Source organism: Lycium barbarum, chromosome 4 (assembly GCF_019175385.1).
Source record: "Lycium barbarum isolate Lr01 chromosome 4, ASM1917538v2, whole genome shotgun sequence".
Lineage (NCBI taxonomy): Eukaryota > Viridiplantae > Streptophyta > Magnoliopsida > Solanales > Solanaceae > Lycium > Lycium barbarum.
Genome location: NC_083340.1, coordinates 130,729,716 through 130,801,804, shown reverse-complemented (window position 1 = coordinate 130,801,804; position 72,089 = coordinate 130,729,716).

Sequence of the window (72,089 nt, the reverse complement as noted above, 5' to 3'; positions counted from 1 at the left end):
GCCATTTTGAGTAATAGCGTGAATTGAGTCATGATTCTCGATGTGTTGTGATTATAATCATGTTAAAAATGACATTGAGAATGTGTAATAGACTTTGTATATGAATGAACGAAATTGTGTGATATGACCATGAATATGGATGAATTGGGGTGAAATGAGGAGTAAGGATAATGTAGGTGAATAAAGGCTATTGTTATGATATTGTGAATGTATTGTTGACGTTTAGGAGTAGAATTACGATATGGAGGAATGTCGTATAAACAAAGGAGATGCTGTTCGATTTTCTCTAGCTTTAGTCATGTATGCTAGCTATCTATTTCTAATGATAGTATAACTTTAATGAAGGTAGAAACGTGAGCTTCAGAGGAGGACGTGCAAGTATAGAATAGTTGAACGGAAAGGTATGTAAGGCTAACCCTTTCTTTCATAAGGCATGGTTCTTGGCCAATCATCTAGATCTTCTATAGTCTATGACGCCTTCCAAATGATTCTATTTTCAAAGCTACTAAGCTTATGACTCTCGATATGTATTACGACTGTACTAAGTTCCTCATATGACGAGTAATCCTATAAGGATAGATGTAATGAACGACGATGATAGTGATAACGATAATGATAACGATGATAATGGCGATGACAATAACGATGATGATAATGATAGTGATGATAATAGTAAGATGCTTATGAGCTATTATGTATGTGTATCTATGTATGACTATTATGGAACCCCGAGCTTATGAGGCCGGGTAGTATATGTATCTATTTACGTAAGGCGCGCACACTACTGCAGTTAGGTACGGATAACACTGAGCCTTGGTATCGCCAGGTATGTGTAACACTGAGCCTTGGTTGGCCAGGTATGTGTGATCACCGAGCCTAGTCATGGTCGGGTACGTGAAACATCGAACCTTTTTGGTCGGGTATGCTATGTGAATGATATGTATATGATATGGATATGTATGTAATATGGATATGTATATAGTATGGATATGTATATGATATAGATATGAGTATGGATACGGATTTAGGTACACAATCACGCGTTAGAAATGGAAAGTTCCTGTGAAAAGCAAGTAAGTGCTTAAAATGATGATACTACTTTCTCCCATCTTATGCCATTTCTTATGTTGCTCATTATGATTCCATATTGATATTGATCATGCTTTACATACTCAGTACATTCTTCGTACTGACGTCCTTTTATTTGTAGACGCTGCATCATGCCCGCAGGTGCCCAGGGAGACAGACTTGATCCATAGCTACATTCTCAGGGACTACATAGCAGAGCTCCACTTCATTCGGAGCTATAGCTTTTGGGTACTTATTCCTTTGTGTACATAATTATGGGCATAGCGGGGTCCTGTCCCGCCTATATGTTATGACATACTCTCCTTAGAGGCTCGTAGACATGTGTATGTGGTTGATGTGTTTGACCTTGTCGGCCTATATTTTTGTATATCATTTTGTAGCCTCGTCGGCTTATGTACATTGATATGACCTAGATGCCAATGATGATATAACGACATTGTTGTCCAATGGGACTAGTACGATTGATGAATAGGAATGCATTCTTAAATATGTGGCTCACCTAGATATAAGTGTAAAGGTACGCTAAGGGGTGCCCGGGTGGGCTAGCACCGGGTGCTCGTCGCGGCCCTCCGGTTGGGTCATGACACCATTTTATACAAACATCATTAACTATGCCTATATATACACAAGCCGACCAGGCTATCAAAATGATATACACAATATGAGCCGAAACGGCTGAGAGATACCTAACTGTACACAACTGTCTAAGAGCTTCTACGAAAAGTACATAAAATCCTAAAGACGGGATAGGACCCCGCCATGCCCATATATGTACACCAAAAGAATAATACCAACTATTCCGGCTTCGGATCAAATGGAGCACCTCTATGCAATCACTGGAGAAGCAGCCTACTGGCCTGGTCTGTCTCCTTGTCTACCTGCAAGTATGAACGCAGCATTCATAAACAAAAAGATGTCAGTACGAATAATGTACCGAGTATGTAAGGCGTGAATAGTAACATGATACAAGTATGAAAAACAACATGAGACAAAAGAATCATTTATGCCTCTTAATACGTTTGTTATGCTTACCTAACCTTCCTTAGAAGAGAACATTTCATACATTCACATATAATGATACCATACCCGACCATATAGGTTCGGTGTCATCCACACCCGGCCATAACACGGCTCGGTGTTATCAGTACCCAACTGCAGAGGTGTGCGCGCAATAGATATCATATCTGGAAATGTAAGCTCGGTGTCACAACATAGCTTCATACATTTATGACATACATAAGTATCCGAGAGAAAAATTACAACACTATCGGGGTGACACAAAGTCTGTAAACCCCTGATTTCTATTATTGAATCACCATCATCATTATCATCATCATCACTATTATCATCGTCATCATTATTATCATCACTATGAGGAGTTTTTGCAAAAGTATCTCAAGAATATTGAAAGTTCTGAACTTTGAGTATCTCTAGGATTAGGACATTGTGAATATCTTAGATGGCATCTCTAGTGTTGATCTCATCATCATAATAGTTATCATTACCATCACAAAGAACATTGTCAATAATATTAAGAGAATCTCGAGGATTATGATCTTATAGCATTTATAGGAATAGGAATATCATGGATATCTCGTATAGATTCAAAATGAGGAAAACATGCCTTTAGAAATAGGGTTTAGCCTTACATACCTTTACATCTTCTTAACTACTGAACTTCCCCCAAAGCCCGCAAAGTCTACATTCAAGAGAATATATACTAAGGTCAAGTCATTGAAAACATGCTTAAGTTCAAACTGGTGCTATTATCGAACTAATGAAATTTGGACAGCATTTTTCCTATTTTATCAACTTTTACCAAATTACAAATCAACTCCGAAACAACAATAACAACATCCACAATATCATAATTAAGAAGTTATATTCAATTTAGTCTCAAATATACCCAAAATCCCCTTTTTAAGTTTATCTCAAAGTCATCTTCTTCACTTCAACATTTATGACTTCTCCACTTTAATTCTTTTCCTTTCCAAGGGTCACTAAACCTTTACATCAAATCAACCATAACTTCACCTCACTCAACTCCCTCCAAGAACTTCACCTCACTCAATTCCCTCCAAGGAACTTCACCTCACTCAACTCCCTCCAAGATCAATTTCTCCATAACTTTGAAAAAAAGCAAGAACTATCACCTTCCATGGATTACCCTTAAGTTTTGATGTTGATCTTCTCTCTTGATGATATGGAAAGATGTGGAGTGATAGGGAACTTTCAAGAACTCTTAAGAAGCCTCTAGAAGTGTGGGGAAATAAGTGTGGAAGGTTGTAATGAAAATGAGGTCTTTGGGGATTTAAAAAGGTGGCCAATCGTCCTCCCCGCTCCATTTTGCGTTGGGTATGCTGCCCAGCATACTTAGTATGTACCTGCATATTCCCCCTAAGCTTGGGGTTGATGTTGGGCAGTGAGCTCTCCTAAAATGGAGAGTTTGCAGCTAGTATGAGGCCCAGCATACTCGGTATGCGACCGCATACTGCCCTAGCATTCTCCGGTTTAGCAAAATTGCGTTCTTTTCAATTCGTTTGACCTCCAATCCTTATGGAACCTTCTTGGCACTTGTATAAAAATTCATTAACCATCTAAGGGGCCCTATATCTTCCCCTCAAGGTAATGTTAAACAATGCATAACTCAAATGATATGAAAACTTCCCAAACCATGACTCAAATTCCAATCTTTCAACAAACTTACTTCGGTCGCTTCATGTGACTCTGCAATCTTAAGGCATACACTTAAAATTATTAGATATAATCCTTAACCTTATAAGGGCCTCATATGCACTTTTGGCTTGCGCTAGTTTACTCATAATGCAAATGACAAGAAATTTCCAATATGTAACATTCTTCCCCCCTTAGGAACATTCGTCCTCGAATGTTAGACTCTTAGGGATTCTACAAAAATTTCGCCAGAGTTTCCCCGGAAATATGTCACTACCACCCTATCACAGCAACCCAAATATACAACGCCTTACAGGGCTAGCAAAACAACAACAACAATGGCCACACATGACCGAGAAATCATCAAAAGGAAACATTACGTACCTGAGGACAATAGTGCCTCTATTTGAATCTATTCTGGGGGTGGAAATAAATATGGATACCTGAACTTCATATCTTCCTCAGCTTCCCAAGTCATTTCTTCCCTATTATTGTTTCTCCACAAAACATTAACTGAAGCTACATCTTTGGTTCTGAGCCTCCGAACTTGTCTATCTAGAATAGCAATTGGAACTTCTTCGTAAGCTAGTTGTTCGGTGACTTGAACATCATCTACAGGTTAAATTCTAGAAGGATCTCCAATGCACTTGTGAAGCATTGACACATGAAAAACTGAGTGGACTGATTCCAAGTCCGAAGGCAAATCTAACTCATAAGCCACCTGGCCTACCTTGAGTACAATCTTGTAAGGCCTAATATACTGGGCTAAGCTTGCCCTTTTTGCCAAATCGCATAACACCTTTCATCGGCAACACTTTTAAGAATACCCAGTCATGTACTTGAAACTTTAAGTCTTATAAGCAATTGTCTGCATAGGATTTCTGATGACTCTGAGCTGTTAATAATCGATCCTGAATAAGATTGACCTTTTACATGGCTTGATGGACCAAGTCTGGCCCTATTAACTTAGTTTCTCCCACTTCGAACCACCCAACTAGTGATTTATACTTGCGTCCATATGAAGCCTCATACCAGGCTATTTGGATGTTTGAATGATAAATATTGTTCTAAGCAAACTTAATAAGCGGTAAGTGATCATCCCAACTACCTCCAAATTCTAGCACACATACCCGTAATATATCCTCAAGAGTCTGGATGGTACGCTCAGCTTGTCCATCCATCTGTGGATGAAATGCTATATTAAGGCTTACTTGAGTTCCCAAACCTTCTTGGAAGGACTTCCAGAAGTTAGTTGTAAACTGTGTCCCTCTATCAGAAAGAATAGATACTGGAACACCATGAAGCCCGACTATCTCTTTGACATAAAGCTTTGCATAATCTTTAGCTGCGTATGTAGTTTTGACTGGTAGGAAATGAACTGACTTCGTAAGTCCATCCACAATTACCCATATAGAATCATACTTACGCTGAGAACGAGGTAAGCCTGCGATAAAATCCATATTAATCACTTCCCATTTCCAAGTTGGAATTTCCATAGCTTGCAACAACCCACTGGGCTTTTGATGCTCAATCTTTACCTACTAATAGTTAGGGCATTGAGCTACGAATTCCACTATGTCTTTCTTCATTCTGTTCCACCAATGTATGGATTTGAGAAAAACCTTCTACAAATCTTCTGTAATAACCTGCCAAACTCAGAAAACTACGAACCTCCATAGGTGTTGTAGGCCTTGGCCAAGTCTTCACAGCTTCAATCTTCTGGGTATCCACCCGAATACCATCAGTTGAAATAATATGCCCTAGAAAGGTCACAGAATTCAACCAAAACTCACATTTTGAAAATTTCGCAAATAGCTGGCGATCCTAAAAAACTCTAAGGACAGTACATGAATGATCTGCATGTTCCTCCTCGGATCGTGAGTATACCAAGATATCGGCGATAAACACAATCACAAACAGATCTAGGAAAGGACCAAACACATTGTTCATCAAATCCATGAATACTGTCGGTGCATTAGTCAGTATAAACGACATTACCCTAAACTCGAAATGACCATATCTAGTTCTGAAGGCTGTCTTTGGATTATCTTTCTCTCTAACTCTTACCTGGTGATACCCGGATCTTTGATCTATCTTTGAGAACCATTTGGCACCCTGCAACTGATCAAATAAATCATCAATCCTTGGAAATGGATATTTATTCTTGATCGTCACCTTATTCAGCTGTCTGCAGTCAATACACATTCACAAAGGGCCATCTTTCTTTCGTACAAACAATACAGGTGCTCCCCAAGGCAACGAACTAGGCCTAATAAAGCCTTTCTCAAGCAAATCCTTCAATTTCTCCTTCAACTCTTTCAACTCTGAAAGAGCCATTCTATATGGAGGAATAGATTTGGGCTTAGCGTTCGGTAGCACATCAATAGGGAAATCAATCTCTCGTTCGAGTAGAAATCTTGGAAGTTCATCCGGAAACACATCTGGAAACTCATTTACCATGGGGACAGATATAAAAGTGGGCGACTCTGCCTCTATATCATGAACCCGGACTAAATGATAAATGTAACCCTTGGCAATCATTTTCCTTGCCTTGAGATAGGAAATAAACCTACCTCTCGGAGACGCTGTATTTCCATTCCATTTTAAAACTGGTTCCCTCAAAAATTGGAAACGAACCATTTTGGTTCTACAATCAACATTGGCATAGCAAGAAGCCAACCAATCCATTCCCATAATAACATCAAAATCTACCATTTTCAACTCATGTAGATCGGATATAGTATGGTGGTCACAAACCACAACCACACAATTTTTATATACCGGACTAGCTATCACTGGGTCACTGATAGGGGTAGACACTTCAAAAGGCTTAATTGGTTTAGGTTTCACCCCAATACGATCAGCAATATAAGGAGTAATATATGAAAATGTAGAACCCAGATCAATCAATACATATACATCATGAGAAGATACCGATAATATACCTGTGACGATATTGGGGGAGTACGCAAAATCTTATCGCCTCGCCAGAGCATAAATACGGTGCTGAGGACCACTAGAACTGGGCGTTCCTTCTCTCCCTCTGCCATGGCCAACTGGTGTCGGTGAGCCTTGTCTCGGAGGGCGTATAGATGATGAAGAACCAACTGCTGACCCTGTGACCTGGACCCTACCCCTACCACCTATTGATGGACAGTCACGCATGATATGGCCTGGCTGACCGCAGGCATAGCAAACATTTGAACCTAATCGTCACTGTCCCCAATGTAGCTTACTGCACTGAGCATATCGTGGTAAGGGTGGTCTCGTCTATCCTGAATCACCCCTATACTAAGACCCCGAAGCTCTGACCCGGTGAGGAGTGAATAAATCTATCAAATCTTTAGCATGCATATCGCGGAGGTGCACTAGTCGCTGAATGGCCTGAGTGCCTAGAATACTGCTGCCTTTACTCTCCTCTGAACTCACTAGCTAAACTTGAAAATCTAGCCCTCTTACTGTAGCCCCTATCACGCTCACGTTCACTTCTTTGTTGCTGTTGCCGTTCTTCCAAATCTTAGGCATAGGCCTGAATGCGATAAATGTCCCTACCGTCCTGAAGCGAAGCTGCCAAGCACTTATCCATAAAATGTGGCCCTAAGCCACTCACAAACTGGTGCATACGATCTCCCATATCAGCCAGCATAGCCGGAGCATACCTAGCCAAAGAATTAAATCGGAGGCTATACTCTAGAGCACTCATACTTCTCTATCGAAAATTCAAAAACCTGTCAGCTCTATCCCGTCGTACTTCTGGCGGCAAATAATGTCGGAGGAAAGCATCTACAAGCTCTTGCCATATTGGTGGGGGTGCATTGATTCCCCTAGAAGACATCCAAACCGTATACTAATGAACCGCAACATCCCGTAATCTATAGGAGGCCAACTCTACCAATTCAACATCTAAAGCATGTATAACCTGCAATGTTGTCAACATTCCATCTATAAAGCCCTGCAGATCCTCATCCGGTTTCAATAAAAAGAATTCTGGAGGGTTCAAACCAATAAAATCACGGGCTCGGGCACTGACTTCCCTATCACCATGACCTGTACTTTGCTGCTGGGCCTGAGTGGTGACTAACTGAGTTAGCAAATGAATAGCTTCTTTCACTTCTTGGCCTAAGGCATTTGGTTGAGGAATTTGGGGTGTTGGAGCTGGAGCTGATGCTCTCTCATGTTCCTCTGAAGCAAGCGGTGAGTGACAGGACCAAGATGGAACCTCATTATGGGACTCACCCTCCTCTATATCTGTTGACATTACCCTCTCAATCCTCCTTCCTGCCACTGTCTTGCCCTTTTGGGCTGCTGTAGCTTTTCTCTTTACGGGCATCGCTGAAAACATAACACACTGTTAAGGAAAGAGTCACTTTTATATTATGGCTCTATCGCACGATCTAAAATGAAGAAGAAGGTCATTGATTCCTAAATGCCCGCAGCCTCCTGTTTATAAGTGTGGTGCTTAATACACCCATAAACAAGACTCTACTGGACACGGCTCGTAGACACACCCTAGGAAGAACTGCTCTAATACCACTTTTGTCACAGTCCAACCGGAGGGCCATGACGGGCACCCGGAGCTAACCTGCCGAGCACCTATCATCATACTCTTATAATCATATCTAGGTGAGCCACATGGCTATCTCGTAATTATCATGCATCAATAACACAATTCCCCATCAGGCTAAGGCACCATTTTATACAAACATCATTAACTATGCCCATATATACACAAGCCGACCAAGCTATCAAAATGATATACACAATATGAGCGAAAAGGGCTGAGAGATACCTAACTGTACACAACTGTCTACGAGCCTCTAAGAAGAGTACATAAAATCATAAAGACGGGATAGGACCCCGCCATGCCCATATATGTAAACCAAAAGAATAATACCAACTATTTCGGCTTCGGACAAATAGAGCACCTCTATGCAATCAATGGAGAAGCAGCCTACTGATCTGGTCTGTCTCCTGGTCTACCTGCAGGCATGAACGCAGCATCCATGAATAAAAGGACGTCAGTACGAATAATGTACTGAGTATGTAAGGCGTGAATAGTAATATGATACAAGTATGAAAAACAACATGAGACAAAAGAATCATTTATGCCTCTTAAGACGTTTGTTATGCTTACCTAACCTTCCTTAGAAGAGAACATTTCATACATTCACATATAATGATACCATACCCGACCATATAGGTTCGATGTCATCCACACCCGACCAAAACACGGCTCGGTGTTATCTGTACCCAACTGCAGTGGTGTGTGCGTAATAGATATCATACCCGGCCATGTAAGCTCGGTGTCACAACATAGCTTCATACATTTATGACATACATAAGTATCCGAGAGAAACATTACAACACTATCGGGGTGACACAAAGTTGGTAAACCCCTGATTTCTATTATTGAATCACGATCATCATTATCATCATCACGATTATCATCCTCGTTATTATCATCATCACTATGAGGAGCTTTTTCCAAAGTATCTCAAGAATATTATAAGTTCTAAACTTCGAGTATCTCTAGGATTAGGACATTGTGAATATCTTAGATGGCATCTCTAGAGTTGATCTCATCATCATAATAGTTATCATTACCATCACAAAGAACATTGTCAACAATATCAAGAGAATCTCGAGGATTATGAGCTTATAGCATTTATAGGAATAGGAATATCATGGATATCTGGTATAGATTCAAAATGAGAAAAAGATGCCTTTAGAAAGAGGGGTTAGCCTTACATACCTTTACATCTTCTTCGCTACTTAACTTCCCCCAAAGCCCGCAAACTATACATTGAAGAGAATTTATACTAAGGTGAAGTCATTGAGAATATGCTTAAGTTCAAATTAGTGCTATTGTCGAACAAACGAAATTCGCGCAGCATTTCCCCTATTTTATCAACTTGAGTTTTGATGTTGATCTTCTCTCTTGATGATATGGAAAGGCGTGGAGTGATAGGGAACCTTCAATAACTCTTAAGAATCCTCTTGAAGTGTGGGGAAATAAGTGTGGAAGGTTGGAATGAAAATGAGGTCTTTGGGGATTTAAAAAGGTGGCCAATCGTCCTCCCCGCTCCATTTTGTGTTGGGTGTGCGGCCCAGCATACTCAGTATGCGGCCACATACTCCCCCCTCAGCTTGGGGTTGATGTTGGGCAGTGAGCTCTCCCAAAATGGAGAGTTTGCAGCCAGTATACGGGCCAGCATACTCAATATGCGACCTCATACTGCCCCAGCATTCGCCGGTTTCGCAAAATTGCGTTTTTTTTTTTTCAATTCGTTTGATCTCCAATCCTTATGGAACCTTCTTAGAACTTGTATAAAACTTCATTACCTATTAATTAACCATATAAGGGGTCCTATAGCTTCCCCTCAAGTTAATTCTAAATAATGCATAACTCAAATGATATGAAACATTCCCAAAGCATGACTCAAATTCCAATCTTTCAACAAACTTACTTCGGTCGCTTCATGTGACTCTCAAAATCTTAAGGCATACACTAAAAATTATTAGATAACATCCTTAACCTTATAAGGGCTTCATATGCACTTTAGGCTTCTGCTAGTCTACTCATAATGCAAACGACACGAAATTTCCAAGATGTAACACGAAGGATTTATCACAGTGGATGAATAAACCCTTCAAAACTGGTTTTTCTAATTTCCTAAAAATTAGGTGGCGACTCTTTTAAAACAAAGTCTGAAAGAGCACCAACGAGTTCGAAGTAGCTTTCCGAGCTCTAACCTCTCTCGCGAAATGCGAACCGTTACAGATGGTGACTCTGTTGGGGACTTAAAGGTTCTAACCATAAGGATTCCAATATAATATGAGTATATTTTCTTTAACTGTTTATGTGTTTACTTTCCCATAATTTTTAACTGTCATTGCATGCATATCATAACTTTGCCACTTCTAGCATTTCTTTTACACTTTGTTCCAAAGGCCAATTCAAAGAGCACGCGGTTGGTCCTTTAGTATAAAACCAAAATACTTCTTTTGGAATCGTTACGAGGTGGAGTTGGTTCGTGGTCATCCAACAACCCTAATGATTCAGCCCCAGTTGTCCACTCGAGTTTCCGATCTTTTGTGAAAAGCCCACTCTAGTGAAAACTAGGATAGAGCTAAGACAAATCCCTATTGAACTAGATCATTTATACTTAGACGAGCTTTGGGTATCTCAGACTTACCTAAAGCCCATTAGGAGAGACTACCTTGTGTTGAGACGGTCTATGACTCGAAGAACACCACATTTCATTTATATGTTATGTGGAAGCATGTCTGTGCCTATGTGATGAACCATTGATTCTATAGGGACGGGAGAATCTTAACCATGTTTTGTTTTGTAGATGGAATGCAGAATCCGTTTTGACATAGTTACTGAGGCTTTGGACTTGTTGAGATCTTAGTGGGAATGGTTGGGTGATGCTTATCGAAAGATAGTTAGCTGGGTCCTAGGTCATCTACCCTCTATCCTGATAATGAAGGGTCGTCCGGAGCTAATAGAGGTATTAGCTGAGAGACATATCCTCCTTTCCATGCCTATTCACATTCTCACTGCTATTAGTCCAACTAAAGGAACTCTTGAGCTCATTGAAACATACATCAATAGGTTCTTCTGGTCTGGGCATGATAATGGGAGAAAACATTACTGGATAGCATGGAATAATCTTTGTTTTCCTTATAAAGAAGGTGGGGCTAACTTTAGAAGACTGGAACACACTTATCAAGCTTTCAAGGGGAAATAGTAGTGGACTCTTAGAACTACCAACTCTCTTTGGAGTCAATGCATGAGAGCTAAATATTTTGACAACCAGCACCCTAATTCTATCAACTGGAAAAAAGGGAGACTCACAAATTTGGAAAGAGTTATGTAGAGTAAGAACCAAGGCTGAGAAGAATATCTACTGGAAAGTTGGGAAAGGAAATGTGTCCTTTTGGTTTGACAACTGGACAGGCATGAGACCTCTAAACTAGTTGGTTAATGTGGAGCCTTTTTATAGCAATATCAAAGTTAATATGGTTCTAAAAAGAGGTTGTTGGGACTGGAGCTACATACATATTCAACCACCATTGGAAGTTCAGACCCTCATTAATGGCCTAAATCTAGCTCTAACCTATGATGCTGATGACGAAACCATTTGGACCTTAACTCTAATTGGAAAGTTTTCAGTCAACTCTGCATGGAATAACATGAGACAAAAGAGAACCTATAATGGCATGCTTAATAGATTTTGGCATAACAGTATCCCCTTCAAGATGTCTTTTCTAACTTGGAGAGAATTACAAGGCAAACTCTCTACTGATGACATTGCAAGATTTGGCATTGAAATAGATCCTGATTGCTATTGTTGTGATGATGGCCACAGCAGTAACACTTTGGAGAGTGTGGACCACCTATTTTCTTATAGTGATCATGCTAGCAAAGTTTGGAATATTTTTGCAGGTCCAATGGGAATACAGTACAGGAACATACCTCTTAAAATCCTACTGCTCAACTGGTGGAACCTCAAGACAAGGAACCCCATTACTGTATTTATATCTAAGACCCTTCCCATCATTATATGTTGGGAAATCTGGAGGTCTAGATGTAGATGTAAATTTGAGGACTCTAAGCCTTCTATATTCATTACAAAATCTAATATCCTTAATGTTATTTTGCAGATTACTAAGAAGAAATTCAACAGAGCAGGAATAGGGCATAACTGGAACAACATGTGCAGAATCATGGAGAATGCAACTAACAAAAGTACCACTCTAGCTGTTAAATGGATAAAACCACCCTATCATAATTGTCAAGCTAAACAGTGATGGCAGTTGCAAAGAAGGAAATTGTGGTGGTGGTGGACTGATACGAGACAGCAGAGGCAATTTCATTTTTGCTTACACTATCAATATGGGACAAGGAACAAGCAACATGGCTGAAGCATCAGTACTCTTATTTGGATTGCAATGGTATGCTAGAAATGGACTAACATCAACATGGGGAGAGACTGACTCTTTACTTTTGGCTAACTGCATAAACAGAGAATGGAGACCACCTTGGAAAATTGACAAAGAAGTTCAAGAAATTCATAAGCTAGTTGAAAGATGTGGATTCAACCTTAGTCATTACTACAGAGAAGCAAACAGACCAGATGATAAATTAGCTCATCTCAGCTATAGTGCTAATGGAATCCACACTTTCAACTCCTTTTCTGAGCTCCCCAAAACAGTCAGAGGTTTAATAAATATGGATAGATGGAGCATGCCGAGCTTTAGAATCAAATCTGTAAAAGCCTCTTTTTTTGCCTTTGATCCTCCTTGAGTGGAATGATTCATCTTATTGTAGTTAGACTAGTATGATCTAACTATAACCAAATCTTTTGGTGATTAACTATAGAAGCTAACCTTCATAGATAGTCTATTCGCAATGATCATGTAAAAATTTTGGGATGCCAGACTCATTATGTACTTCTTTTGCTTATCAATGATCAATGGAGGCAGTTAAAAAAAATGATTTCCAATATTCATTAAATTTTATTAGATAAATAGCTATCATGGTATAGGACATACAAGTGAATGCACAAGACTGAGTAGAATATTATTCAATTGATGCATTATTTTATTTGGAACAAATATTCTAGAGCCAATCACAGAGGAGTACTTATGCAACCTTAATCAGTCCCAACTTTAGCATATTTTTCAGAGTGATTTCTTTCGAGGTCTTATTAATTTGGCTTCACTTGAGTAGTCATAGTTCAATCTTCATATTTCAAGGCTTTATTAGATGTGTAATGACCCGTTTGGTCGTTATTGCACTTTTAACCCATTTACCTAGTTGACCCTTTGCCGAGCCCTATTAGTATGATTTTGACCTGCTATGATGAGAGGCATGATTCCCGAGGTAATCGGGCGAGTTTTATGATGACTTATGAGAAATAGAGCCTTAAAGTGAAAAACGGTTGACCGATAACTTACTTTGGGTAAACGGACCTTTTTTGAAAATTCGTCGATTCCGAGAGGTCAAGAGGGTGAATTATGACTTGGTGGGATGTTCAATTCGGTTTCCTAGGTACTCGGGAGCATGTTAGATATTGGTTGGAAAGTTGGTTTTTGGCTATTGGGTGTTGACCCGATCAAATAGACCTCTGTTGGGAATTCCGAGACCACGAGTGAGTCTGTAGAGTGTTTTTATGTATGTTTACATGTCTGGTTTATATCTGGGAGGTCTCGGATGATTGTCGGGCATTGGGAAGAGTTTATGAAAAAACAGCAGTTTGCGGGTGTCTGATATCTAGCTGGGGTGAGGCTTTGTGCGCCACAGTGGACCGGCCTTGGCGAGGCCTGGTCCGCTGGTGCGTGTTGATTAGATTGGTGGGAATCCGTTCTAGCAGATTGATCTCCACTGGAGCAGACCCTCCATAGCATTTAGTGGATCGCACGAGCTGATTCGCTATAGCTGACCCTTTTTCCCTTCGGCGAAAAATGTTGAAACAGATTCTATTTAATGCTAAGTGAAACCCTTTCATTTCCCATTCCAAATATTATTTCTGCTAAGTGTCTCTAAGGCGATTTGAAGATGTTCTAGGTGGATTCTTCTTGGGGTAAGTCTTTCTAACCTTGATTTCCTTTATTTACCTTTCCTAAGGTTGAATTTATGATAGAAAATCTAGAACTAAATGAAGAAGCTGGGTTTTGACCTTTACTTTATTAATTAAAATTTAGTCCTCCAATATTAGATTAATTGATGGATTTGACTAATCTAAGCATGGAATATGATGAATTAGTAACCAATAGGCTTGAATCTTCTTTTCTAGTTGAAAAATAGAAAGATTGAAAGTTAGGTTTATGCCCAAATTTGGGGTTTTGCTTTGAATAATGAAATTGATCAATACTTGAGCCTATGTATCAATTGGGGAGTGGACTTGAACTTCTAGAACGTTGAGTTACCTATTCCATCTTTTAAATATAAGTTTTGCCCTTGTGGGCCCATTTTTCCTCTTTTACTTAGTTGATTTTGATTCAAACAAATGTATAGCAATAAGGGTACCGTTGTTTCTCGTTTCTAACTTAGAATTCAATAATGGCTATACTTTGAGTACTTAGACGCTTTTCGGAAGGGAAAGGCTCAGATTTGATTGTTCGTGGCTCGAGCTCCGCAACGAGGTAGGTTACGGCTTACCTTTCAGTTAGACTTCAGTTAGCGAAGCATATGTAGAAGTTAGTTATTGTCAGAGAAAGCATGTTAAGCCTTCAGGTATGAAGTTGGGATGGAGATTCTTAGGATTGGTATTGTTGACTGATTTATGGGCTTGTTGCCTCTTTGTAGTTTATTTGCTTGATGCCATGTGCGCGATATTGGACTTGTACTTATTATCCATATTATGATTATTATACGGTTGTGTCACTTATCTTGACATTATCATGGAAAGAGTAAAGGACTTGACTTGATAATGATATTGTGATATATGTCCATGTGTGGCATTATTGGGATTGATATGACTCACTTGATATTGTTAATTTGCATTGCTTTCATCCTCATTTCCATGATACATTGATATTACCTGTGATAGGTGCTGATGATGATAAGTGAGCAGGAAACATTTGTGGTTCTTGGACATAATTGATATAGTAGCCATCTCTGGGCTGTGCGGAATGGCTAGTGGTGTGGAGGTGAAATCAAATTAGGTTGGTTCCATATGGTGTTATGTGGGCTTGTCGCCATATTTTCTAAATTTGTGACTTGTATTTGCATTCATCTCTCTCTTGATATCTTACTTATCATTGGAAATGGAAGGGTAATGATAATGGTGTGAAATTATGAAGTGTACTTTATGAAAGGTACGGATAGGATCCTTGATATTATTTACTTTTGATATTGATATCATGCATGACATACATTCTTATTTCATATGATGATTATTTATGAACTGTGATTGAAAATGATGATAAGTGAGAGAGTGTAGCCTCCGAGGTCTTTGCCATAGAGCGTAAAAGAGAGATGAGTGTCCAATTTTTGAGGTCTTTACGGGATCGTGAGAGTGTCTGATACCCGAGGTGTTTGCTGGGATCGTGAGAGTGGTACATGCACTTCGCAGGTCCCCCATGGGTGATGACTCTCGAAACGTGGAGGTTTCTGTCTGTAGCATGTTTGTACGATATGATACAGTTGGTCAGTGCATTGCATTGCATAGCACATGCATTCATATTACATCCATTCATATCTCTGATTCTGGTTGTTACATTTATTGTATTGCATGGTGCGTTTAAGACTTGATTCTATGGTTGTTGATTCATTTGAGATGTTGCGTGTTGGTTAATTATTTACCTAGACATTTGATGGATTGGAGGACTATAGTTTCCGCCTAGGCTATGACTGTAGACTACTGAGATCTAGTGTGGTTCATATTGCTACGAGTCTTACGTGGATTTAAACATGGTTCAAAACATATTACAACTCAACATAAACTCAAGTTCATATTTGAACCTTCCCCCCCCCCCCCCCCCCCCCAACGTTTTTCCCTCCAAACCTAGTATAACCATCACATAAACTCATAAACATGGAAATAAGATGAATTCTTACCTGAAGAACACAGTAACTCCAAGATTACTTCACCTTGAAGTATCCTCCAGAGCTACTACAAGAAGGAGAAACAAGCTTCAACAACACTTTGGGTACCTTTGACACTTGATTCTCACTTTAATTCCTTAACTTCACTTGAGGGTGGATTACATATGTTGGATAGGGTTTCTAGAAGTGTTAGGGGTCTGGGTAAATGATGAAAATGAAATAAAATGAGAAGGGTATGAAATATATATAAACAAAACTGCCACCGACTTAAATTTACGATCCCATTATACGGACCGTAAAAATTATACGGTCCACATAATTGGACCGCAAAATGCCAATAGTGTCTCATCCCCACTGTTATCAAAATACGGTGGGGCGTCAACCAGATATACGGTCCGTGAAACCCAACTTTTGTCGAAACGCATTCTCGTTGATTCGTTTAACCTCTAATCCTTCCAACACTTACTAAGCATGAACTTAAACCCTCGTATACTCAAGATGAACACGTTTAATCTTATAAAACCTCGAAGATAATTCCTCTCTCAAATTCTATAACAACCAACTCACGAAGAAACTTAACAAAAAAAAGTATGAGGTGTAACATCCTTCCCCTCTTAGAAACATTCGTCCTCGAATGCTAAACCTTCAAAAGTCTATAGAAATTTTAGTAGAGTCTCCTCTGTAATCACACTACTACCAACCTTCCATACAGCCCAACAACATAGTGCAATGCCACACAGGGCGATAACAATCAATAACAACAATTTCCCCACACAACCATAAAAAGTAACTGACAATATAGTGCATTCCTAAAGATGATGGTATCGTAGCCTGAGCCTGTTTTAGGATCGGAAACAAGTGAGAATATCTAGACTTTATATCTTTCTCGGCTTCCCAAGTCATCTTTTCTACATTCTTATTCCTCCAGCGTACTTTAGTGGAAGCTACATCTTTGGTTCGTAACCTATGAACCTGGAGATATAGAATAGCACTCGGAACTTCCTCATAGGATGACTGCTCTGTAACCTGGACATCATCTACGGGTACAACTCTGAAAGGATCTTCGATGCACTTGTGGAGCATGGATACATAGAAGATTGGATGTACCGACTCTAAGTCTGAATGTAGATCTAGCTCATAATATACATGGCCTACTCTATGCATAATCTTGTAGGGCTATGCTTGCCCTTTTTTACGAATCTTATGACGCTCTTCAGTGGCGACACCTTCAAGAACACCCAGTCACCTACCTGGAACTCCAAGTCTCGTGGTATATTATATGCATAAGACTTCTGGCGACTCTAAGATTCTAGCAGCCTCTCCTGAATGAGCTTAACCTTCTTCACCGACTATATACGAGGAAGGCCACGGAGTTCAGCCATAATTCACATTTAGAAAACTTCACATACAGCTTCTGATCCTGAAAAACTCTGAGTACAGCGCGCAAGTGATCTGAATGCTCAGTCTCTGATCGAGAGTAGACTAGAATATCATCGATAAACACAATCACGAACAGATCTAAGAAGGGTCTAAATACGCTATTCATCAAGTCCATAAACACTGCTGGCGCATTAGTCAACCCAACGGACATCACAAGAAACTCGAAGTGACCATATCTGGTCCTGAATGCTGTAGTATCTTTCTCTCTGAATTTGACCTGATGATAACCTGACCTCAAGTCTATCTTTGAGAAGCATCTGGTACCCTGTAATTGATCAAATAAATCATCAATCCTCGAGAGCGGATACATGTTTTTTATTGTCACCTTATTCAGCTGTCTGTAGTCTATGCACATCCGCATTGAGCCATCTTTCTTCCTTACGAACAACACTGGTGATCCCCACAATGACGTACAAAGCCTAATAAAGTCCTTCTCGAGCAAATCTTTCAACTGCTCTTTCAATGCCTTCAACTCAGCAGGGGCCATCCTATAAAGGGAAGTAGATATGAGCTGAGTATCTGGTAGTACATCGATGGAAAAGTTAATCTCCCGCTCTGGCGGGATGCTTGGAAGTTGGTTTGGAAATACATCTGGGAATTCATCAACCGCTGGAACAGACTGAAGGGTCGGTGGTTTTGCTTCTGCATTCTAGACTCGAACAATATGATAAATACAACTCTTTGCGATCATCTTCCTTGCCTTGAGGTAGGAAATAAATCTATCTCTCGGTGAAGCTGTATTACCTTTCCATTCCATAACTGACTCTCCTGGAAACTAAAATAGAACCATTTTTGTTCTGCAATCCACGTTAGCATAATAAGAAGCCAACCAGTCTATGCCCATAATAACATCAAAGTCTACCATATCTAACTCAATCAAGTCTGCTACGATATGACGATTACATATTTTAACTACACAATTCCTGTATACTCATCTAGCTATCATCGGGTCTCCAACAGGCGTAGACACCTCGAAAGTCCTAATCATCTTAGGTTTTATCCCAAACTTACCATCAATAAAAGGAGTGACGTATGATAAAGTAGAACTTGGGTCTATCAATTCATATACGTCATGGGAGAATACCGATAGTATACCTGTAACAACATTGACTCGAGATCCTGCCGACCAACTAATGCATAGATGCAGTTCTGAGGACCGCTCGAGCTAAATACTCTACCCCTGCCCTACCTCTGTTGCTGCCGGCTGATGTCTGAGAGCCCTGCCAAGGAGGGTGTGCCGATGATGAAGAACTAGCTACAGATCCTGTCGGCTGAACTTCACCTCTACCACCTCTCGACAGATAATCTCACATAATATGGCCTGGATAACTGCAGGTGTAACACATATCTGAACCCAAACAGTACTGTCCGGCGTGCAACTTACCACACTGAGTGTACCGTGGTAGAAATGATCTCACTTGACCGGAATCACCCCTGAACTGGGAACCGAAAGCCCTAGAACTCTGGCCTGGCCCAGAATAAGTTGGTCGAACAAACCTCAGTCCTGGAATCTGTGGAGGTGCACTGTTCGCTAGATATGCTGGACGCCTAGGAAACTGCTGTATATGACCACCCCGGAACTCAACAAAGGAACCAGAAGATCTAGCTTTCTTACCCTAGCTCCTACGCGCTCTTGATCAGCTCGCTGCTACTGCTTCCGTTCCTCTAAGCCCTGAGCATATGCCTGAATACGAGAGATATCCATACCCTTCGGAAGTGAGGCCGTCATGCAATCATTAATCAAATGCAGCCTAAGTCCAACCATAAACGGGTGTACCCGATCCTCCATCTCAGCTACAATCGTGGGAGCATACTTGGCTAGTGAGTTAAAACAAAGATTGTACTCCCGAACGCTCATATTCCCCTGGCGTAAATTCAGGAATCTATCAACTCGAGCCCGTCGGGTCTCTGCTGGCATATAGTGTCGGAGGAAGGCCTCTGTCAACTCCTGCCATACCGTTAGAGGTGTATTAGTCCCTCTGGACAACTCCTAAGTCTCATACCACTGGAAGAAAACATCCTACAAATAGTAGGAAGCCAACTGTACTGACTCAGTGCTAGAAGCATGCATTACCCTCAATGTCCTCTACATTCGATCTACAAACTTTTGTGGGTCCTTATCTGGGTTTAATCTTGTAAATACTGGAGGGCCCAAATTTATGAAGTCTCAAACTGTGGCACTAACAACCCTGTCAACAAAACCAACACTTGTACCCTGATGCTGGGCCTGAGCAGCCATTAACCGAGTCAATAATCGAATGACATCTCGCATTTCCTAGCCGGGTGTATCATGTGGAGGAACTAGGGGTGCTGTAGCTACAGCCCCTCTGAGCTTCTCTGGAACGAGCGGAGTCTGAGAAGACCGAGATAGGGCCTCACTTTGGGACTCACACTGGCCCACATCTACAGGTGGCACCCGACTGGTACCTTTATTTGGCACGGCCTTGCCTCTCTGGCTAGCTGAAGTTTTCCTCGTCACAGGCATTGATGTAATCAAAACACATGATTAGAAAGATAAACTCTTACGACACGACTCTAGCGCATGATCTAAGATAAGAAGGAAGGACAACCATCCTAAATGCTCTGCAGCCTCCTTTTTATAAGTGTGGTGCACAACACACCCATAAACAAAACTCTGCTTGACACGGCTTGTAGACAACCCTATGACAGAACTACTCTGATACTAAGCTTGTCACGACCCAAACCGAAGGGCCATAACGGGCACCCAGGCCCTACCTACTGAGCACCGCTAAAACATGCATTCATTTCGTAATCGTAAACAAGAGCGGACCACGAAAATCATCAGATGACAACCTGCTTATTCATAAGGGAGATATACTAAAAGAGACGAGCCTAAAAGGACATACATATATAACCATGCTGGACATAACTCTACGAGCCGACAAGGCCATTATAGACAACTATACAACAAAATATAGGACGAGAGGGCCTTATAACATCCAACTATACCACAACAGTCTACAAGTCTCTACTAAAGTACATGACGTAATAAGGTCAGGACAGCGCCCCGCCATACCTTATGTACAACTAAATACCGTACCAAGACACGATAACAACTCCGAGACAAATGGAGTGCTCCAATATCAGCTGAACGGCAACCTATTGAGGCGGATCGTCACCCTGTCTACCTGAACCTGCAGTATGAAACGCAGCATCCCCCAGACGAAGGGGGCGTTAGTACGAAAAAAAGTACTGAGTATATAAGGCATGAAAGTAATATAAATGAGACATAAAAGTACATAGGATAAAAGGAATGCAACCTGTGTATCTGAACTGCCTCTGAGGGCTAATGACATGCATAATTATAGTATATATGCGTATATAAAGCCTGCTTATACATATATATACGTATATAACGCTTGTCAAGCCTTTGTTGGCATCATCATCCTAAACACTGATCAGTGGTGCGTATATAACGCTTGTCATACATATATATGTGTATATAATGCCTGTCAAGCCTCTGTGGGCAATCATCATCATAATATCATATGTGTATATAATGCATAAGTATGATATAATGCACCCTCAGTCTGTCGGAGTGACGTAAGGTCGTTACACCTCCGAATATCGTTATGAGATAGCATTTTCATTAACAAATGAATCTATGAAGCATACGAAATCTGGAGAATGTCTTGCTAAGAATAACATTACTAGAACATGAACCAACATAAATATCTCTAACTGCTAAGAGTGGAATCATTATGGAGTAGTGTTATGTTTACATTTCGTTCATATGGATCATGCCAAAAGAAGGAAATTTAGCCTTAACATACCTCAAGTAGTCAACACAATCCCACAACAAATCTGTCGAACTAGTACTCCAATACTATAGCAAAGGAAGGCACTTACTAACTTAGATGATAATAGTATATCACGTATATCAAACGATAAATCGATTCTAAAATGAAACGGGCAGCATTTATCCTATTTCTTAATCATCACAACACATCCAACAGCCAACAATCAACACAGCAATCTCATATGATCCTCTAACACAGCAATCTCATATGATCCTCTTTTAAACTCATCTCAACAACATTTATAAATATACCATAAAACAGCTCGAGATACGCTTCGCATACGACACCTATACATCTCTTTCTTCCAAATAAACCAAGTATAACAACCTCAACACAATATCAGCATCAACTACTATCCATACAATAAGAATTTATCTCAAAACACATTAATAACATGCCTCAAAACAAATTACAACTCAACATAAACTCAAGTTCATATTTGAACCTTCCTTCCAACTTCTTTCCCTCCAAACCTAGTATAACCATCAGATAAACTCATAAATATGAAAATAAGATGAATTATTATCTTAAGGACTCAAGAACACATGAACTCCAAGATTACTTCACCTTGAAGTATCCTCCAAAGCTACTACAAAGAGGAGAAACAAGCTTCAACAACACTTTGGGAAACTTTGGCACTTGATTCTCACTTTAATTCCTTAACTTCACTTGGGGGTTGATTACATATGTTGGAGAGGGTTTCTAGAAGTGTTAGGGTCTGGGGAAATGAAGAAAATGATATAAAATGAGGGAAGTACGAATTATATACTAAAAAGGTGTTGCCACCAACATAAATTTACTGTCCCATTATATGGACCGTAAAAATTATACGGTCCGTATAATTGGACCGTAAAATGCCAACAGTGTCTCACCCCCACTGTTATCAAAATACGGTGGGGGTCAGCCAGATATACGGTCCGTATTTTATATACGATACGTAAATCCAACCGTAAAACCCAACTTTTACCGAAACACATTCTCGTCGATTTTTTTAACCTCTAATCCTTCCAACACATACTAAGCATGAGCTTAAACCCTCGTATACTCGAGATGAACACTTCTAATCTTATAAAGCCTCAAAGATAATTCCGCTCTCCAAGTATATAACGATCAACTCATGAAGAAACTTAACGTACACAAGTACGAGGTGTAACAGTAGAACTATACAAGGGACAAATTAAAAAAAGAGGAATTCAAATTATAAAAGTCTGGATAACACGTGTAACTTCTTCAATGTAGAAAATAAAGGGCTAATAAATGACAAATATAGCCCTGTGAGGACTACAAAAAACTCTCATTCCCTCTTATATATAGTTATAATTTGCAAATCATTTCGTCTTTGCTTTTGTTGTTAACGGATCTCCAATACAAAATGGGTGGACTACTCCACGTGCCCAAATTCTATGACAAAAAATCCTTATTTGTTGATCAGCTTTTGACGATTAAAATTAGGAGATGCATCGCATATCAATGGCAAGAGAGTCTAAATTATATGCATTGTTAGTTTCAGAAATTTTTACACTATCACGTCATTTTCACTTGTTCTAGAAGGTAACGTGTTATATATATGCTTAAGATTACAAATCCCACATTTTAAGGAATCTTTATTTGAGTGACTTGAGAGTCAAAAAAAATTTTTTACATTGAGGATATATATAACTTAAACTCAGGGCAAAACAATACCTATTCCTAATAACGCGACACTACATTTGAGCAAAAGTCTAACAAAAGGAAAAGTCATTCGGTTTCGAATAAGTCGACAACAAGTAATAACCACCCATGGATGTGAGAGAGATTGATGGGATCCTTCCTCCCTAAATCAAAGATCTTGTGGTCAAGCCTCCATGAATAGAGAAATTCTTGCTAAGCAACATTCCTCCCTTAAACGGGATCTACACGACGTAAACCAGAATTAGTTGAACAAGTGAGTTCTAATTACCAAACGGGTTCAAAAACGAAAAGCAGTAATAAACCTTTTTTGGGTAGTCACAAGTTTGATGTTGTGCAAAAAATTAGTACTAAAGCATATATAATTTCATTTAGCAAACAACATGATTATGGCAACATATACTTCCTCCGTCTCAAATTATTTATTGTATTTTTCTCTATTACACGTCCTTTAAGAAAATATTAATTTGTAGGACTTTCTACTATTTTTTACTCTTATTTATGTCTTAGATATATTCTCTCTTTATTAATTATTTACTCTATTTATGTGTCATCCTGAGATGTTTGTAATATGCAAGAACAGTTACTACTAAGGACAAGATAGAAAAAGAAAATTTTCTTGAACTTATAAGACGACAAATAATTTGAGACGACTATTTTTTGGAAAATTCACGATAAATAATTTGAGATAGATGGGGTATTACTAAACATAAAAGTTTGAAGTCCACATTTATTAAGGAAATTGAAACATACACAGACAAGAGCTGATACATCAACAATAAAATCTTATCCCCCACCCAATACATGTAAATGTAAACGTTGAGCATGAATAATATTTTATCCCGACATCAATTCTTGAATTTCACGCCATGTACGGAAACCACTTCAAACTTTGAGTTGGCAGTGCACATGCAGAAATGCAAAAAACAAACAGGTTTGAGACCCACAACACAATGACAATCATCATCAGAATTACAATGGTTCGTCGCTGCCACCTTGCTGGATGAGAAATCTGCAACTGAAATTACAATGAAAAACAAAAATTAATATATTAGAGGTTCAAGGCATAAGAAAATAAGAATTAAAGAGAAACAAACTCAGGGCGATCAGCAACAAAGCAACAAAGTTTAAAGCAAGACTGCATAAAAGTTTTGCCCATATTTTATGCTTAATAATACACTTTCTATAGAAAAGAAATATTATAAACTTTTGAATGATTTGGAGTGGTCTTGTGTAGCATTATATAGTGGTAGAGCAATAGAGGCAAAGCATACATGAGATTAAAGTAATCTAATTAAAATAAGATTAATTAATTAGTAACCATATTTTAAGATCAAATTATCTCATCTTATGGACCCAGTTGGTCTCCAATTTGATTATTTGTGCTAATAAAAGTAAGTAGTTAATGACATTAATTAGAAGTTAAAAAAAACTACGCATACTAACTAGTTCTTCACTGTCAAGCTGTTTGAACTAATAATCTAAAACTTAGAATGATGAGGAATGAGTATAAGTATTTACCTAATTAATTAATTTATTCACAACTTTGTTTAAACTTCGCATTACTTTGACTTATTCAAAGCTTTCGACTAAACCAAACACCATATTTGAGATTTACGAAAGTGAAAAATATTCAAAATTTGTTCGTCTAAGTATCCGTAATTGTTCAATTTAGCCTTTGGTTCATTCACATAAATGACCTAATAATTCTACTTAAGACTCTATATTACAAAACATAAGTATACGTTTTCTTATTTACAAAACATACCAATAAAATTATAAAGTATACCAGATTTGGGCTTAATGGGTAACTCAGGATTTTGGGCTTTTTTTAAGGAAGAGAATCTGATTTTAAATGTGAACTTAATTTTAGGATAGTTACCAATCAACGTCTTCTTCTTCTTTTTAAAAAGATTTCTTTCTCTCTCTCCCTCTATGATAGACACCATTTGCATACCTAAAATTCATTTTATCTCCTAGTATAAATTTTCAAACCAATATTATAAGTATTTTTTATTACTGACCTGTTTATTAATTGTGTATATATATTGATTTGTATCGTTTTGAGATATGTGTGATATTGTGTGTTTGAAATTTGTATAATTTATATAAACTGTAGTTTTCAAAAATATTGAAAACTAATATATGTATGAAATGTGTATGGAATCTTCTATATATCATTTTTTATATATATGCGGCACAGTGTGTATGAAATGGGAATAAATTTGATATGAATTAGTCTTAAAAATGTTGAAAACTGATATGTGTATGGAATCTAGTTTGTATCAATCAAAAAACTTATTATACATATATATTTTGTCATAATCTATACATACTTTGATAAGATCTTATACAATTTATATGTACTTTATCATAATCCAAATATACATACAACTTTTATACATATTTCATATATAAAAATTACAACGAATTTATACAGTTATACATATTGCATACAAAAATTTATACATATTTATTGTCTGGTGTATGAACTTTGTATGGAATCTGGTTTGTATCAATTACAAATTTATCATACATATGTTCTCAAAATTTATGCATACTTTGATTAGATTTTATACCATTTAGATGTCCTTTATCATAATCAAAATACACATACAAATTTTATACATATTTCGTATATAAAAATTATAACGAATTCATACAGTTATACATATGGCATACAAAAATTATACATATATGTTTTCTGGTGTATGAACTTTGTACATAAAAATTACCAATTAGAATGGACTTTTTGAGTAAAAGTTGGAGAAAATTAGGGAACAATATCTCTTAATTTTGAATGAGGAGAGAAAAGTGGATGAAATAACGAAGCAAAAGCTAGAGAAAATCAGGGAACAATATCTATTAATTTTGAATGGAGAGAGAAAAGTGGATAAAATAAGGAAAGCAGTTTTCTTACCTTATTTAATGTGTTTTATTTGCTTCTTTTTAATTTACCCGATTCTTATAGATTTTGTAACAAATCTATTGATATATTTTGTAAATCGAAAAATATCGTCATGTTCTGTAAATATACCCTCTTACTATGTACATATATGTTTTTTGCCCTATCCTTTTTACTAGTTACAGAAGGCTCATGCTAAGCTCGTGCCCAAACTCAAAAAAGTGAAAATAACAAAATATTTATATAATTTTAATTTAGTTCCTTTACCCAAATCTACTTAATAATCTTATAAGGATATTATTAAATAATAATTCAAGCACATGTATAAAGTAAAATGTTTTTAAATGTGGCTCCAAAGTTGTCTACATTTTACCAACCACAACTACTACATTATATCCGTCTCAAATTATCTGCTATGTTTTTTTTTAACACGCCCTTTAAGAAAATATTAATTGGGAGTCGGACGAGTTTATAACTATTTTACACTTATTTATGTTTTAAGCTATAATACATCTTCATTGAATATTTACTCTATTTATATGTTATATCTCTATAATTGAGGTGTTTTGTAGTCTTTGGAAATAATTACTATTAAGGGTGAAATTGAAAAAAAAATCATGAATTCGAAAATGACAAATAATTTAAAATAATTATTTTAGAAATCAAGACAAATAATTTGAGACGGAAGGAGAGACCAAAAATATTTGAAGGGATTAAATCTCCGTCATTTTATTAAATCCGAATGTTTCAACTCCTTTCTCTCTCCATTCCCTAAAAAGTTGACTATTCTATCAAATTCAAGGGGGGAATTTGCACGATTGCCCTTATTCAGGGGTGGTTTTTAATTTTTGCCCCTCAAATTGCTTGTCTTTAATTTTTTTCCTTCGCCTAAAATACCCTGAGGTTTTGGGTTCGAACTCCGGTTGAGTAAAAAAATTCGCAAGGCAGAGTTTCGTAGCAAAATTAGGTCTATTCAGGCTTAAGGCCTAACTTATATAGAATACCAGCAGAGTAAGGAAAATAAAAATTCTACCTTGCAAAATTTCACAAGTAAAATAAGGCAGAATTTGCCTTAAAGTTCTGCCTTGTAAGGCTAACTAAATTCACCTTAAGGCAAACTCTGCCTTATAAGGCAGAATTTTCACGAAGGCTTGCCTTACGAAATTGTTTTTTTTTCTTTTCTTACTGAGAGGTATTCGAACCCAGAACCTCGGAGTATTTTCGGCCACTTTTTTAAGCGAAGGGAAAAAACTAAAGACCAGCAATTTGATGGGCAAAAATTAAAGACCAATGCCTTTGAAGGCCAATCCGAGCAAAAAATTAAATTAAATGCGCAATAATCAATGAGCTTTTGGCCAGGTGGGAACGCCCTTAAATCTAGATCTTAAAAACATCTCAAAATGGACCTTTCTTTACCAAATTATAGTGGCAATTGAAGCAATGTATAACTATACAAGGCCAAATTAAAAAAAGAGGAATTCAAAATGTATAAGCATGTATAACACGTGTAACTTCTTCAATGTAGAAAACAAAGGGCTAGTAAATGACAAATATAAACCTGTGAGAACTACAAAAAACTCTCATTCCCTCTTTAGGAGGGATTAAACAACACATACGTCCCTGTTTGTGATGGTGTTGAGGGATCCGACATGGGGTGTCACGCCCCAAATCTAGGGAGGCGTGGCCGGCACCCGGTGCCTCACTAGGTCCGAGCGTACCAATATGTAGCTCGTATAACATGTGTCTCAATGTATAGCTTAGGCTGATGAAGCAATCTATGAGCATGGTATCGTAACTTAGGCCGACAAGGCCATACACTAAAATTTCTATAAACAACAATCAACTTAATCAAAGCGGGATCATCCCGTCATAGATAACATAAGTATCCCTATGCGGGCCGACAAGGCCGCCATACTGACACTACTGGACACACAAGATACGTCAACAAGTCTCTAAAACGTGACAACAGTACTATGGTTGGGACAGGGCCCCGGCCTACCCATCATCTGTGTATACACAAAACTCTGGACCTGGTAACTCCGGATGACACGGAGCTTACCACACTTGCTTGTACTAGGCAAATTTACTGATGCGGTCCCTCCAGCTGCCTATTTGAACCTGCGGGCATGAACACAGCATCCTCGGCAAAGGAAAGTCAATATGAAATAATGTACTAAGTATGTAAGGCAACTGAAGCTGATACTAAACTAAAGTACAAGATAAATTGAAGAGTCGATAAAGAATCTGGCTATACTTACCTGCCTCTGTCAACTAACTGCTAGAAAACATAATATCAAACTACTTAGCCTCATGTATGGCATCTAGACATGCGTGAATAGCCCTGAAGGCAAGTGTATAGCCCAGAAGGCGCTCTATATAGCCCCGAAGGCAATCTGTATATGTATAGCCCCAAAGGAAAGCGCGCATCTGTATAGCCCAGAAGGCAACAGTATAATCAATAGCCCCGAAGGAAACATGTGAATAGATAGCCTCACAGGCAACTGCATATTTCTATGAACTCTACAATCGTCTTTTCCATCTACTAACTAAATAAGCAACTATGCTAGTCTGAAGGTAAACTCCCGACAAGGGAAATTACTATGACGCTGTCAAGAACAATATAGAGATGAGATCTTTATGGAGGCACTTCTTTGTGCTCTTACTCAGGACTCGCTCGGTTGAGGATTCATGACAAAACAAAGAAAGGGAATAGCCTTTACATACCTCTTGTCGTCTTCTCGAACACAACCACGAACCCAAGTCACGACTCTTCAAGCTACAACAATACAACAATGGAATCTCTATTAACACAAGCAACTTAGAATACGGTATACCGAGCGACAAGCTGGTCTTACAACACTAACACAAGCAACTTAGAATACGGTATACCGAGCGACAAGCTGGTCTTACAACACAACCAACAATTCTCTGTAGCTTTCTCTCCTTTACAAACTTGCAGAAACAACATCCATGGCATAATCAAGCTATACCTTAAGGAGTACAACCATAAGTAGCTCAAGAACATGCTCAAAACAGTCCAATATACAATAATATACCAACTACTCTATACACTTTCTCTTCTTCATAAACATGTAGCATAATAATAACAACAACAACGACAATCAACACAAGCTATTCCTCACAATTTCCAGCCACAAGATGGCTCAAGAACACACCCAAAAACAGTCCACACCAATAACGCCTTTTAATATTTCCCGTTAGTAACTCCGTATTTCTCGTCTCACAATTTTGCTATGGACTGGACGAATTTAAATATTTATAGGAGAGGAGAATTCTTACCTTACATGCCAAAAACTACTCTTCTTCCACCTTGCTTCACCTCGAAGAAAGTCCAGATTCAACAACGCGACAAAACGGAACAACGAAATCGAAGCGGTGAGAAAAACCCATATATTGTTTCGATAATTGGTTTCCTTTTTGAAGACCTGTTGTATCTATCCAAAGAAAAGTAATTCTTTTTCTCCTTATAAAGGAAATACTCGATTCCTACATAAATATATGATGCTGCGAGAAAGGGACCAAAACAGTCTACTATCTTTGAGTTTAGACTCAAAATGGTCCTATTTCTTTCACATGGACCATTAATAGTCCACTTTCTTTAATAAAATGGTACAGTTTTAGTCTTTAACCTTAACGCCGTTTGTGTTTTAACAGCCAACACATCATTTTCCATACCAGGCGGTGATCATCATCAACCCCACAAAAACATTCAAACAATAAGAAGAGAAAAAAACACCTAAAAATGAAAAAAGTCAAAAACTTTGAACCCCAAAGGCAAAATTAATTAGAGAGTCTTCGCTAATTAAAGACTATAATAATAAATCAAGAATTTGCAAAGAAGCAGTACCTGATATAAGAGCATGATACGTTCAAAAGAGACTAGTTGGGTCTGTCAAATCAATCTCGATCAGTTCATTTCAAGAAAATTATAATTTTCATAAAGTTGGAAAAGATGATACACGCCCATTTCTTTTGTGTTGTTTTTTTTTTTCTTTTAGTTAAAAAAGGAAAACACTAAATATGCTTTATTCCAATTTGCATGACGTACATGTTAAATACTCCCTCCGGGTCAAAAAGAGTGTGCAAGAAAATACTAACTTCTAGAAAAAAAATAGGTAATTTGACTCAACTGCCCCTAATTAAATATGCATTGAGATTTGATTACATAACAATTAATAGGGACAAATCTAAAAAAATAAGGTTAATTATTTCTTGATTTGATAAGTGGACACTCTTTTTAATTTACCCAAAAAAAAAAAGGCTAAAAAAATGAACACTTTTTTTAATTGAGAGGGAGTATATTGCTAGAAAAAATAATTACATGTTAATTACTAATAAACTACATATGGTGCACTTCAAATGGAAGGAAAGCGAGCATCGTGAGTTTCCAATTTACCAATTTATAGACCCATTAAAACAAAACCAACTATAGAGTATATAGAACACATGGCCACTGCAATTAGTTAATTACTTCTATCTTCTTAAGAACTCGCACGACTTTCCCGATTATATTAAAGAACTTCTCGATCTTGCCGCTTGATTTGCATCAATTTTTAATCCGTAAATGGCTGCAGATTAGTGGAGTTTGAAGCAAAGAGAGAAAGAACGACGTATGACGAGAAGCATCGCCAACCCACATTTTTTGTATTCCTTTCGATAGGATAAAGATCATGTATAAAGTTTGGGATGTCAAATGCAAATGTTACTTTTGTACATCAATGATTAATGAAGACCTTAATTTAAAAAAAGAAATGACAAGAAGCAGCGCATGGGAGAAGACTTAAGCCTATCAAGTGGGCCGGGCCGGGTCATATAAATGCGGGTCACATGGGGTTGGGTCGGGGGCCGGGCTGGGCCATAGTTAGTGGGCCAGGTTGGAGGAGTGAAAGGGGTGTCCGGCCCAGCCCCCTACCCGGGTACATAGTGGGCCGGACCGGGTTTTAGTTATTAGGCCGGGCCGAATTTTAATTATTTTAAAAAAAAAATTAATACTAAAATTTATTAAGTTTGATACTTTAAAATCTAGTTGTTGTCAACTTTATTTTAATCATCAAGTTCCTTAAATTATACTTTGGCCCTAATTTCAATCTATAAATATCATTCATTCTTCTCCATATTATCTCACAATTCCCTACTCTCCTCTTTCCCTAAATTTCCTACTCATCTCTCTCTCTCTCTCTCTCGTCCAACTTCCAAGTTCAAATTTCAAAAGTTAAATTTAATGGATAATGATAATCCTCCACCTCCTCCTCCAGTCCGAAGATCAATTTTAAGTCCGGTGTGATTGCATTTTGAGCGAGTAGACGAGAAATATGTTAAATGTCAACATTGTGGTCAAATATATATCCATAAGTCCGAACCGGTTTTTGGGATACCTGTCCGTTACGTAGGCACTTGGACAAAAGGCACAAAATTGAACTTTGAAGTTTATTTCTTCTTTAAATTTCTCCATCGATGCTAGTGTTTTGAACTTTTCATTTGTAATAAGTTAACCGTTCATGTTTGTATGTTTTGAATTTGCAATGTTATCAATTTAAGTTTGAAGTTTTATTTTAAATTACTTATGTAGTCTTGTATCACATTCTCAAGCTTTTATAATTTTTATCACCTAAATAGCCGTTGGAAGTCTTCATTCCAACAACATATTCAAGATATACACAAATATACCATTAACATATACAAGATATACATAAATTAGGAACTTTTTTTTTTGCTACAAATAACCTAATCTTTTTAACCCCCCCCCCCAAAAAAAAGGTTGAAATGAAATCACACAGTAACTAAATGGGAACAATGCACATGACTTTTGATACTAAAACAAAGTTCTTAATTTAATTATCTCATTTGATCCTAAGTCCTAATGTCATGTGCAGATTGTCACCTCTCCATCATCAGCGGAGACATTTCAAATACACTAAAAAATATTTAATTATTATTATATATAAAATATTTGAAATTAATAAGATCTTAGACATTGGTTGTTCAACATTTTCGTACTTCATCACAATCTATCTTCCAATTTCTTTGTGAGTTGATCCTTTTATTTCATTTTAACGATTCTGTAAACTCAGCTATCGGTAGGGATGACTGATGACACAACATTTTGACATAACTATATTCCTTTTAATTATGCTAATTGATTATTTTATAATAATATCCATGATGCTCAATAGTGTTATTATATTAATTTGCTCGAATCATGTTCACGAAAAGATATTTTCTCTGTCGCCATAATTTTTGGTGTTTCCAACTTATTTTTTACAGCAGATAGGAGAAAAAAGAAGAAATGGTGGAAGTTACGAAATCTGTCATATATATGTAAAAATGCCTATTTATGATTATTTAAAAAAAAAAATTAATTCAAAGTGGGTCGGGCCCCAGAACCCGAGCTGTTGGTGGGCCGAGCTACCGGGCTAAATGGCATGTCCGGCCCGGCCCCTTAATCTTTTCCACTAGCCCAGCCCAACCCCCTCTTACCGGGTTGGGGGACGGGCCGGTTAGGTGGGCCGGTCTCGGGCCGACCCGGCCCAATTGACAGGCTTAGGAGAAGTAGCGGCAAATTCCTTAGGTGAATTATCTTGGCATTTTTAGGTTCCTAAATTATGGTGATTTTGCTAGTATTTATCTTGCCATAACTTCAATGGTAGCAATGTCAGCTGCTGGAGATAACCGCCAGGTATGTGGTGTGGTGGTTGTTCAAAAACAAATGGTGTTAGGGTTAAAGACTAAAACTTTACCATTTTGTTAAAGAAAGTGGAATATTAATGGTCCATGTGAAAGAAATAGGACGATTGTAGAAACTATACAATCTTGACTTGTTCCATTCATTCACCAAGAGAGAATATATATATGATACAATCTTGAACCCTAGTGAAACAAGGAAACTAAGATCCTAGTGAAATAAGGAAACTAACTAATATATGGTAATTAGTGAAACAAGGAAACTAACTAATATATAGTAATTATCTCCCTACAAATATGCTACCAAATAATATAAAGATATTATACCGCAATATCCCCCCTCAAGTTGGAGCATGGGAATAAACAATGCCCAACTTGGAAAGCAAGAAGTCAAACTGTGTTTTGCCGAGAGCTTTGGTAAAAATGTCTGTCAATTGTGAAGATGTTGCAACGTGTGACGGAGAAATCAAACCTTCATTAATTGCATCACGAACAAAGTGACAATGTACCTCAATGTGCTTTGTTCGTTCATGGAAAACCGGATTTTTTGCAATGTGCAAAGCGGACTGACTATCACAAAACAATTTGATCGCCTTGGGATGTTGTATACCTAAACTCAACAACAGACCTCTCAGCCACTTCAACTCACAAGTGACCGCAGCCATGGACCTATATTCAGCCTCTGCAGAAGATCTAAAAACTGTGTGTTGCTTCTTTGTCTTCCAAGAGATGGGAGATTGAAATAGAAATACTAGCCAACCTGTCAACGAACGACGAGTAAGCGGACAAGCCGCCCAATCAGAATCACACCATCCCTGCAAAGTCAACTCACTGTCGGTACGTAACAAAATACCCTGTCCTGGTGTGCCTTTCAAATAACGGACCACTCGTAAGGCCGCTTCCCAATGTTCAATCCGGGGTTCTTGCATGAATTGAGACAAAATATGAACAGAATATACCAAGTCCGGTCGAGTGACCCCCAAATAAATCAAACGCCCGACTAATCTACGGTAGACCTCCGGACCCGACAACAAATCTCCATTTGCAAGGCCAAGTTTATGATTTTGCTCAATATGGAACCCACTTGACTTTGCACCTAACAATACTGCTTCAGAGATAATATCAAGAGTATACTTGCGTTGACACAAAAACAACCCTGATGAACTACGATCTACTTCAATACCCAAAAAATATTTTAGAGACCCAAGGTCTTTCATTTTGAAACAATCACTCAAATAGGCTTTGAAAGTTGCAAGTGCAGCGGAATCATTCCCAGAAATAATAAGATCATCAACATAAACCAAGATATTAATCTGAATATTCCCTCTAGTAAATTTAAAAAGAGAATAATCAGAATAAGATTGAAGGAAACCGTACCCTTTCAAAGCAGTTACCAATTTTGCAAACCAACATCTAGGGGCCTGTTTCAACCCATACAGCGATTTGCGCAAACGACACACCAACGTAGGATCTGGACTTTCAAACCCGGGAGGGAGCTTCATATACACCTCCTCATCAAGGTCACCATGTAAAAAGGCATTATGAACATCCATTTGGTGAAGTTCCAATTTTTTGGATGCTGCAATGGCTAGGAAGGCTCGAACAGTAGTCATCTTGGCGACCGGAGCAAAAGTTTCATTGTAGTCAATCCCCGCTTGTTGATGATTTCCCAACACAACCAAGCGCGATTTGAGCCGTTCCACATCTCCATTTGACAAAAACTTGGTCTTGTACACCCACTGATTACCAAGTGCTTTCTTAACCGGAGGAAGATGTTCCAAAGTCCATGTACCATTGTCTTCCAATGCACGTATCTCTTCTTTCATTGAATGTCTCCAACCTTCGTGTTTCATGGCTTCTTTGAAGGTCTTAGGATCCTTACCCGAAATAATAGCTGCAAGAAACTTACGATAATTTACAGAAAAATTATCACAATTAATATAGTGTGCCAAAGGATAGGGAGTACCTGAGGATTGATTGTTAACAGGAGTTGTAGGGGACGGACTATTAGCAAAAACTGAGTGTGTCACATAATCACGAAGCACAACAGAGGGAAATTTCTCCTGAAAACCACGCCCCAAGCCACCTTCCACATTCGTGACTGGGGTATGGTGTTGCTGCCCCCCCCCCCCCCCCCCCCCCGTTGCCAGCGGGCGCTGGGTTCCCAGCGGGCTGTGCAGTGGTTGTTGGCAGCCGTTCAGCCTCGCTGTCAGCTGGCGCTGGGTTCCCAGCGGCCTGGACAGTGGCCGCTGGCTGCAGCTCGACCTGGCTGCCAGCAGGCGCTGGTTGGGCAGTGGTTTACGGCTGCTGCTCGGCAGCCTGCGAACTATCAACTTCGCCCCCTAATTCATCCCCGTACACCATAAAATCACGATCAATTTCAGCACCCTCATCAAAAAACCTAGACGAAATATTAACATCTTCCGGACAAGCAAAAGGAAACACATCCTCCACAAACTTTACATCACGAGAGACAAAAATTTCCTTCGTATCAAGATCAAACAACCGCCACCCCTTCTTACCAAATGGATATCCCACAAACAAACACTTTTTGCTCCGACTAGCAAATTTGTCACCCTGAGTTTTTTGATAATCAGCAAAGCACAAACACCCAAAAGTACAAATAGCATCAAAAGAAGGAGGTTTATTGAATAAAATTTCAAAAGGTGTTTTATTTTCCAATTTGGGTGTGGGGGAACGATTTATGAGATGAGATGCAGCAAGAACACATTCACCCCAGAAAAAAAAATAGGCAAATTGGCCTGAAATCTGAGAGCTCTCGCAACATTCAACACAATGTTTATGCTTCCTCTCTACCCTCCCATTCTGTTGCGGAGTACCCACACAAGAGGTTTGAAACAAAATACCAGTGGCGGAAAAATAATCGATCAAACAATTAAATTCTGTACCATTATCACTTTGTACAACTTTAATTGTTTGATTAAATTGTCGATCAACCATAGCAACAAAAGCCATAAACATCGGAAACACTTCTGTTTTATCAACCAACAAGTAAATCCAAACAGCTCGGGAAAAATCATCAACAATTGTTAAAAAATAACGAGCTCCACACGACGAAACATGGCGATATGGCCCCCACAAATCACAATGTATTTTCTCAAATATTCTAGATGCATTATTATCACTTAAAGGAAATTTGTCTCTAGGATGTTTAGCACGTAAACACACTTCACAATCCTTTGCTAAACAACTCTTATCACTACTGACATGAGGAAGCAACTTAACTATTCTCTCGGAAGGATGCCCCAATCGTCGATGCCACAATTTCAATGCAGACGTTGCCACGACAGTAGCCACATGTTGCACCACGTTGATGTGGCGTGATTTTACGCCACAATCGATGCTTTTTAACTATAAGTTTTACTTGTTTTTAAGCAAGTATATGTCATTTTACGTAGTTTTTGTCATGTTTCAGGTAATACGAGGTCCCTAGAGCCTAAGTGTGGAAAACAAGCAAAAAAAGTTGCAAAACTGGAATTTACTGGAGGTTCTGGAAAATATCGTGGAAAATTACTCTGCGCGATCGCGCAGAGTACCCACGCGATCGCGCCGACGCGGGAAATGTACTCCACGCGATCGCGCTGGAATTTAACGCGATCGCGCCTACGCGCGTTGTTAATTCCACGCGATCGCACAGTATCGACACGCGATCGCGATGAAGGGAGCAGTGGAAGCTGACGTCATCCACGCGATCGCGCAGACACATGGCGCGATCGCGATGAAGGATTTTCGGCAATTTCGACCAGAACTCGGATTTTGATGATTTCTTCCATTCCAGTACATATAAATAGAAAATTAGGGCAAAATATCAGATTATCTTTGGCACAACACACAAGTTCTTGGAGGCTAGGGTTCATCACCAACATCTTGGAAGAGAAGATTTGGAGACACCAATGAGAAATTCTTTACCCATTTTTTCTACTCTTGCTATGTATTGAATATTTATGTGTGTAGTATTTCATTTCAATACTTGAATTTCGTTTACGGAAATATTCTTGATTAAAGTTTGGATTGAATCTCTTGTTTTGCTTATGTGTTGAATGATTTTATTCCTAATGAAGTGAGTTATTGTTTCTTTAATTAATCTTATTTTGAATGATTCTTAAGGGAGTAGCTAACCCTAAGACTTGCCCATTTATTTCGGTTTAAACTTGGAAGAGGCAAACTCGGGATTGAGAAAGATTAATTAACAAGAATTTGGGGCGTTAACCCTCATCTAATGGAAATCGACCTAGGAATAGGCGACACCACTTGTAGCCATATTCGAGTGTTCTTAATGCTCCTAATTGCTTTAGGGATATTCAATTAGGTAGTCTAGTTAGTCTTCGGAAGAAGCTAATTTAGAGTCATTATCCGAGGCTAAGTAATATAAACTCACCATTATTTGTAAATCATGAAGTACATTGGATCGTTACTTGAGCGTAGTTTCCCTTGTATCCATGCTTGTGGCCATTGATCATTTTACTTGCTTTCTAGGTTAGTTTACATTTTTGCATTAGTTATAATTCTCTCAAACAAAACCAAAACATTATCTATCGTTTGGCTTTAGCGTAGTTGGTGAAAATTCCTACTTTTCCTAATCGCCTACATATTGTTCTCTGTGGGATTCGACCCCGACTCATAGTTGGGTAAATTATATTTGCATACGACCGTGCCCATTCCAATTAATAGGGTGGATTTGGACGTTATCAAAAATGGCGCCGTTGCCGGGGAACAATTGGTGTATTTTGGCTAATCTAGGAAATAAGCTAACTTGCTTTGAACCGAACCCGTAAATATTTGTATAAGTGTTTTCTGTGTTTTATTATATATATAAAAAAAAAAAAAAATGGCATCTTGGAATGAAAATGGGTTTGATGGTTGTAATCCATATTTTGATGACCCATGTCCATATTGTGGAGGACCCCACTTTTGGCAAGATTGTGAATATGCTCCCGGGAGAGAGATGTGTGCACCGTCTCAATCCTATGACGATAGTATTTGTAATATATGTGGTGGTCAAGGTGGACATTGGGGTGATTGTCCCAATTATTTCACTTCCCCTCCCCCTAGTTGTTCTAACGAAAATGCTAGTTGTGCTTTTGAGTTTGATAGGAACAATGATATGGCAAACGAAGGGCAAAGTACCGAATATGAAGGTATCATGGAATTGCTCCAAGCATACTTTGACCGGGAAAGGGAGAAGGAGCGAGAACTCGTCGGGCAATCCATTTTGGAAATGAACAAATCACTTGAGGATGAAAAATTTTCAATTTCCATGGATGTGCCTATTCCTCAAAATGAAGTAGTTGAAGAAGAGATTTCAAATTTACAAGATGAGCCCGGAAATTCTTGTGACCACAACGAGAGTTGTGAAATTGAAGAAATGGTTCAACTTGAAGAAAATGAGCTAAGTCATGAAGAAGAAATTTCCAATTCTCGAAAAGAGGAAATTGAGGAAATGTTGAATGGCATTATGGCGAGAAATGAAAAATATGGGAAGATTGTGGCCAATTGGTGGGAAGTAGTTCAACATGGAGATGATGAAACTGTCCAAAACATGGATTTCTCCATGTTAGGATTTTTACAAGCTTTGGACGATTCTCACCATGAAGAAAAACTTGACAAAGAGGAAATTTTGAGCCAAGATTGGCTAATGAATCAAGCTCAACAACTTGAAGCCTATGAAAATCACCGTGAAGGCTTTTCACGGATGATGGAAGAATATCTAAAAATGCATGTTGAGCAAAGTCAAGAAATGGAGTCACTTGAAATTGCTATCCAAAAATTGGAGGCCGAATTCAATGCAAAGATTGAAGAATGTAACACTCAATATCAAAAAGCCATGGATAGTAGTGTTAAGTTGGTTTCCAATGAAGAAGTGGCCACTATTGATTTTCAAGAGCTAATCATAAATTACCAACCAACAAATCCTAGAGTAGTGAATGATGCCGAGATTGAAGAAATGATACTAGAGTTGCATAAAAAAGTTCATGAAATCATTTTTGAAGACTCTAGTTCATTAATGGGTAAGAATGTCAAAATTCATGCAAACTTGGAATTTGAGCGCGTTGGACCACATTCGAGTCATTTTTCAACATTGTGCTTGGTTGATGATATGAAAGTTGAACTAACCGAGCCAATAGAGAATTTTGGATATGAAGAAGAAAGCGTTTTTATTTTAAAGTTTGCTATGCCAAGAAGACAAAATGACATTCCTCACTCAAAGGCCAAAAAGTGCAAAATGAGACATCCGAGAGTTGGCCTATTTGTTTTTCTGCCACCGCCCCATGAGCGTCATCATAATCTTGATTCAAAGTTGGGGCGCAAATTCATAAGCTCCAAATGGCGAGAAAAGCGGTAAAGTTGGTATCCGTCGTGCCGCGACGTTAACTTAAGCGCTTGGTGGGAGGCAACCCATCGTTTTTAAGTTTTTAATCATTTTTTTTGAAATTTGATTTTTTAAAATTGTTTAGTTTATGATTTGTGACTAATCTGCAAAATTTCATAATTTTTGGAATTGTTTTGAATAGGTTGAGTTTTCAGAACAGCCACAAATCAGTAGCTGCTGGTTTCTGCTTATTTTCTGAACTGCTGGTTTTTGGCCGAATTTTACTCTTCGCGATCGCGCCAAGAACCCACGCGATCGCGTCTAAAAAAAAAAAAAATTTTACTCTGCGCGATCGCACCACATCATCACGCGATCGCGCAGAGGCGCGTTTCCAGGTTTCAAAACAGAGTAAAGAAAGGGCAAAACGGCTTAACCCCTCATTTCCTCCACTTTTTCTCAAAAACAAAAAAATTCTCTCTTAATTTTCTCTCCAATTCAACTTCAATTTTTAAGAAGAATTCTTCAACTTGCAACCACAAGGTATGTGATTCTTTCATTGTCTTGTTCCTAGGGTTGTTTTTATCATCTTTCCATGTTAGAAATTGTGAAAGAAAATTTTTCTTCCACTTGTTTAAGCATGAAAATGTGATGAAATTGCTGAATTTCTTGTCATGTGAAGTGTTGTTTGTTGTGAGTAATGTGAGTTGAGAGATGGGTGTTGATATGAAGAAAAAAATGGGGCAAAATACAAGCTTAAAATCGTTGAATCGAAGCCCCAAAAATCATGCACGCCACCTGTTTGTCAAAATGTTTCTGAGAATCTGAAAAGACTCTGCGCGATCGCGCTGAAAATAGACGCGATCGCGCTGAATAATTTCTGAAAAATTACGCGATCGCGTCATGTTGAACCGCGATCGCGGTGAACAAAATTCTCAAATTGGCGCGATCGCGCCTGGTTGCCACGCGATCGCGATTAAGAAAAAGTGGCAGTGCCCAAACAGAATGCTCGTTCAGAGCTGCTCAAAACTTGGGGTCCAGTTCAGAGGGTGAGCAGAGATGACCATAGCACGCAGTGCTAGGAGGCATGAAAAAAAAAAAATCTGTGTTGATGTACTGCAGTGAGGACACTGCAAGTTTTTTAGTTAGGGGTAGGAACCTCCTCGGCTTTTCTTTGCCAGAGTTCTTTTCCTGAGGGGGGTTTTATTTTGTTGAAACTGGCATGTTTAGGATGTTACTTAGGTTGAATAGAGTAATTTTGTTTTATTTGGTACTACTTGGCAACTAATGGCATGTATTGTGTTTTGTTGAAATTTTTGGACCCCTCGAAAAGTTGAAAAATGCATACTTAGAACAGTTATTGTCTGACATGATTGATTCTTTATATGACATTGTGATTATTGGGGTGTTGTGTGTGATGAATTACTACTTAGGAAGTCACAAGTGTAAAAATTATTGTCCTTATGCCGATGTGTGTGTGAAGTGTTAGTTTGATTCTGTTTATGCATGTATAATCTAGAACTTGCCCGGTTGGTCTTGTTTGAAATGCGAAAGTTAGTTTGGTTGTGAAATGATCTTAGGCTTTCTTTGTTGAAATAGTCACTTTGCCTAAATAAGCCTTACCAAAAGTGTTAAATACCCTTAGTTTCCCTTTTGAGCCTTTTTGACCTTTTTCTTGGCTAGCCAATTATGAAACCTTACCCTTTGTGAAATTAATTCATCTTCACACCCGTTCCCTCCTTGATGCTATTAATTAGATGAGGCAAAATGTCTAAGTTGGAGGTGAATTAAATGTGGAGTACATGTTCAAAACATAAGTTGGGGGTGGTGGAGTTTGCTAGTGAAGATTCGATGTGGTAGCTGCATATATATATATATATATATATATATAAAAAAGTAAAAAAAAAAAAAAAAAAAAGAAAGAAAGAAGACTGGCGAGTCACTAATTTCCAAAAAGAAAGAAGACTGGCGAATTAAGGTGACAAGATGTTGTAGTGTTCAAGGAGGGTGAGTCACTAATTTTCAAAAAGTATCCGACCCGTCCCTAAACCTATATTACAAGCCAAAATTATCAGGCCAACCATTTTGCATAAAATCAAGTTTTCTAGTGAATTTTACCCCAAAAACCTTTTCAAACAAATACTCATTGAACATGATCTGAGTTAACCTTACAAAGGTTTCAACTTCACCACTGTCCTTAGAAACCCTAAGGTTTGCAAAGAACATTCTTGCTGGCTCCTCAAATACTTCATTTTGATAGAGTTCCAAAACAATGGGCAATTTTTTGGTCTTCAAAAATGTACTTAAATTGCAGTGAAGACCCTTTAACTGGTCTAGATATCATACTTCCAGTGGTGATGCGGCGCTTTTTGAACGGAGCAGACTTACCTTTTTTGGTGGAACCCCAGAATAGTTGCATGTCCTCAGGTCCAAAATCTTCTGAGGAGTCGATTTTTTTTATAGCCCGTACTTTGTACATTCGGATATTTCGAGGTAGTCGTGGTACGTTGAAGGCAAGACCATTTTCCAAAACTATTTTAGTGTGCAAGTTGTTTATGAATATTATTTATGAATATTATTAGTACGGAAATATTGAGAAAGGCCAAGGGTAAAAAGGGAAATTCGCAAGATGGCTCGTAGAAATATTGAGGAAGGCTAAGGGAAAATTTGGAATTAGAAAAATAATCTTCATGAATTACAAGACACAAAAAAAAGGTGGGCTTGAGACCAAAAGGGGCCAAAGTGGCCGTCCAAATTGATATGGGCCAAGGCCCATATGGGTGAATTATACATGTGCATATAAGATGACTAAGTAGTCATATTTTCATCTTCCACCCCTTAGAAAGTTCAAGAAACATGGAGAGAGACCAAGAGAGGCCATACGGCCATGGCCAAGAAAAATTAGCTCCATGGAAAGTTGATCAAAAAAAATTATTTCTTCTAGTATTCCAACCAAGTTGAAGGTCCTCTTTAACATGGAATGGTTGTTGGAGCAATAAAATCATTTAATTGTGCAAGTTCACAACCTTAGTCAAGCCAAGAAGTGGAGTGAAAAAGGTATGTGTTCAACCTTCTCTTACATGTTTTATGGATGATTTGTGAATATTGTAGAAGGTAGAAATGGATGAAATTCATGAAACATGAGTATGGTGGTTGTGGTCGAATAGATAGTAGGGTTGTGTAGATATGATGAGTTGATTTTATTTAGTATTTTGATTGTTATAGTTGTGGATTCCATGATGTAAAATGAGAATTTAATGGTTTGAAATGAAGTTGTAATCGTTTGTGCATTATGGAAGAAGTCAATGTGATATTAGTATGGCTTCTTATGATTATAAGAATAAATGATATTGCTAAAGTATAGATTGTTGATGTAGTTTATGAATTTGGTAGAAAGGAAATGTGTTGTTAGTGTTCTTGTGGAATTTGGAAGAATTCGGGTAGTGTATGTGTTGGTTGGGCCGTTTGAAATGTTGTGCGGGTTGTTGAAGTGTTCTTGAATATTGTTGAATGGTTTCGGATTAGTATTGGAATATGCAAACAATTATGAATTGAAAATAAAGGAAATGTTATTGAATTATGTAAAAGGAGCTACTAATGTTGGAATGTATTTTGAACTAATTGTTGAAGTTGGAAGATATGATTGTTGATATTGTTGTTGATAATTTGGCCGAGTTGAATTCTCGGATTGTTGTTGATAAATTGGCCGAGTTAGATTCTCGGGGATGGTGTATTTATAGGGGAAATGCTGCCGAAATTTCGGCAGATTATAAGTGAAATTATTTGAGAAGCTAAGGCAAGTGAATGACAATGAATCTAATGATTATGTGAATTCTTTTGTATGTAGACTAGCAAGCTTGGATAAATAAGCGTAGCTAATAGGACGTGGAGCAGGTATGTAAGGCTTACCCTTTCTTTCTTTTGGCATGTCCTAGAGCTCAGTAAGGTATGACATGACACGCACTTTGGGGTAACTCTACTCTTTGATTCCGAGCTTGGTTATGATGCTTATTCTCTTTTGTCATGAGCATGTTTCATATGGTTGAGTCTATTGTATGATTAATAAATGAATAAGTTACTTCATATGGTTTGGATATGTATCCATGATTCCGAAGCTCCGTTTGATATGTTTCCGAGTTTGTCTATGATTCTTATTCACTTTTGATATGAGTACGCTCGATATAGTTGAGCTTATTATATGATTGAATAACGAGATGAGCATAAAGAATTCTATTTCTAAATGAGTTCTGTAAGTTTTAATGTCCCTAACTTTCGTAAAAGATCTTGGATTTGCTTTGAAACGTTCGTAAAAGTTCTGTGGTAAAAATGTTCGTAATTTTCTCATACTAACTCGGATTGACCCGAAACATGTTTATGATCCTTCAAATGTCGGTAAGTGTACGTATCTATCGAGTCTTGATTTATGTGCATATGGTTTCGCACTACTCTGTTCGTGCAAGTCTCAGTATGTCCTCCACTGCGTCCCGGGCCAGGGTATGTTCTCGTGCGTACTTCTCTGCATTGTTCACCGCGTCCCTCTCACTTGCGGGTCGGGGCATGTTATATATAATATGATGACATTATGATGTGATGACGGGGTGGTGGCCAGGATGGCACATGATTTATTCATCGCGTCCCGCAAAAGAGGGTCGGGGCACGTTATATGCATACATGATATATGATTTACCGCGCCTCTCACTAGAGGGCCGGGGCACGTTATATGCATACATGATATATGACTTACCGCATCCCTCACTGGAGGGTCGAGGTACGTTATATGCATATGGGATATATGATTCTGACATGCATGATCCGTGTTTGAAAAGTAAGCTCTTTTGGCACTCTAGATGATTCACTTATTTTCTGTACTTCTTCTGACATACGACATCGGTATACATGATTTGTGTCTGGAAGGTAAACATTTTGGTATTCTGGATAGTGTACTTACTCTGGTACTGGTTGTTTCGGTTATGGTTCTGCCTTCTGTATTTCATGCCTTACATATTCAGTACATATTCCGTACTGACCCCTTTTCTTCGGGGGCTGCGTTTCATGTCGCGCAGGTACACCCGGATGAGTTGAAGCTATGACAGAAAATGTTCCAGCGGAGTTGGCAAGCTCCACTTGTTCCTGGAGTGCTGTCGAGTCAGAGTATATGTGCTATGATGTCTGATTAATGCTAGAGACTTTTCAGACAGAGTCGTGGGTATTGGTCGTCAGTTCTGTAAGCGGCTCCATCAGTCGACGTGTCATTTGCGTTATAATATAAATTCCATATGATCACAGATTTTGTTTGATTTGAGAACGATAAAAGAAAGATTTTGAAAGCTTACTTTGTAATTTTACTTTTATTTGATTTCAGAGTCTGAAGAGATTATGTATGTAATAAGAGTCTGTGGGTTCGCTCGGCTCCGGATATGGGGTCGGGTGCCCATCACACCCTAGGGAGATTAGGGTGTGACAATTTTCATTCTCTTTGAGAGATTTCCCTTGGGGTTTTGAAAAGTTCCCATTACAGCGCTACCGCACTCATAAGGTTCTTCCTCTGAAGATGTAGAGTTTACATACATGGGATCCTTACACAGAGACAACAGGCGTTTGCTGGTCGGGCGACTGCAAGAGGCAGAGTATTTTTCTTTGGCCATGACCAAAGAGAAAAGGAAGAGGGTTTTTGGTTTGGTTGAGAAGAGAGAGACAGAGAGGGTTCAGAGTTTGTGGGGAGGCGAAGGGGGGTGAGAGAGAGATAACGTAGAGATATAAAGGGAAGAAGGTGGAAGGTTTTCTAGGGAAAATCAAGAGACATGACTTGAAAAGACTTCAGTCATGGGGAAGATAGAGTAATGATGACGATGAAGTGGCGGGAGAGTACATACACACGCAACATAAATCGGCACTTAAATTTAAATACATTAACACGCATTTATACATGGAAAGTAAAGATTTCAAAGCATCTTTATATATAAGGAAAACAAATATCAAAATATTTTTGGAAGAGATTTTTCATTATTTACCTTGAAATGTAGTGACTCCTAAACAGTCCCTAAGATAACAAAATCTTTCTTCAAGCAATGGTTTTGTAAAAATATCAGCCAATTGGTTTTGAGAGTCAATAAATTCTAATGCAAAATCACCATTTTCCACATGACCACGAACAAAATGATGTTTGATATCTATATGGTTTTCCCTAAAGTGATGCACGCATATTTAGATAGACTAATGTCACGACCCAACTCGTGGGTCGAGCGGGCACCCATGCCATCCCCCATGGGCGAACCCTTCCCTTACCAATTTATTCAACAGAAATCACGCGAAAATTAAAATGATTATTAAGCAATCTCGATATATAGACAAATAACTAAGTGCGGAAATATAATATAACCCCAAGAATCTGGTCAAGTCATAGTACAAGAGCTACAACATAACGCATGAGTCTGAATGGATATACTTGTATGTGACTACTGTCTTGAGATAGAAAGGACAGAAATAAATGGAAGAGTTTTTCGGACTGCGGGCTAGAATAATGCTCACCCTAGAAACTCAAACAAGAAGCCTCAAAAATAACTCACGAGGCTGAGACGTGATCCTGTAACAAACACTGCACTCGAAGAAATAGTACAACAAGAGTAGTACTAAAGTTAGATTTATGATTACGACTCAAATGAGAAAAAATAAAAGAAATGGAAGAGACTAAACCTTATAGGGAAAAGAATCCCATATCTAACAACAACCCCCAAGCACCATAAAGGAAACAAATAAATGTTCCAGTGCCAAGGTGGTGGATTTGACTTGAAGCATCGGGTGAAAAAATCCTGCAAAAAAAATAAAATAAAATAGAATGGATACATTAAACTTCCTCAAACTGAAAGGGCAAGCTCCAAATAAAGTTATTGACAAAATCCAAACGAAGTAGAGGTCAAATTGCTTTTGGTAGTGCAAAAATTGGCATTTTTTCAACGGAAAAGGCTCAAATATGTCATCGAACTATCAGAAATGGCTCATTTATGCCACTCGTTGAAAGTTTGGCTCAAATATGCCACTGTCGTTACCTTTTTGGCTCATCCATGCCATTATTCACTAACGGTGGTTTTAAAATACCAGATATGCCACGTGGCAAAAATTTATTGGTCCACGTCACTTAAATGAAAACCAGCCAAAATAAATCCTAACTATACAACGAGTGGCATATTTGAGCCAAACTTTCAACGAGTGGCATAAATGAGTCATTTCTGATAGTTCGATGGCATATTTGAGCCTTTTATGCTCCAAAGCTGAAGTTAATTATCTAGAATCCAGATTACTCACTATTAAGCTTGGATATACTTATCCGGAGACGTTAAGTATTTGAAATTATTCAACAAGCACATTTCTAATCAAGGAATAAACTTCTCATTTGCAAAGACAAGTATATAGAGGAAAACGTGTCCTATTTGATTTTCAACCCCCCAACTTTGCTTTAAAAATCAAAATCCCCCCTCAATTATGAATAATAGACGTTCTCCCCCTTTATCCTAAACAATGTCTATTTTACCCTTGGCATTTTCAATCCTCCATCTATGTAATACTTTTTTATATTATAGAAAATTTATTTTTTAACCTATTTATACATTTTTATCTAAATTCATACTTTAAGTAGAATAATCCATTTATGAATTTATCACAAAATCAAATATTACTTTTATGATTGATATTTTAATACTAGATGCATTAAGTATATATATACACATGCGCCCACACACACATACAAATACATATTACTGTTTATTTTTACATATATTTGTATGTGTGTGTGCGCGTGGGCGTCTCTCTCTCTCTCTCTCTCTCTCTCTCTATATATATATATATATATATAATTCATATAAAATATAAATAGCTAATTTTTTAGGAATTTGTTATAGAATATACCCCTATTTTTATTAATTATTAATTATTTTATATTTTATATTACCTTCATTGAAATATATTTACGGAAAAGGCTCAAATATGCCATCGAACTATCAGAAATGGCTCATTTATGCCACTCGTTGTAAGTTTGGCTCAAATATGCCACTCGTTGTATAGTTAGGATTTATTTTGGCTGGTTTTCATTTAAGTGACGTGGACCAATAAATTTTTGTCACGTGGCATATCTGGTATTTTAAAACCACCGTTAGTGAATAATGGCATGGATGAGCCAAAAAGGTAACGGCAGTGGCATATTTGAGCCAAACTTTCAACGAGTGGCATAAATGAGTCATTTCTGATAGTTCGATGGCATATTTGAGCCTTTTCCGTTTTTTCAATCACAGTCATTACATAATTAACCAATTAACACGTGATTAGAAAGTAAAGCAGATATGTCTATGTAAACCTTCTCAAAATATTAAAGGTCAAGCTCCAAAATCAAGTCTTGGAAAAAATCCAGAAGAAGTAGAGGTCAATTGTTTACGGAAGTGCAACAATCAGTAAAATTTGCAGTCATCGAATTGACAGACGATCAGAGCAACAGAAATAAGAAGATGTGGGTGACAATAAATTGAACGTAGTGACAAGTAAATCAAAGAGAAAGAAACTGGCATCAATAATGGCACCGGCAGCCTCAGTTAGGGTAGGGGAAATATCAAGCAAATCACGCCTGAAATAGAACAAAAAAATCAAGACTTTAGGGATTCTGAAATAGAAGAAAAGAAAAAGGGAAGAAGGGAAGGAAGGGTTTTACAGGCGAAGCTTGCCATGGGGTTCAGGGATTGATCCAATTGGAAGATAGTCTTCCGGATTGGGTCGATCCAAGTCTAATTCCGAGCTTGAAGATTTTAGCTTATTCATCCTTTGAATAATAATACTCCTTAGCGGGAAAATTCTATAACCCAAGTTTCTATTACGCTCTGACCCGAGTAGCACGGGGCACGTGGAATCCCGTCCCTCCTGATAAAAAAAAAAGTTCATTTAGCCTTTTTGTTTAGATTGGTACCAAATGTTATTGGTTTCATGTATTATTCTCTCAATTATGCATTATTGGTTTATTGGCTTATTTGATTTTGTTATTTTCTTTTTTCGTACTGCTTTATATTGTTTATCCTTGTATCGAAAGTCTACAGGAAATAGTCTCTCTACCTCCTTCCAAGATATAAGTAAGGTCCACTAATCTTTCCAGACCCCACACTCCACTTTATGGGATTCACTGGGTATGCTGATTATGGAGATTCATCATAAATTATATATACATTAAAAAAAATCTTATATAGACAACATGAATTTTCCCGCCCGTTATTGTTTTATATGTGAAAAAACAAACGCACCTCTTGTCTGCTTTAGTTTCTCTTTTGTCAACGGTGTTGGAAGTTTTACTAAGAACGAAGTTAGTTACATTTTGTAAATCAACCTCCTTTTGAAGATGCAAAGGTACTACTTCAAGAGAGTTATGCCAGCCCATCAGAAGCATTTTTAATCTATTCCTTAGTTTCTCGCAAAGAAATAAAATCGGCCCTAAATTGTGAAGACACATCAAATGTGGAGATACTTCCTTCTGGCCTCATTATTTTCTCTGATCAAAATAATTGGTTTGCTTGTGAGTTTGGGTGTTCAAATACTGCTAGATCCCAATTTTCTTCCCCATGAGTTTGACGATAACTCCTTGTCCAGCATTATAGCTCTTGTGTGGAATATTGTTGGGAAGATAAATGAGGCTTTCAATTGCCCGAGTCTTATCTAGTTATACTTTTGAATTCAAATTGAACAATGGATTTTAATATATTCAAGATTTACTTTATTTGAAAAATTTGATAAATGAATTACCATGTTTATTTAAGCATTGTTGTATTTTATTCGGCAATATTCAGCCAACTTACACATGCTTTGCACATTCTTGTTTGCGAAACTAAAACACATTGATATTCATGTATATTTTCTTCCTCTTTTCTCGACTATTAAAACTTATTTTTTTCTACTTCTTTATTGCCTTTGTGAAAAAGAATGAAACGCCGATTGAGGATTTTTTTTTTTTTATATTTAAAAAAAAAAAATTAAGCCCTCTCTTCCAAACAGTGTGCCTTTGGTGAGGGGTTTAGGCTAGACACCTTTCATGTCTATCCAATACTAAAAAGATTACAAAAATAGAAGAGTACATGTACCTTACCTCCAAAACATAAGTAATATTGAAATATTTAATCTTCAAAAAATATGAAAGGAATCAATCTATATATAACCCTTTCATACTGAGCAAGAAGAACTTTTAACTAACAAAGAAGTTACATTTTTCATATCTTCTTCTTAGAGCAAGCAATAACCATCTATCTAGTTGAAATAGTTCCTTTACCTCTCTTGGTAATTGTTGTAGAGATTAGTAAAAGATACTATTTTCACCAGAAGATGTCAATTTTAACTTAATAATTCGCCACCAAGTCGGCTTCTCCGAAATAGTAAGATATTTGAAAAGTCGCGTCATTGAAAATATGAGAAGTATCAGTGATGATCTTGATCAACTTAAGATTATTTATATCGTTGTTAATAAACATTTTAGCAATAATAAAAGGATCAAGTTTTCACCAAACTTAACTGCTGATGCTTTAAACTTTATCATTACTGTTGCATTGGATAGAAATAGAAAAAGCCATAATGAAATCCCCTAGCCTATCCCTAACCACACACTCAATTCATGCTTTGGTTTCAACAATAAAACTAATATATGTGTTGACTTTAACCTATCCCAATATTTGGCTTATTGCAGATAACGTATCGTCGGTTTAGAGAATATTGCAGATAACGTATCGTCGGTTTAGCTTCTCTACCGTTTAACAAATGCTAGGCCAATGTCCTGCTAGGATGAGATTAGGAATGGCATAATACAAAAATAGACACTTAAATTTGTTCTCTACTGTCACTTAAATAGTCCAACTTACAAAATGATGATACCTCAATTCGTCTCCACTGTGTCAGTTGAACACTCCAATTTTATAAAATGGTCATCTAGACACCTCAACTTGTCCCACTATGTCAGTTGAACACTCCAACTTTACAAAATGATCATATAGACACCTCCAAAATTTATATGTCACGTTAGCGTCGGGTTTCCACAAAACACGATGAGGATGAGTTTAGGTTAAGGGTGTCAAGAGGGTCGGGCCAGCCCGAACCCGGCCCGATAAACCCGGCCCAGCCCAGACCCACTAAGAGGTGTAAGAGGCTGGGCTAGGTGGGTTTTATTAGGGGGCTGGGCAAGGTGGATAGCCCACCAGCCCGGCCCACTTCAAATAAAAAACATAAGATAAGTACTACATTTATTACTAATAATAAGTATTTTAAAAACATTGTATCCCAATAAATTAGGAGTCTCTTTTTACGGAGCACTTTAGTTTTCTTTAAAATTGTATTTTAAAGCTAGACAATCTTGTTTTCTCAAAAAATATACATTTGATACATTTTTAGTATATAGTATATATTAGATTATGATAGTACTTATCTCAACAAATATACCTTTGATAAATCATTCAGTTCAATTTCATGCCTTTTCACAAGTGTCTACGCAACACACCGGTACCCCCTCCACCCCCCACCCCCCTAATAGGCTAATACCCGACGCTCCGGACTTGTGGAGATATATGTCACCACAATGTTGACATGTAACATGTTCCTCATTTACTCGCTCAAAATGCATCCACACCGCACTTGAAGTTGATCTTCGAACTCGAGGAGAAGGTGGAGGTGAAGTAATGTACACTAGTTGAATAACAAATTTAGATAAAGAGAGAATTGTGGAAGAATTGTGTGAAAATGAAGAAGAATGGAGGGGTATTTATAGTTTGAAAATATGACCAAAGTGAAGTTATTCATAAATTTAGGGGTTCAAATAAAATTAGCAACGACTAGTTTTTTAAATTTACAACGGCTAGCTTTTTGAATTTGACGACGACTAAACTTTTTTTTAATTTAGCAATTTTATCATTAGATGTAAATGTTAATTTTATTATTATTAGTAAATGTAAATGTCTATTTTTGTATTAGAACTTTAAAAAAAAAAAAAAACCCCCGGCCCACTAACTATAACCTGGCCCGGCCCGGTTAGCCCGAGGTGTAGCCCCTATCCGGGGTGGGCTGGGTCGGACACCTTTTCCTTCTCCAAGCCCAGCCCCCAGCCCGGCCCCTAACTTACGGCCCGGCCCACTTGACACCCTTAGTTTAGGTGTCTAGATGTGCATTCTCAAAGTTAGAGTGTTTAATTTTCAGTTGAGGCCAAGTTAAGATGTCTATATATGTATTATGCCATTAGAAAATGACACTGTTAAGGTAGTCTTGAAGTTCACGGAATATTGCATTATCGAAATTTTCGATTTGGCTTGATAATTCGATTTTCGGTGATTTATGCCCACCCTAATACGGGGTACAGAGACAAATTAAGAATTTGAACTATGTGGGTTTGGATTCGTAATTCTAGCACCTCCATAAAATTTCATGGGTTCAAAATGTATTATTTATACATATTTTATTAATTTTACGGAAAAGGCTCAAATATGTCATCGAACTATCGGAAATGACTCATTTATGCCCCTCATCAATAGTTTGGCTCATTTATGCCATCGCCCGTTACCAAAATGACTCATCCATGTCTTTTTTTGTTAATGCCGGTTTTACAATACCAGATATGACACGTGGTCTTCAACTAGATTATGGTTGTGGGTGGGTAGGGTGTATGGGTCGGATTTTTTTATTAATTTGAGATTTAAAATTGGGCCGGTTTAATTAAACAACATCGACCTCTAATTAGAGGCCATGTGTCATATTTGGTATTATAAAACCGGTAATAAAAATGGCATGGATGAGTCATTTTGGTAACGGGCGATGACATAAATGAGCCAAACTATTGATGAGTGGCATAAATGAGTCATTTCCGATAGTTCGATAGCATAAATGAGCCAAACTATTGATGAGTGGCATAAATAAGCCATTTCCAATAGTTCGATAGCATATTTGAGCCTTTTCTATTAATTTTATAATACATATACATAACATAAACCAAAACCTATGGGTTCAAATGAACCCATAGCTAATACATTGGATACACCCCAACCGAGTATATAACCACTGTAGTAAAAAGAAAAAGAGTTGGTCACGCGGGGTATAAACTAAAAATACAACTAGAAGATGGATGTAATGTGTTGTGATGTGCCATATATTTTTAAAACTTTCCTGAAAAGAATATGAAATTAGCCATTGAAGCTCAGGCAAAACTTAGCAATAAATACGTAAAAAAAGTACCAACATTATTTATTCATAATTTGTATACCAAATACATTACTTGTACTATGACGTTCACACAATATAAGCAATAGATCCATTTACTTTAATGTAAATTGTTTAATTTAAACATTATTTCCTACCAAAGTACTCCATAAAACAACATCAAGAATATGTCAACTTTGCTGATGGCCGCTCTGTCTAATTTGCCTTTTAAAGATATTCTTTAATAATCTTTTCCTGGAAATAGGTGAAAAACAAAGAGTCAACTTTGACGTTAATTGTAAAAAAACAAAAAAAAGTAAACTTCAATTTCGACGAATGAATGAAATTTGACAAGGAAAATTGAAAATAATATATTGGCCATGCTTGTTTTGCATCTAATGTAACCATTTGGTAATTGATTAGTTAATTTTGATTACTTGTATTAAAATAATGGTTCATCACTTTTTAAAAATTAATTATGAATCCAGTAGCCAAAGTACCAAACTATGATTCTGACAGGGAATGATAAAATAACTCAAGAAAGTATAACTCGTCGGACATATACTCCATTGTTATTAGTATTTGATTTTTTTTTTTTTTTTCATTTTTATAGGAAAGTTAAATAATTTCGTTACCCTTCCATTCAAAAAAGAATGATTCACTCTAATATCTAAAAACTATTTAATTGAAACTTGTAATTTACCCTTATGACGATAAGTTTTTATAGCCATTAAATGCTATGTCATGTTTAAAACTATAAAATATAAAAAATCTTTTTCTCTTTCTTAATTTTTGTGGCCAATCAATACATAGATTGAAATGAAAGGAGTATTTTTAATGTCAAACTACATTTCTGTTCAACTTTTTCATGCGTGTGTAAATGGATGATTTTTAATTATAAAAAAATAGAGTACAAAAATGACGTCCGAGTTGAGATCGAAAGTCAAATAATTTATCTAATAGTCTAAGAATTTTAAAATGTAAAAAATGGAGTATAATTCGTAGTACTATTTATGTTGGTTTTTAGTTACTCCATCTAAATTTATGTTAAGACGTTTAAAAAATTTAAGTCCGAATTCAGGCTGATTGAAATAAAAAATAAAAAATTGTTAATAGCATTTTTGGTCCCTGAATTATTAATAAATTCTGATTTTAGTCCTATAATATTTGATTAAGTACATTAAACTTTCAATTAATTGAATTGTGCACTTCTGATCCATTTGCTTGTGAATATTCACAAATGGACCTTAATTATTAACTGTTGCACCACTAAATTACTCATGTATTGTGTTAAGTTTGTATTGTCACATCACACCTAACGGTAATATAGTTCTATATATAGTCAAATAGAACATATTTTCTACATAGAGAGACCAAAAATGTTGAATTAATTGAAAGTTAATATGTTGAGTCATATATCTCAAGGACCAAAGGGAGAATTTACCAATAACTTAGGGACCAAAAATGCTACTCCCTCTATCCCAATTTATGTGATACTTTTCATTTTTGAGATTCAAACTGCATGAACTTTGATTAACATTTTAAGATGCATTTTTCTTTTACCTAAATTGATATGAGAAAAGTTGCAATCTATAGTACTTTTCATATAGTTGTAAGTATATAGTAAATTTTAATCTTAAAGTATTGAGTTAATCGTATCCAATTTCGCTTTAAAGTTCAGTCAAATTAACTCTCGAAAAACAAAAAACATCACATAAATTGAGACATAAAAAATATTATTACTACTATCTTTCAAATTCTGAAATGTGCTTCATTCTTTTTTAGACGAAATAAATACCTTTATGGGATCGATAGTAGGTGCTGAAGGGGGCTTAAGACCAGGTCCAGATTGCACGGATTGCGAATCGATTCCGTCGAACCAAGGGAAAAGCTCAGGGGTTCCTTCCCGATTTACTAGAAGTATTTGATCTTCATTGAACTTCGTGAGAAAGTGCCGAACATCTTCTTTTAATGGATCATCCGTGCTAGCCTTAGGTGGTTTTCCTATTTCTTCAATCTCTTTGTTCAGTTCATCCTGTTAATTAAATACAACATCCTGTCAGTGTTTAGAAACTAGTTAGACAAATGAAATTTCTAGTTAAGCACGCGCTCGCACGCTCACTCTCTCATAGACGCACGCATATACATACATACATAATGCATGTAATTTTAAAATAACAATCATAAAAAATAGTATTAGATTTTGCAATAAATTGATAAAGGATTATTTTAATTATAATGTTAATGAACTTAAATAAAAAACTATAAATATCCAGGTCGAAAAATAACATATTCAATATAATATAAAAAAATGTATAATAGAGATGGAGAAATATAAGATGTCAAGAGTAAAATAGATAATGCATAAGGAGGGAGAATGTCTATTTTTCAAAATTGAAAGGGGTTTGAATAAAGCAAAATTGGGGGATTAAAATAATTTTCATCCGTGGATCTTCCACAAACTTAATGAAGTAATAATTTTTAAATCAATGCACTGCATATGTGTTAAAGTTAAAGTTATATTGCTACTCTATGAGGGTAATAATATTCTAAGAATAATATAGAAAATATATATTTTTTCATGTAAAGGGACACACACGATTTACTAGCGACCAAATGTTAATCTAATCGACTTTGACGTGTCAATCTTTGTAGTTATTTGGATGACATATGAGTTAAGTAATTGAAGTTGGAAGTCTTTTTTAAAACAAAAAGAGTACGAAAGTTGAAGTGTTTTTAAAAACAAAAAGAATACGAAAGTTGAAGTTGTGCCTCGACCGCTAGACAACTTCATTATACTTTCTATTAAAAACACTTCATTATACTTAAATACTTCTTAAATTTATAATTAAAAGTATTACTTAAATACTTCTTAAATTTATAATTAAAAGTATAGATGTATGAAATCTCTCTACTCATGATCAAAGATTTTTTGGGTTCGACCCATGAATTATGAGATCTTCTAGAGGGAGAGATTCTCTCTCTAATGAGTCTTATTATGAAAGACAAACTAAATTAATCAGGTCAGCAAATATATTCAAATATTATATTATTCACACAAAAAAAGAAAGAAAAAAAGAGTCTACCGTCTTGAAAATTGGAAATGTAACTTCGTCAAGAATGTTAAGAATTTGTGCCTCTGTCCTTTCTTCTTTTGATTTTTCACCGAGCTCCTTCTTATCATTGATAAATCCTAAAACTTCAAATCCTACAAAAGGAGGAGAAATGTCTTTCACACCGATAGAAACACAAAATAGTACAAAAATATAAAACCTAATTCAATTAGATATTTGCTTTATGTTTGATCTTCAAAACTCTTTGGAAGTTGAATATAGTAGTGTTTTATTTTGAAAGTTATTTTAACTTGTTGGAGTTTTTTAGTGTTCTTTGTTTTGGATACACCGCAACCATATTTTTCTTTTGAAATTAATTACGATAAATAATATGATTACTTGGAAAATTAAAATCAAAACAAATTCAAGCAAATACAACTACTAGAACAACACATTTCTAGTTGGGTATGACTATCTAATTCTAATTTAGTATCTTTTTCACTTAATTTTAACCTATTTCATTCCAATATTTAATAACTTGGAGGTTCTTTAATACTTAAGGTTATATCATTAATCGCTAAACAAAAAGAAAGAGATTCTTAAAAATAGTGAACTTAATGTAAGCGTATAATTGTAACTAAATTTTAATTTCACTCGTTGAAATCGTTTATATAAAAAAATTAAATTCATTAATTATGGTCAATTCATTGCTAATTTGCATGAATTCCAAACGGTTATACGTCTTTAAGACTACCTCATTAATTCAATATGGTTTAGATCTACCACATTCTTTCTTAACACATTCAATCATTAGGATTTCACCTAATTTATGTACTGGTGCTAGGGGTGCACGAAGTAAACCGATAAACCGCACAAAACCGATAAATCTAGTCAAACCGAGAAAAAAAAAACCCGACTGGTGGTTTGGTTTGATTTGGTTTGGTGTTGGAAAAAAAAACCGACCATAATTGGTTTGGTTTGGTTTTAGCTAAAAAAAGTCAAACCGAACCGAACCAACCCGGCATTACATGTATTCAATTTTTAAAATATTTTATACATAAAAATATTTATTTGTAATGTAATTTATAAATATTTCTTAAATTTTTTCTTAGTTTTTTTTTAGCTATTATCATATTACTCAAGCTTGAACTTAGGATTTTGAATGTGAATAATTTTTATATCATATGGATGTTAGTAACTCATATAAAGTCCAAACCAAAACCAACTCAACACTAATACTAATAAAAGAAATTCAATTTACCACTAGGAATGACAATACTGTTAGATATCTATTCTTTAGTTTTGCATAATTGGTTTAGAGAGTGAAAATATATAACTTAAGTTTTTTTCTTGTCATGTAATTAATACTTATTAGCTGTACTTATTTTAGCATGACTTAGTATTTTTAGATTATGGTCATTTTCTCTATGGCTTATTAATTAGCAATATTTATTTTAACCGATTTTATTACCTTTTGTTGAATATTTTAATACAATGTCATCACTCTTCTCACATTTTGTGTTATTTTCTTATGAAACACCTTAGTTGTATATCTTATTAGGACTAAAGAAATATTTGAAGTAAAAGTTATATGTTTTGTATCAAGACTATTCCGAAAAAAACCCCGAATAACCCGAGAAAACCCGAGGTTGAAAAACCCGAATTTTATTGATTTAGTTTGGTGTATAAATTTAAAAACCCGACGCAATTGGTTTGGTTTGGTGTTTAAAAAATCCGAACCAACTCGGTCCATGTACACCCCTAAGTGGTGCCTTGATATTGTCTAATTTTATAAGACACATTCACATATTTGTATTTCTACAGCACTAGCTCATCTTGTAAATATACATAAAGCTCAGCATTCATTCTTATATAGTTTTGCGACACTTACAACCGTTCTAAAGAACTTAATTCCTTTTACTTTAGTGGGTATTCTCTTGTACCTAACGAATCAAATTCACGTGGCTTTAAAAAAATTAGTCTATAAATTTTTTAGTAAACTTACTTTTTTAATGCCATGCAATATTTTTTTAATTAAAAAACAAGCTAAATGATTTTTTAAAAATATATGTGAGCAAAAAGTGTATATTTGCATCATTTGTATACGCCAGGAGTATCTATGCACCACTTTTGTAAAAAGGAGTATATCTGCTCTAAATCACAAAGTTGAGTAGTATATTTACACTTTTTCCCATTTAAAAATATGCATTAGATTTTCATTTATCATGTCATTCTTTTAGAGAGAAGATCCTAGACATCTGAAATGCACATTTAGACTCTGCTTGAAAAAATATTCTTATTTTCTAGGGTGCTTCCATGTAGTCTAAGTTTTGAATTGACATCTTCATTGATTTCATCAACTGACATCATATATATGGTTTACTATTCACATACATCTTAAAACCTCATGGTTAACTCATTCATAACCAAGAAAAACAAGTTATTCAATATATAATTCTTGTGTAAATTCTTCTATATCTCCTACCTTTATTCTTATCCTTGAAATGACATCCTTTATAATATCTAGATATTAATTATTAATTTAAATTATTTTAATATACTATCTAAATATGTATATTGAATTTTAATTTTGAAACAAAAATGGATGTCCTAACTCTTAATCCACACGGAAAAATAGATCTGTTGATCCTTGTAGCTCAAATTTTGTATTTTCTTTTTCTTTTCTTTTGCTTTGAGACGGAGGTAGTGCATGATACTTGTTTGGGTATACTAGACCTATTATCAACATGGATCATAGTGATATGGTTGGAACCCCACCACTCTTAATTAGAGTCTCAGGTTTAAGCTCTTGGGAATGAAAAAAAAAATTTATTAGAAGCGCCACCCCTAGAAATGGGCCCTATAGTATGCGATCTGAATTTAGTCGGATTTCAATGCAGGTATCGAACACCGGATGCGGTTTAATTCACACAGATGTTATGACATTTTTAAAAACATTAATTTCAGAATTCACATAACCACTTAAATGTGATGTTATATTTAAAATCACAAATTTCAAAATTCAAGCTTTTCATTTTACTCTTAGGGCTCGTTTGGTACAAGGGATAAGGATAAATAATCCCGGGATTATATTTGAGATGAATGTATCCCACATTTGGTTGGGATAAAATGGTGGTATAACCAATCCTGGGAATCAGTTATGCCTGAATTGTAGTATTATTTTATCCCTGTGGGAGGGTGAAATAACTAATTCCGAGATAACTTATTTCCAACCAAACGACCCCTTAGTGATAAGGTTTTATAACCACTTAAATGTGATGATATATTTAAAATCACAAATTTCTCAAAAAAAAAACTTTCGTGTTCGGTCAAATACATCATATAATTTGAAACAAAGGGAATATAATTATTTTCTTGAAAAAGTGTTTCTACGTGCCCCAAAACTTCTCTGTCTCTATAATCTTCTTTATTATTGCTGACAGGTAATTTGACATCTATGTTCGAAATTACTCCGGTTAATTCTTTCTATTAGACTCAATTAAATTGCATCCAGAACATTGTATCACTTAAAATTAACCTATAATACCCCTTCTTTCTCGATCTGGTATCATATGTTATCCACCTTAGCTTTATGCTCAACCAAAACTAGAAAGTCTAAAAGAAAATGAAAAACCACAAAACATTTTCAAAAGGGATAATATTATTTTTTGGTCTCTAAGATATTGATTAAATTATACTTTTGATTCTTGTGTATATGATTCATCATATTTAACATTCAATTAACTTATATTAAATTATAGTTTTGATTCTCGTGCATATGATTCATCATATTTAACATTCAATTAATTAAAATGTATGTTTTTGATCACCTCATGGAAAAATAAATTTATATTTTACTAATTATAAATTACTATATTATCGTCAAGTATAAAAAGAAGAAGATGATAATTAAGGAGAAGTGAAAATGATATCATTCTTGTGGTCGCGGAGGATATCTTTACGTAGCTCATTGAAATAATTGATCTTTGACGATTTTAAGCTGAAAGGAAAAATGTGAACATAACACATGAATGCATTTTGTTTTCCTCTACCTAAACTAAATAAGAATAAATCATAAAAAATATGGTCAGACTTCTCCATAACAATCATTTTCTATAACAATATTTTGCTATACTGCATACGCATCGAAAAATCCTTTAGCTTTGGACTTTCTGCATTTTTCATGTCAAGTTTTCTTTGGAACGGACTTTCATATTATGTTATATTATATGTTCTCTGTAACAGCTTCGTGCTATAGCGGTCAAAAGATATCGGGACAAACGACGTTGTTATAGAAAAATGTAACTGTATATACACAACATATTAATTCATGATTATTTGAAAATTGAAGATCAATTATTTGATTTCCGGGCTATATATGATACAAATTAGATTAAAATTTCATTGATGGTAACTCAACTTTTTAATTATTTTATTGTAGGAAAGTCACTAGAGTACTTTTTTGTAACACAAAAGACGGTTAACTTTGTCTAAGTAATATCACCGAAAGTTACCAAGAAGAAACAAAAGAGACATTTACGATATTTGAGCAATGTTGAAGACTTTTTGGTTACAAAAAAAACAGAGTGCTTTTATTAGTAATTTTTGTTATACTTATGCAAAATTGAGTAGCTTCCACGCATAAATTAGAATTTAATGTTTTTGATGCAATAAAATAAATGTTAAAGTGATTATCAGTTAAAAATAAATGATCCCAAATTCAAAATCTGCTCCGTCATTATCACTTGGTGTGCAATGCTGCCCAAATTAGACCTTCCTGTATTCCCATATCGATCATGTACTTAAAAAAAAAAAAGAGACTTTCCCAACATATATCTAAGTTTCAAGCCCCATTTTTAGAAGGCAAAAAAAAAAAAAGGCACCATTTTAAAGAAGTTCTTTCATTACCTTTTATAATTCTAAAACGGACAGTGAAGGCTTGTGAAGTAGACAAAAATCTGAGGCTTGTGAAGTAGACAAAAATCTGACATAATAGACAATCTTTTGCAGTGATCAATTATTTTTTAGAAGGAAAAAAGCACCATTTTACATAAGTTCTTTTATTACTTTTTATAATTTGAAAACGGGACAGTGAAGGCTCGTGAAGTAGACAAAATCCGATATAATAGAAAATCTTTTGCAGTGGTCAATTACTTAATACTTTTTATAATTTTAAAGCAGGACAATGAAGGCTCGTGAAGTAGACAAAAATCTGAGATGATAAAAAATCTTTTGTAGTGTTCAATTATCTTAGGGTCAAAAGTGTGTCACAAAAGAATGGTTAAAGAGCCAAAATGTACGATCACTTACTTGAAGGGGCAAAGTGAAATTCACATAATGCAAACAATTATACATATAGTAATTTCATAGAGAATTAGATATATATATATATATATATATATATATATATATATATATATATATATATATATATATACCCTTGCAGAGGAATATTAACAATTAGCAGAACCCGCCCTTTGTATTCGCTGAGGTGATTCTGCAAAAGATTACAAACAATTAATATATTACTAATTGTTTACCCAAAAGGTACAAAACGGAAAGGATTATAAATATAACTATGAAATATTATTAACTATTTTGGCACAAAATTTAGCAGAAAGGCAAATCTTGAATCTATTTGAAACAACAAATGGATTTTAAAGAACTATAAGAGGTTACAAGTGTATTAAAATAAAATAATAGTACTTATTCCCCTATCCCAATTTATGTGTCACCTTTTGTAATTTCAGTGTGTTAGACTTCAAATCATATATGGAGCTGGCTTTAATAATATTCAAAGATGGAGATAATGTTGAAGCAACTCTTGGAAATTTTAGCAATGGAAATTTAGAGAAACCATCACCCGTGGTAAATGAAGATTTGGAAGACTCAATATGAGAAATCTTGTAGGATAAATGTACATTATAAGAATTTGCCTTGGAGTATGAAGGAACATAACATGAAGAACGAGGGTATTTTGAGTTTGTTCTTAGTTTGACAAGTGATTGAGCACTCAAAGGTGATGATGCAAAAACCATAGAGGCCATTTTTTGTTTTTGGGAGGTTTTTGGTTTGGTGGTGGTGGGGGGGGGGGGGGGGGGGGGGTTCTGTCTCTAGATGTATGGATATATGAACAATGACTTCTTTATATACTATTTGTAGATGCATGAATATGTAGGGTATCCACATCTTCATGGACAGTATTATTTGGTATTTGTGCTGTGAAAGATAACAATTACTCAATTGAATAGTCGTGTAATAGCTACCAAACATATGTTATGCATGTATTGATCTGGTGTAAACACCGAGTGCAGACAAGTTTTTACCATTGTATAACCGACATATGTGCTAGCTGATTTGGACATTGTCGTTATTTAAAAAGTTTTTTTTTTTTTTTAAAGGTAGTGTTCAAGTCTTGATGTGCAGAATTACCCGATATCATTGGTGAGAAATAACTGATGTCCGTTCAAATAGTCGGAGTGTGCACAAGTAGGTCCGGACACCACCATTATAAAAAATAAATGAAAAAAAGAAAAGAAAATAACAAGAATATGTAGAGTACAAGTAATTCTAATTGATTATGAGTTGGCTTTCTTTATTCTTGGCTTGGTAAAAAAACAAAAAAGAATTTTTCTGATGTATGGGACCACTTACGAGCAATGCGTTTCTTGTGATCTAACACGAGTAGTTCTTCAATGGAAAGCCCCTCTAGAAGTTTAATTTAAAGAATTGTTAAAAGTTTGGTAAAAAGAAATAATTAATAATTGTTAAAAAAATTAAGTACTCTCCAAGGTTCGAGGACACAAACTTTTGTGCTAATAGGTAGTTGTAAAATTAATTTAATACTGTCACCAAGTATAATTCATAACTAATATTTTATGTAAAACATTTATAGTAGTATTTAAATAAAATATTATATATTTAAATAAATGCACGATAAATAAAATCTAGGCATGATGGCCGCATCGGAAACTATACCTCTAGTTTTTATTTTATTATGTAAATAAATAAATAAATGACGGAGTCAGAAATTTTACTAAGGGATTCACAAATATAAAGAAGTAAACACATGAAGAAACCAATGAGATTCAACATCTATTATATATATATATATATATATATATATATATATATATATATATATATATTCTCCGCCCTAAAGGATGTTTGGATTGACTTTTTAAAAATAGATTATAAGCTAAAAGCAATAAGTTGGGAATACCCAACTTATGACTTTTTTGCTAAAAGCACTTTTTATTTTTTTCAAACACTTCAAAAAATAGAAAAGAGCTTAAAAGCCAATAATCACTTAAAATAAGTCAATCCAAACACCTAGAGTATAATTCTTGAATTTATTTTGAACAACTTGTACTTCTCGTTCTTAATTTCAGGCCATTTTTATTTTTGGTTCATTCATTATTCTTTTTTTTTTTTTTTTCGGTTCATTCATTATGCGACCTTACATATTATGCCATAAACTTCGTTGATTTTTTTCAGACATCCGTTAATTTCTGTTTATTCTGCCTAATTAATCAAAATTTTTAGTTCATTTCAATTTTAATACCCATAAGAAGAACAAAACAGAAACAGGAGAAAAATTAGAGCTTTTGGGTAATTATTTTTTATACCATTTTGTATATTATAAGCAGTGGCACTTGTTATTTATTTTTTATTTTTGGGAACACAAAAAAGATAAAGGTGCGTACTGTGTGTGGGGTCATTTTGAATAATAATTTTCTTCTTTTAGAAAAGACATGCCTCCGTCTTTAAATAAATTGGAGTGTAACTTTATATTGAAGAACCCAAAAACGTTAATTGTGTCTCCAACTTTTCTCCCTTTTCTTGTTCATTTTTTTTTTTTCAAAAAAGAATGAATTGGTGTACGTGTTCTTATTTTCAGCTTTGGATTTTAGGTCTAAGTTAAAAAAAATTGTCTTCAAGGATTTATTGATGCCATCATGCCTTGAGTGGTTTAATTTTCACATTCAATGTGTAACATGAACACTTAAAATCAGAATAGAGGCCCATTTGTTGGGGGAAAAATAGCAGTTACACATTTGGCCGGTCGGTCAAAACTAATTACATTCGCGAGCCAAATATATAAATATATATATTATTATTATGTATAAAATATGTATATTATACAGTGATATATAAAAAAAAAATCTATTTATTGGCTATTATTTTGACGGACGGCTACTTATGGTAATTTAAGAACGTTGTTTTTAGAGCTTATATATTTGGAATTTTTATATTGTATAGCCGCCCACCAGAATAATAGCAGACAAATATATATTTTTTATATATAATAATATACATATCTTAGGCATAGTTAAGTGTATATCTTTGTATATTTGGCTAGCGGTTGTAATATTTTAGTCGAACAGTCCAATGTGTTAAAAGCCCTATTTATATACCTAACATCAACTTATAATGAATTTTTCATTAGAGCCTAATCGCATGTTTTATCATATTTCTAGAAAATCAAAAGTGTTAATTCTCTTTTTATAAAAAGATATGTTTATGTTATATCCCATATTTTCATATATTGGGACGTTTTAAACTAAACGTGACAAGTTAAAGACAAGACTATTTTAAGATACGGAGTAGAGATTTTAACTTCCGATTTCGTTTCAAGTCATAATTCAACTACAATTTCGTTTGGCATTGATATATTAATGAAAAGTGGGATTAAACTAACCAATAGTGGGATTGGGAACCAAAAAAAAATCTGCCCATATTGTTTTCCATGTGTAGCCTAGATTAGTGCCATGGTCAAAGGTTATTGACCCAAGATTAGTGTGGTACACATGTCCAAGTCTTGTAGGGAATACACATAATGAAAAATCAGATTTACTCCACAACTCACTACACCATTTCAACACTTACAAGTTAAGAACACATAGAGAGAGAAAAGGAAACTCTTGACCTAGAGTTAGTCGAAAGTGAGGTCCAAATTTGTTCCAAAAAAATAAGTTTTCTTCCTCAAATCAACTCCTCATTTAGTGTACAAGAATATGTAGTAGTTGTTGAAATGAAACCAAGAAGTGAAGCACCTCAATAGTGTTGAAAATTCGTCCAAAGTGAAGAACAAGATTGTAAGGTAAGAATGCTTATTGTTCTTGTGTTTCATGACGATTTGAATGTATAGTTCATGCATGATTGTTGTTGGATTGTTGTTGTAGTTGAAGTATAGAGTTAGCCATGAGTATTGGTGAAGTCATGGTTGATTTCATTTTGCTTGTATTGTTGATGAATTGAATATGTATCAACATAAGTAAATAAACAAAGGTTGTAGAAGTTTGTTTGTGATGTGGCATGTTGGATATTGGACTGTTTTTCTAAAAATTAAAGTGAGCCATGGGTTGAAGACTCTAATGAAATCATGTCTAATCTTCTTGTACATGTATTGGAAATGGATTGAATGTGTTGTAGTTTGGATAAAAGGATGAAAATCATGAAGTTGTTGGACTAGTGTTAAAGCCTTGTAAAGGAACTGTTTTAGGGGAGATTATGGACTGTTTTGTGCCACATTTTGATTGTTGTTGTTATGGACATTGTGGTGTATTGTATGCATGTTAAATATGTGAATTAAGGTGCTAAAGAAATGAATTATGTTGAAGCATACAAGCAGTCCAAAACAGTGGACTGTTTTAGTGCTAGAGGTGAAATTGTATGTGTTGAGTGTTGATTCTTGTTATGAACGTTTAGTGGAAGTGAAGCATAATGATTCAAGTTGAAATTGATATGAATTGTGGGCTGTTGTAAGAATGGAAATGATGCTAAAACAGTTCCAAGAATCATGAAAGTAATGTCATTAAACATGTTGTTGTCGTTGTAAGGTTTTTGTGTCGACAAGGTAGTTGTTTGCGTACGAATTTGGTGATATATTTATCGTGTGACTGTTGGTCGTATTTTACTGAAATTATATGAAATGAAGACATGAAATAATGTGTAAGAATCATATGTGGTTTGCTTGGTATGTTCGTAAACGTTTGCAAGAATTCCGGGCACCTTTATGTTGTTGGTTAGGGACTGTTTTAGGCGTGTTGTTGATTAGGGACTGTTTTGGACGTGTTGTGGTTAGGAACTGTTTTGGACATGTTGTATTCTTTAAATTGGAAATACTAATGATAGTTAAGAATATATATTGTATTTACGTTGTTTGGGTTGTTGTAAAGTTGTTACACGAAAACGTTAAGGCTACGGATTATTAGGAGTAACTTGAGAATGTAGTAGCCGTATGTGAATCGTTATGGAATGTTGTGAATGTGGGCTATTTGGAATGTTATGTGGGCTGTCCGGATTGGTATTGAACATATGATTATTGATGTTGGGGTGGTTGTATGTAGTTGATTTGAATGCGAACGAAACGTCGTCTAAATGTTTGAAAGGGATTGTTGACGTTAAAGTACGTATTGAATTCCCTCGTAGACTAATTGTAGCTCTTGATATCTTGATATAGGATAAGTGTTTTTGGGCAGCAAGTACAAGTTATAATACGACTAAACGCTAAAGGTATGTAAAGCCTATTCCTTCTTTCTTTTGGCATGTCCTAGACGTAAGTATGAAACGATATAAACCTTGGGGTAAATTCTATTCTCTAGTTCCATGTATGACTTATGATTCTATATTTTATTAAGGTTGTTGTCATGTGCCTACAATATGAGTGACTAATGAATAATGCATGAAAGTTCCTATTCTTAAAGAATTGCACAACTAGAGACATACTTGACTTTTAAAAGCTACATCATGTTAAAGTGATACATGTACATGAAATCTGAAACGTTTCTTGTAATAGTTTGTTATAAGACTTAAAATGAACTGGATATGAATATTATTTTGACACTTTAGAGCTGGTTAGTTGCTTATCCATTGAGTCTAAAAAGATGAATTGCATATATGTGGTTGCTCATTATTCTGCTCGTGCTTACCGCTATATCCTTCACTGAGTCCCGGGCCAGGACACGTTTTCATGCGCATGTTTACTACATTATTCACCGAGTCCCTCATTAAAGGGCCGGGACACGTTATATATATATATATATATATATATATATATATATATATATATATATATATATATATATATATATATATGATGATATGATAATGTGATGATATTATGATATGGAGATGGCGGCCAGGAGGGCATATATTCCTTATTACCGAGTCCCTCATTAAAGGGCCGGGACACGTACATGTTTATGTTTATGATTCTATGATTATAATTACCGAGTCCCTCATTAAAGGGTCGGGACACGATATATATGTTATATACAGAATGATTATGCAGCTTTGATTACAAAACTCTATAATGACATTGATATGAGAATTATATAGATGGAATATGTTCAAAGGCAAGTTTTATGAAAATTCTGGTTGTTGCATTGAGTCCTACATACCTTGTCTCAATATAAGTCTATTATTATGTTTCAAGCTTTACATGCTCAGTACATATTCCGTACTGACCCCCTTTCTTCGGGGGGCTGCGTTCATGCCCGCAGGTACAGACGCTCGTTTTGGAGATCCGCCGGCTTAGGATACCTATTCAGCTATTTTGGACTGCTCCTTTGTTCCGGAGCCTAGCTTGTGGTATAACTTCCTTTGTTGAATATATAAGTGTTTATTCGGGTACGGCGGGGCCCTGTCCCGCCATATGATACGGTCATTACTCTTAGAGGTCTGTGGACATCGGTGTGGGTCTGTTTGTAGTTGTTGATGCGTTTTACGTCTATGACTTATGTTTGGGGCGTACCCATTCGTAATGGCAGCCTTGTCGGCTTGCATATGTATGTATGTTTGTTATTTTGTATATCGTGGCAGCCTTGTCGGCTTGCGTAGGAATATATATATATATATATGTTGTTGTTTAAAAAGTGCAACTCCTCAGGAGACAGGTGCGTAAGACAAACAAAACTTGACAGCTTAAAAATAATGTCCTATTTTTTTTTATGTACAAATGAGATCATGACATGCTAATTGCAAATGACTACAGTTAATAGATAATATGAGTGTCCAACTCGGGCACTAGTCACGGCCTACGGGGTTGGGTCGTGACAGTTTATTTCAAAGAGGGTGACCTAAGTTATAGGTAAAACTGTTTTGAATATTAATAGTAGATGAAATAGGTTTTTTCCTTATGGGAAGAAACTGAAAAAGTAGCTTCTGCTTAAAACTAGAACGGGAAGTTGTTTTTAATTTATTTCAAGATAAAAACATCATTTAACTAATATTTATATTTACTAAATTATTTCAAAAAGTTAACGGACAAACACTAAGTCTATCCATTGCCGACAACACATCTATGATCAGTGGCGAATTCAAAATTTTTACTAAGGGTGTTCGAAAAATGAAAATGTAGTGATTGGGATTTGAACTTGGAACCTCAAGGTGAAATTTGAACCCCCTATACCATAGAGCCAACCTGTAGTCTTGTATTTAGGGTTTTCAAAATCTGTAGATGTACATAAAAATAAGAAAATTCCCTTTTATATACAGTGTAATTTTTTGCCAAGTGTGTTCGGGTGAACACTCTAGAGACCCCCTAGATCCGCCCCTGTCTATGACCAAAGTCTCTCATAACCATGTGTGCTCTCTCTTTCTCTCTCCCTCTTGTGAATTAAGTTGTTATAAAAGAAAAAAGAAAAAAAAAGGGCAACCCGGTCCACTAAGCTCCCTCTATGCGCGAGGTCCGGGGAAGATTGGTATTATATTTTAAAATTATTGGTATGGTTCGAAACTGATCCTAAGGCTAAGGGTTGTTTGGATAAGTTTGGAACTTAAACTCAACTGCGATTTTTCTGGAACCAATATTGGTACATGCAATTGCAGGCTAGGAGATTGCAATTGTCGAGAGCAGAGACAAAATGGAACTAGCCAGGTTGGCCAAGATTGCGGGAGGCTTGTGTAACGACCCATTCGGTCGTTATTTCACTTTTGACCCATTTACCCCCGTTAACCCTTCTCCGAGCCCTATTAGTACGATTTTGACCCGCGGGGATAGCAACATGGTTCCCGAGGTCATCGGGCGAGTTCTATTGGGTTTTATGAGGATTAGAGCCTTGAAGTGAAAAGTGTTTGCCCAAAGTTGACTTTTGGGTAAACGAACCTTTTTTTTTGAAATTCTGTCGATTCCATGAGGACCGGAGGGTCAATTATGACTTGGTGGGGGTATTCGGTTCGGTTCCTGAGGCACTCGAGAGCGTTTTGTGTCTTTGGTTGGAAAGTTGGTTTTGGTCGTTTGGGGGTTGACTTGGTCAAATAGACCTCCGTTGGGAATTTCGAGGCCACGAGTAAGTCGTAGCGTGTTTTTATGTATGTTTTCATGTCTAGATTATGTCTGTAAGGCCTCGGATTGATGTTGGGATTTTTGGGTGAACTTGGTGAAAGCCAGAATTTCACTGGTTTCTGGTGTGTCTCTCCTTAGTAGGACATCTCAAACCGCAGCGGGTCCGCTTCAGCGGAGCCTGGCCCGCTATGGTAATTTCTCAGATGTTTAATGAGGTCTGACCTAGTGTTTATATAGCTATATGGGTATGGTTAGTTCTCATTTCTAACTTAAAACTCGTTAATGGTTGGACCGAGAGTAATCAGAGGCTCTTCGGAAGGGCAAGGCGCAAGTGTGATTGTTCGTGGCACCAGTTCGGAAGCGAGGTAAGTTATGGCTTACTCTTGTGTTAGACTTCAGTTAGCGAAGCATATGTAGGAGTTAGTTAGTGTTGGAGAGATCATGTTAAGCCTTCGGCTATGAAATTGGGATGGATATTCTTAGGTTGGCCTTGTTGCCTTGTTATTATGATTTGGATTCTATGATTGATGTGTTGGGCTTGCCGCAGCATTTACCATGTTGTGTTATGCGAAGCATTCATATCTCATTTATCTTGTTACTTACCATTGAAAAGGGAAGGAATAATGATTTAGATTGATATGGTTACTATTAGATATAGAAAGACACGAATGACATCTTGACTGTGATTTACACTTGATATTGATATCATACATAGCATTCATACTCATTACATGATACATTGATATGAACCGTGATTTGGTACAATGATGATAAGTGAGAAAGGAAACACTAAGCTTGTTATGGAAAGAAAGATTATATACAGTTGATAGGTAAGTCATATCTGGGCTGTGTGCGGAGTGACTGGTACATGGACTTCGCGGATCCCCCATGGGTCATGACTATTGAGACTTGAAGGATTTCTGTCCGTAGCATGTATGTACGTTGACAAATAGTTGGCCGTTTCATATCACTGCATTGCATTACATTGCATATGCATTCATTACTTAACTTATTCTTATCATTGATTCTGTTATGACATTGGTATTATTCGAACTGCTTCTGAAATTTGGCTTGCTTGTTTTGATTCTTACTTGATCACTCGCATATCTATCTTTCAATTACTTTCTTCGTATCTATGTGAACTAACTATTGTTGGCTTATGATGCCTACTCAGTACGTGTAGTTGTACTGATGCTCCTTACTACACTCCTTTTCGGGGTGTAGAGTTTGTGACAGGTTCCACTTCTGATCCTCGTGAGTGATTCCCAAGGTGGTGTTTTGGAGACTGAGGGTGAGCTACTGCCGATTCTGCAGCCCGAGTTCCCATTCCTATTATACATGTCTCTTACTTTTGGACAGTATTTCCCTTTTAGAGCTGTGTATGGCCACATTCAGACTTGTAGTTATGTATTCAGACTTAAGTATTATTAGTAGCTCTTATACTGATATAGACTATATGCCTTGGGTAGTATTTTGTATTCCGCACTCTTATTATCTTATTTATGTTATTGAGACTTAGTTGTATTATATTTCTCTTCCGTCTTTATAATTTGCATGTTTGGGTAAGGGAAGGATTCACACACCAAGAGGGAATTTGTGGGTGCCCGCTCGAACCACGAGTTGAGTCGTGACAAGTTGGTGTCAGAGCCCTAGGTTACCCGGTCTTAAAGTACAAGAGCATGTCTAGTAGAATCTTGGGATCTGTACGATGAGCTTCGTACCTATCTGCGAGAGGCTATGGGACATTAGGAAACTTGCAATTCTTTCATTCTTTCGTGCTACTTTATTCAAATTGATATTTGACTTTACTATATTCTCTCACAGATAGTGAGGGCACATGCTACTAGGGATGAGGCACCCGAGCCAGCAGTTGTGGGCGGAGCACGAGGACGAGGTCGTGCAAGAGGCCGTAGCCGTGCTGGAGGTTGTAGAGCAGCACCAGCTAGGGGTGAGGCCCCTGCAGTTGGTCAGAGGGGTGCTAGATCTATATCGCCAAAAGCAGTGTATCAGCCTGCATGTGAGCCTGCAGTTGAGAGGGAGACGGGACCAGCCTAGATTCAACCCCAGACAGTTTCTGATTCGGTATTTCAGGACACCATGATTAGTATTTTGCACAATCTTGATGGGGTGCACAGGGTGGGTGGCCGTCCAGCCACTCCAGGAGGTTCACAGACTCGAGCTGGAGCACATACTCCGGAGCAGGGATAGATTGAGGGGGTGCAGCTTGTTGCTGCTATGGCCCCTCGGATTGGAGAGATTCCAGCACCTGCATGTGCTCCTAGGCCCGTTGCTGGTCCAGTTATGACAGTTGGAGATCAGGAGATGATTGGTAGATTTCTGAAGATGGACCCGTCGAGGTTCTCTGGTACATCGAGTGAGGATGCTTATGAGTTCATTGTGGACATGCATGAGAGATTGTATAAGATGGGGAATGTTGAGTCTCATGGGGTGGATGACGCGTCCAATCAGTTGCGTGGGGACGTCAAGACTTGGTAGAGGTCCTTTATTGATTATCGGCCAGTGGCATTGCCTCCATTGACTTGGGCTGAGTTTCATCAAGCCTTTTTGGAGAAGTACGTCCCCCATACTTTGAGGGATCAGAGGAGATATAAGTTCATTCATCTACAGTAGGTGGGTATGTTATAGCTGAGTATGAGGCCCGATTTCTTGCCTTAGTTTGTTATGCTGTGCAGTTGATTCCTACAGAGGGTAAGAGGGTCAGGAGATTTGTGGGTGGATTGGTACTTCCCTTACATGTGTCGTGTCTTCGGCTTGTCGCCATAGATGCTACTTTCCAGTCAGTGGTAGACCATGTCGCGAGTGTTGAGTCAGCTAGGCTTTGAGCCCACAGTGGGATTAGTGATAAGAGGCCTGGTCATCATGGTAGTTACAGTGGGTCGACTTCTAGAGGTGGGGGTCATTAGGCTAGGGCTTATCAGCCAAATTCCAGCCGCCCTATTTAATCAGCGCTACAGACTTCTTCTGGTGATCCTTCGCGATCGAGTGGTTATGGTTCGGGGCACATTTATGGAGGTGTTTATTCTCGGGCAGCCGACCGAGGTGGTTATAACAGTTTCTCAGCTTCAGTACTTCAACCTCCACTGCCCAGAGCTTGCTTTTCTTGCTGTGATACCGGGCACATTGCTGGAGAGTGCCCCAGGCCGAGACAGAATGGGCCTCAGCAGGTTTCCAGATTTCAGACCCCTAGGACTCTGGCATCTTCCGGTCGTCGGGGTGGTTCTTCTGCTAGAGGCGGTGCTCAGACAGGCAGCGGTGGTTCTCAGTCTTCTAGGGGTGGATCTCAGTCAGGAAGGGGTGGTTCCCAGAATTCTAGAGGAGGAGCTCAGTCCGGCCAGAGTGGCAGAGGTT